This window comes from Caretta caretta, chromosome 13 (assembly GCF_965140235.1).
Source record: "Caretta caretta isolate rCarCar2 chromosome 13, rCarCar1.hap1, whole genome shotgun sequence".
Lineage (NCBI taxonomy): Eukaryota > Metazoa > Chordata > Testudines > Cheloniidae > Caretta > Caretta caretta.
The window spans coordinates 12436502-12508590 of record NC_134218.1 but is presented as its reverse complement, the minus strand read 5'-3'; the positions used below and the strand labels follow the sequence as shown (position 1 = coordinate 12508590).

At 40.9% G+C, this 72089-nt stretch overlaps 2 protein-coding genes across 6 annotated transcripts; one reads left to right on the top strand and one right to left on the bottom strand.

The window, feature by feature from the left end:
* Nucleotides 1-4224: 4224 nt before the first annotated feature.
* Nucleotides 4225-26369, bottom strand: CTCFL (CCCTC-binding factor like). Of its 5 annotated transcripts, none has more exons than XM_048820516.2 (12): nt 26301-26369; nt 24954-25523; nt 24637-24663; nt 23407-23641; nt 21056-21226; nt 20412-20545; nt 18317-18437; nt 17157-17306; nt 14880-15040; nt 12293-12475; nt 9253-9376; nt 4225-7065 (listed from the first exon to the last, which is right to left on the bottom strand). In XM_048820516.2, the coding sequence occupies exons 2-12, from the start codon at nt 25512-25514 to the stop codon at nt 6908-6910; spliced, it is 2025 nt and encodes a 674-aa protein (XP_048676473.1). In that variant the 5' UTR covers nt 25515-25523; nt 26301-26369; the 3' UTR covers nt 4225-6907. The 5 variants fall into 5 exon arrangements, with proteins under 5 accessions (XP_048676473.1, XP_048676472.1, XP_048676471.1 ...); XM_048820515.2 differs by lacking the exon at nt 26301-26369 and adding an exon at nt 26039-26119; XM_048820514.2 differs by lacking the exon at nt 26301-26369 and adding an exon at nt 26018-26108.
* Nucleotides 26370-48699: 22330 nt separating this feature from the next.
* Nucleotides 48700-57049, top strand: PCK1 (phosphoenolpyruvate carboxykinase 1). The gene is made up of 10 exons (XM_048820428.2): nt 48700-49090; nt 49294-49543; nt 50404-50585; nt 51241-51444; nt 51770-51957; nt 53182-53344; nt 53994-54218; nt 54306-54437; nt 55444-55539; nt 56149-57049. Exons 2-10 carry the CDS (start codon nt 49320-49322, stop codon nt 56601-56603), a joined length of 1869 nt encoding a protein of 622 aa, XP_048676385.1. The 5' UTR covers nt 48700-49090; nt 49294-49319; the 3' UTR covers nt 56604-57049.
* The last annotated feature ends 15040 nt before the right edge of the window (nt 57050-72089 follow it).

Below are 72089 nucleotides of genomic sequence, written 5' to 3'. Positions count from 1 at the left end.
AAAATTAGAACATCTAGATTCTATTCCCAGCCACTAGAAAGTCATTTCATCTCACTCTGTGCCTCAGTTTCCTCATCTATAAAACTGTGATAACAATACTTACACATCCTTTGTAAAGCACTTTGAAATCTATGAAGAAAACACACAAGCGCTAGGTATTATTAGTATTAAAGCAAACAAAATGAATGAGGGAAAAACAATTAAGATGAAAAAAATCAAGCCAGTCTTCATTTTAGTAATCTCCCTTCCTTCTCTTTCCATACAGACATTTTTGAAAGGGAAAAAACCTTGTGTGAGAATCTCAGAGAATCTTACCTATCCATGTGGGGGAAAAGGGAAAGGAGGCTATTTTAGGGTAAGATTTTGGGAGTTCTCCCTCCACTTGTGCAACCAATGTGGGAACACTAAAGTACAGAAGTTGCTAGCATTTTTATATTCATGACAGATAGACCTGCTGTCGCAATCCTGGGGATATCAGTGCAACTATGGCCTCTGCTTCTTTTCCATGCTTGTTCTACAAAAAGAGACAAGCGTACACAAAGGGGACTGGGCACTGAAGAGCAAAAAGATAAAATGCAGCTTTCGTTTGTCATGTTTGCACTTTAGTTGTCAGAAAGCTACGGGCACAACACACAGCATCACTTTTAGCTAGCCAGAGGAATCACAGCAAAGTTTTGCACTGAACCTATTTGGTTAAGCAAAACTCTCACTAAGTAGATAGCAAAAAATGAGAAACAGGAAAGATGTAAGAGATATAAAATAGGGAAGGAAACTGACACACAAGAGGAGGGGAGCAGCAGGAACCTTAGATTCACATATCAGGAGTTGCTCAGGGCACAGTCATGGAGATGAATATCACCTGATTCCCTCTCCTCATCTAGTCTGGTCAGGACATCTTTTAGGATCAGGAAAAAGAAGGGCTTATGGTAAAACCCTGCATCCCCACGTGGCAACACTGCTCCATTCTCACGCTATGTGCAGAGTAGTTTGCCAAGTATTCCACAGAAAATAAATACCTAAAAGAGGTGGCAACTTTGTCCCATCCAAAACTCTCAAATCAAAGCAAGCAGCCAATGGTTGATATGTGTACACTTCACCTCACCATAAGGTCTGTTGCTATAACAAAACTGGTTCTTCGCTCGTAGCTTTGAACCCCTAATTAACAGTCCTCTTAGTTCTGATAAAATTAGTTTACTTCATGTCTTTGTTCTGTACTCTCTTTCAACCACAGTTTTATGTAACATGTTAAAACGATCCACCTGCCACATTTCACCTGCTATGGACAATTTAAGACTTTGTCACTGGCCAAAGGTTCGATTCAGCACTACCTACATCTCAGGGGTGTTGTGAGGATTAGTTAATGCTCGTTCAGGGCTTTGAAGAGGTAGAACAATGTATAAATGCTAAATATTATCTGCCTTCTTTGTTAGAAGAAATGCTTATAAAAACAGGTAAAATAGGTTCATAGATGTAATAAAATACAAAGTTACAGTTTTAGTAATTTCAATACTTAAATATGTCATGTCCCTATCTAGTCCTGGGTTCCTTTTTTACAGAAAGGAAATCATGCTTAATTGTGTGATAGTTTTTTAATGCTGAAAAATATCTACTAGGGAATACGACGAAGCTACTTCTTCTTTATTTAATAAATCACTAAATGCAAGATTTGAATTAATATAAACCTTATATTAAAACCTTAGAGCAATATAATTCTATGCATGAAAATCCCATGGAGGCTAACAGAAGGCGTGTGTAAAACAGTTTATGGCTGATTCTAAAGAAAAAATATATATAGGAGCTAACTTCAAATATACAGCTCTGGGACAATGAACATGAACAAACATTTTCATTCTAGGCAAAAAACAAATTTTAAAGGGGTGCTTTAACCCTTGAATGTCTGCATTACTCTAATTTTACATCAGTGTAACTGCACTGAAGTCAACTGGGATTCTACAGTTGGGAATTAGGCTCTCAGTATTTTTACACTGTTGAGAGTTATTAAGCCTTAGTAAATATAGGACTATAAGAATTGAGGCACTGAATTAAATGGGTTCCATCTAATTGGGTATCTCGTCATCAGCTGCCATACACTTCAAAGGCATGTGCAAGGAACCACATAATGGACAATTATGGAATAACCTACTCATTTACAGAGTTTTTTTCTACCCCCAGGCAGTTAGTGGGTTAGCTTGTGGCCTGAAGCATGGGGGTTATATCCCTTATACATTATTTTTATTACCTCATTACCCATATCTTTTTTAAAATTCTAGTAAACTCTTTGTGTCAGTGATAATGGAGCAATGAGCTCCACAGGTTAACTATCTCTCGACGCACTGCTTACTCTTGACAAATAGCTTTACATAAATTCTTAGTGCTGTGGCATGTGGACACATAAGGGCAAGAGAAGTTTTTCCCCCTTGCATATCCCGACATGCAGATATCCAGCACAGTGGCAGTGCTCTCCTTTGGTGAAGGGCAGCTCCAGTTTTCATGCTACTGCAAGCTCTTCAGTGGGAGCGTACGTGAGCTGTGCACTCCACATCCTTTCCCAGAGTGGTGCAGTGACCACACTTCCTAGACACACCTGGAATTACTGTGCCCACTCAAGGCAAAATGCCACAAAGAACTCCTGCTGCAGCTTTCATAGACACTTAAACCAACATAAAGATGAAAAATCTGAAGAACCCCTAACATTTACCTGATTAAGACTTTCACCTAGTGCATGACCAAATAAATGAACTTAGACTGCCATCTTAAGGAAACTGTTGTTATTACTTCCATCACAATGCCAATTCACAGCACAGCGCTTAATTCATCACTGTTGTGCAAGAAGTTCACATTTTCGAACAGATACATCCCCAGACTGTCATTTTTCTGACAGTAGGATTTGGTAGTTTTCTATACATCATCATTTGAAATGGGTTATATATCTGTTTGGGGAAGATTTCAAGTCTGATGGCCAGTTCTATATTTTATTATTTTTGCTGCCTCATATGTCATATGTTAAAGCTCTGGAAGCACCTATGCTTCCAGGTATCAGATACATTTTATGCTTGGTGCTCAATTTAAAACACACGCACAACTTTCTTTTAACCGCCTGCTCCCCTAAGTCCATTGGATGTGTGTTCTACATGCCTGCATAGAGGCCATCAAATATTTAAAGGGAAGACTATTCCTTATTTTTGTGGGGGAAAACTCAGAAGTTAAGCGTTCTACTCTCTCTTACATAGAAATGCTCTACTTCTGTTTATTACAACTGCTTGAAGTTAAATGGTGGCCTCACACTTAGCCCCACTAAAAATTATTTTTCTGATGCTCTGTCATGTTGCATTGCTAATGTAGGGATTAGCATTTGTAATATTGGTGCAGGAGTCATTCCCAACAGGATAAAAATATCATAAACCCCCTAACAAATAAAACTCTCTCTCTTGTAAAAGTAACTCCCAACTTCTATCCAATTTTTGTTGAGACAATTGTACAAAAAGTCTTTACGCTTTTTAGACTGAATTTGTAAGTAGCCTTAAAATAGTCTAATTTTGTGGGAATAGAATTTTTTTGCTGGTTAAACTACCTGATTTGCAGATACACACATCTGTAATTGAAAATCAAATAACTACCATTTAAATTCTAGCATTTGCACTCAGAAGGGATTGCAAATACAGAACTGCAAATGTAAAATTAAATGTGACTTTTGACAATTAGGCCCTTTACCTAAAAAAACTGTTAACAGACACCACAAGTTTTCTCAATAGCTCCTTGGGAATACACTAAAATACAAAATAAAGAAATATAAGACAACATTTAAACCATTAAAGCATTACAATCAAACTTTTAAAATAATTTTTCCTTTGGCCTCTTAAATACCATTGATCAATTTAACTTCTTAGGATTACTGCTGTGATCATATCCATATATTGTCTTAAAATCCACATTTATGTACAGCTTTTTGATCAGATACCCTCAAAACTAGCATTTTGTAAACTGTTCTTCATAACCTGACTCAAGTCATAGGTACAAAAGTACCTAAAAGCCTGCATTCTGTAGTTCTTATTCAGACAGAACCACCACTGGTTTCAGTGAAAAGTGGAATTATATTGAATGGCAAAAGACTCCAATTAGGAACAGACGCCTCATGGGGTCAAAGTACTATCTTTCTATCTTCAAAAGCATACATTACTTTCAATTTCTAAATGGCTTAAATGATAACTACTTTGCGTTCACAAATAAGAGAAAATATCTTTTATTTCAAGCAGTCTGATTTTCTGGCTTAGGATAAGAAGAAAGCCAAATTACTCTGATTCAAAATAAACAGTTTATACACAGAAAATGGTCAAATGTTTACACAACATTGTTATGAATTTTAAAGAACGAAACCAATATTCTGATTTTCAGATGAAGAAGGTTACCGTTAGTGCATGCTAGGCCAACAATACCATTCACACTTTCATTATAGGAACAAAACCATTCTTAAAACCTAGTTCTTGTTAGGTAATTTAAGTAATCAGCATTAACTATTAGCTTATTAGAAATAGATAAACATTATCATTAAACAAACTGCCATAAAATATGAACACAGACTATGAATCTGAACAGCCACATAACATTGTTATTATGGAACGTGGGTTAAACAAACTAGCAAGGTTAACTGTTTCAAGTACACCGCCTTCCCAATGATTCTAAATTACTTACACTACAAAACTGGATGGGGTATCGCACTGCATTATCAAAGCCGTAAATACTGTAATAAGTAGTTATATCAGTAGTTGTTTAAAGATTTGATCCTGTCCTGTGATAGCATGCATCACTCTATATCTCGTTAATTTGGGTACTCCAGTCTGCAAGATGATGAGTGCCTTTGGTGAGTTGCTCACCACCATTAACTCCTAGATGTGTGTTGGTGCACAAGAGGGTGAGATTGCTTTCCCACTTGTAATGGTAATGAGTCTCAGCACATGACAGGATCGGCCTTATTTTGAAGTAGGGTAGCTTCTACAAGCTATCTAGTTATACCTGCCATGTAAAGGACGGGATAAAGTTCGTAACAGTGTATTAATTGAAAATAAACATGCATGTATTAACCTCTTAAAAGTAACAAAAACATGTAAGTGTTCTTTCAGATATGAATACTTAAACTCAGTTAACCTGGAATGCACAGAACACAGAAGAATCTTATTGTCATGGCTACAAAAGCACTGTTAAAAGGATAATTAAAAACCTATAGTACATAATTAGGTCTACATGCAGAATATAAGTGGGGTATCAGTTTGAATTTACAATATGTCTAGCTTTGTGTTAAAATATTTTTAAACATTAGAATTAGGCTGTCAGCCAAATAAAGTGAACCAAATTCTGCATTTCTCCTCAGGCAAAACCCATACTGAAGTTATAATGATGATGTTTTGATTGAGTAAAGACAGCAGGATTTGTAACGCTCATAAAAACAATCCAGATATATATCAAATATATGTTGGGTTTTTTTTAAATGAAAATAAAATTTATTCATTATGACTTGTCATTAAAATTAGTTTTAAAAAGCATGTTTTCACTGAAAATGCTAGTATATATTTAAAGTATATATTTGATATTTTGGTAATGCTTTCAAATATTATTTGTAAATGAAAGTAAAAATGAGTGAATAATGCAAAAATTGGTTTTGCTCACTGTAACCAACAACAATGAATGGTACTATTTGTGATTGTCATGAAGACTAAGCAGAAAGACTGGTATAAAAGTGGGGATTCCAACAAATTGGTAAAAAGCTAGAACGACTAGAATTTCATTGCTTTTACATACAGTATGTCCCATGAACATTGTTAAAATACTTTTCATGTTTTTTAAACACAAGCATACATTATTAGAGGCCTGAACCAAAGTGATTTAAGTCAATGGGAATCTTTCAAATGACCTTTATATGCTCTGGATCAAGTCCCAAGTATAAACCCATTCTTACAGTCATATGCATGTAGCTACATACAAGATAGCTATTCAAAAAGCAAACTACAAGAAAACAGTTAGGAAAATGAAAATTGCTAGATAACAGTCAATCACAGGCCACCTGATGGTCTTACTACTCTACTAAAGCTTTTCACACTATAGCGCAAAGTGGTTATAAAAGTCCTAATAATCAACGAAAAAATAAGGGGTCTGATTCTCCTCCCACCCTGGTGGGAAGCATGAATGCCCCAACTGAAATCAATGGAGTTACACCTGTGTACAACTGGTGTTAAATGGGAGGAGAATCTGCCCAAGGGCTTACCCAATTCTGAGGCTTGGTTGTTATGTTTTAGAAGAAGTGTCCTTTTTAAAATTAAGAGATTAAAAGTATATATATATTGTAAAGTTAATAACATTACAATAAACTTAATGACAGGGTATCTGGCTGCATATCATGGTTTTCAGATTTATATAAAGATAAATACTATACTAGGGTAAAACAGTACAGATTTGTTGAGATCTTTAGTGTTCAGAGAGAAGACCTAGCTATGTTCTTTGCATCAGAATAATATTGCCTTTCACAATGTGCTCACCATGAGGTAAATGCAAACAAGCGGAAGGTCACACAGATCTGGATCTGACAGGAGCACAGAGCTACTGAGGAATAAATCTGCTTGAAAATTGTATGTAATTCTGTAACTAAAGCTGGAAGAAAAATGACAAGTAAATTGAATAAATTCAACCTACTTTTTTTCCATGGCCTAGTTTTAAGATCTGTTTTTCTTTGACGCTGATATGAACATGTTAGAACATATGTTGCTTCCATGTAACTTTAGCTAACAACTTTTTAGCAACTTTTACAGAAACCAATACCTTCTACAGCTTATTTCCCTTAACATGCTTACAAACTTTGCACTAGTATACAAACTGAGATTCTGTACGTTAACGATGGAAATCAGAACTTGTGTTTGTATTATTTGTCCATCATGTTGAGGATCATTTCACAAGTCATTTCTGTTTTCTGCTCCCTCGGAGTACTTGTTTCTATTCCATATACGACAGGGACAATCTCACTGGCACAGCATTCCGTGTTCACAAAGGAAACATCTTGGAATGATCCCAGGTCAACAGCTTTGCAGAAAAATTAAACATCATAATTGTCAACGAGAGAAAGAATTAAATACTAAATGAATTTACCATTCTGCAGTTTCACTGTAGGGGAAAAAAACATTTTCAGTGTCTATAATGCACCACTACATCTTCTATTTTAAAGTCTCCAATTTTGGAGGATAAATACATTCTGTTATAAATGTCACCTTGCTACTGCTGTGATTGTGTTCTCAACTTTGGTGGATCAATTTAGTTGTAATGTGCAATAATCAATGCTACTGAGTAGCACCAATGATTTACTAATCAGCAGAGACCTTGACATTAATTAACTGGAGACTTACATACTTCTCACATCCATGGCAGAATGATGAAGAGGGAATTCCTCTAAAAAAATTTAAATTAATTTTCAACAGCAGCAGCAGAGCATGTTATTCATCAGCCAGAAAGACACCATAAATCAATTTTTAAACCTGAGCAAAAAAGAGTCAAAACTTCTTGTGATACTATGATCTTTCAAGAAGCCAATCACACAAACATATATACCTATATCTTATAGTCAATATTCCAAGTGTGTGTGGAAAACTATTCCTCTGCCCCTGTTCAGCCCCAAATACTAACTGTTGAAAAAAAGTAATTTGGACCCAGTGCTTTAGCGTGTAAGATCTGAGAGAGTCAAATAATGGGAAGTAGTTGCATTCTGTCTCTCTAGTGCTTGTAGAGAACATTATTTAAATTTTGGCAAACTGAATTTCTCACCCCAAGAGCTGAAGATGCACAAAAAAATTCATAGTCTGCATGTAGCAGACAACAGCAGCAAAAGTCTACACAACGCAAGTACTGCAAATACAAAAACCGCAAGCAAAGCCTAGGTCTGGGTCTATACTGGCATTTCTTTTAAAATCTTCAGTCACAATCACTGCAGGCTTACCACTGAAAGGAGTGGAGGGAACACTATTGTAAAACCACCTGCTGATGACCCACCTTGAGATGTATTCATCAGACTTTGAAAAATTACAACATCACAATTATCATGATGTGAAATGTTATCCCAGTGGCATTGTCCATACAGAGAAAAAAAAATCAGTGTAAACTGCCTGCCAATATATTAAATACTGTATTGCCTACTCATGCTTAGAAAGAGTCAAATTGGCCAAGCTTGCAACAGATCAATGAGCCAGTACCTTTTCATATTGGCTACCATCTTGTACTCCAGAATCTAGGCTTAAATTTTTTAAAAATTACTATATAGCCCTGATGACTGTAAAGATCTGATAACCTTCAAAATGTGAACAAATTGTAAACCAACACAGCGTGATACACCACCTCAGGAGAGGTGCCTGAGCTGCTGGCAGGTGTTCTCTGTGAGAAGTTCTCAGTTTGGGAACTCACTTCCCCACCCTTGATCTGCCATAGCCCAGGTATCTCTCCAGACTTTTGTTAAGGCTGCTGAGGAGAGTGAGAGAAACAGGTATCTAGGGGTAATCCTTCTGTTCATCTTGTGATTTTTAATTTATGGGCTAGGAACCCAAAGTACTAGATGGGAGCCTATAGCTGTATTTTAAAAATAAAAAATAATAAAACAAATGTGTCCGCCCAAGCCTGCAGACAGCCTGAAACAATAGCTCTGAGGTGTGAACTGTCTTACTCATCTCAGTGGCACGTTAACTGTGAAGCCCAATTCTGTTTAAAATAGTCATTTGTACTATTTCTCTGATGACCAAACACAAGGTAAAGAAGAGGAATGATCATATTATGAAGACATGCTCAGTATACTCTAAGCAGCATTCTAGTTTGGCATCACAAATGGGAGGAGCTTGGTTTGTGGTACTCAGGAGTTTTCAATTTGGTCCCTATTGCCTGCTGACTCGCTGATCTGCACAGGAGAACTCACTGTGGCCTTCATCTTCCTTGATTAAAGAACAGTGCTGTATTTTTGACTATTGCTGGGCAGGGAGACTGGGAGGAAACTTGCATGAGCAGGAGAACGGTGACTCCAGAACAAATAATTGAGGAATGACTCTCACTCAGTTGACTGGGCTTTCTGACACACATAAAACGGTGTCTGAAACAAACATATATCTTATGTTAACACTTAAATTAACCTCACTGTGAAATATTAATTAAACCACAGGATGAGATTCACAGCTTTAGCCATATCTGGTTGATTCCAATTTACTTGATTAAATTCTAAACTTATGAGCTGATTACCTTCTTGCTTAACATCATGTTTTAGTCTGTCGCATCTTTTCTTTTTGCCCTTGTTTCCTTTGCGGCGTGTAACAGATTTTGCCCTCACCAATCCACAGCTTTCAGCATGCTTATGCATATTATTCTGATAGGACAATGAAGCACAGACATATGAATACAGTATTAATGCAATTATGCATTTTAACACAAAGAGACAAACATTTCAAGTTTCTAATATACAAATTTTAGAAAACTAGAAAAAAGGTCAATTAATCTCAATGACTTGCTGCTTATCAAACTTATCATAGAATATCAGGGTTGGAAGGGACCTCAGGAGGTCATCTAGTCCAACCCCCTGCTCAAAGCAGGACCAATCCCCAACTAAATCATCCCAGCCAGGGCTTTGTCAAGCTGGGCCTTAAAAACCTCTAAGGAAGGAAATTCCACCACCTCCCTAGATAACGCATTCCAGTGTTTCACCACCCTCGTAGTGAAAAAGTTTTTTCTAATATCCAACCTAAACCTCCCCCACTGCAACTTGAGACCATTACTCCTTGTTCTGTCATCAGCTACCACTGAGAACAGTCTAGATCATTCCTCTTTGGAACCCCCTTTCAGGTAGTTGAAAACAGCTATCAAATCCCCCCTCATTCTTCTCTTCCGCAGACAACAATCCCAGTTCCCTCAGCCTATCCTCAGAAGTCATGTGTTCCAGGCCCCTAATCATTTTTGTTGCCCTCCGCTGGACTCTCTCCAATTTTTCCACATCCTTCGTGTAGTGTGGGGCCCAAAACTGGACACACTACTCCAGATGAGGCCTCACCAATGTCGAATAGAGGGGAACGATCACGTCCCTCGATCTGCTGGCAATGCCCCTACTTATACATCCCAAAATGCCATTGGCCTTCTTGGCAACAAGGGCACACCGTTGACTCATATCCAGCTTCTTGTCCACTGTAACCCCTAGGTCCTTTTCTGCAGAACTGCTGCCGAGCCATTCGGTCCCTAGTCTGTAGCAGAGCATGGGATTCTTCCATCCTAAGTGCAGGACTCTGCACTTGTCCTTGTTGAACCTCATCAGATTTCTTTTGGCCCAATCCTCTAATTTGTCTAGGGCCCTCTGTATCCTAGCCCTACCCTCCAATGTATCTACCTCTCCTCCCAGTTTAGTGTCATCTGCAAACTTGCTGAGGGTGCAATCCACACCATCCTCCAGATCATTTATGAAGATATCGAACAAAACCGGCCCCAGGACCGACCCTTGGGGCACTCTGCTTGATACCGGCTGCCAACTAGACATGGAGCTATTGATCACTACCCGACAACCTAGCCAATTTTCTATCCACCTTATCGTCCGTTCATCCAGCCCATACTTCTTTAACTTGCTGGCAAGAATACTGTGGGAGACCATGTCAAAAGCTTTGCTAAAGTCAAGGAACAACACGTCCACTGCTTTCCCCTCATCCACAGGGCCAGTTATCTCGTCATAGAAGGCAATTAGATTAGTCAGGCATGACTTGCCCTTGGTGAATCCATGCTGACTGTTCCTGATCACTTTCCTTTCCTCTACGTGCTTTAGAATTTATTCCTTGAGGACCTGCTCCATGATTTTTCCAGGGACTGAGGTGAGGCTGACTGGCCTGTAGTTCCCAGGATCCTCCTCCTTCCCTTTCTTAAAGATGGGCACTACATTAGCCTTTTTCCAGTCGTCTGAGACTTCCCCCAATTGCCATGATTTTTCAAAGATAATGGCCAATGGCTCTGCAATCACATCCGCCAACTCCTTTAGCACTCTCGGATGCAGCGCATCCGGCCCCATGGACTTGTGCTCGTCCAGCTTTTCTAAATAGTCCCCTGAACCACTTCTTTCTCTGCAGAGGGCTGGTCACCTCCTCCCCATGCTGTGCTGCCCAGTGCAGCAGTCTGGGAGCTGACCTTGTTCGTGAAGACAGAGGCAAAAAAAGCATTGAGTACATTAGCTTTTTCCACATCCTCTGTCACTAGGTTGCCTCCCTCATTCAGTAAGGGGCCCATACTTTCCTTGACTTCTTGTTGCTAACATACCTGAAGAAACCCTTCTCGTTACTCTTAACATCTCTTGCTAGGTGCAACTTTAGGTGTGATTTGGCCTTCCTGATTTCACTCCTGCATGCCCGAGCAATATTTGTATACTCTTCCCCGGTCATTTGTTCAATCTTCCACTTCTTGTAAGCTTCTTTTTTGTGTTTAAGATCAGCAAGGATTTCACTGTTAAGCCAAGCTGGTCGCCTGCCATATTTACTATTCTTTCTACACATCGGGATGGTTTGTCCCTTTAACCTCAATAAGGATTCTTTAAAATACAGCCAACTTCTGAAGATTGTTCCAGCAAAAAAATTTAAATTCCACTTTAAAAGGACCATTATAAAGACTGGTAGGCTTAAAATCAGATCTACCATCTTTGTTTGATTCATAAGTGAATAAAATAGTTTATCAAATATCAAATTTAAAAAGAAGGTAGGACCTGCTTGTGAAGCTACTATAATCACGAGTCCCAGTGACAGTAACACTTCTTGTTGCGAACACAGTATCCTGTGTGCTCAGGGAGCTGGCTGAGATACAAATTCTGCTGGTAGCATACGGTTTTGAAGAACAGGATTATTATTCTCTCATTCACTTTGCTAAAATATTCCTTGTATTTTCTACTTTACATATTTTCGCAGTTTCCTCTATTTGTCTTTTGGTACCTATCTAGGATACTTTCCAGATATTTACTTTTGTTTCCTATTTGCCTTTTATTTTCTATCAGACTATTTTCACTTTCAATCTTATTAATTCCCAACTTGCATTGTACCAATATAATTCTTGAAACAAACACCTGGCCTTTTATATAAAGTGGCAAATTATCAGATGTATTAACCCTTTGATGTGAGATCTGGAAAAAGCCTATTGCTGGCTCTGCATCAAGGAGCTAGCTGAAGATTCAGTTCAGCCAGTAGACTGCTTCTTTATAAAAATGTGATATGTAGTACTTAACTAAAGATATCTCCCCATTGAGATTCCTTAAAAGGGGATACCTTACCCAGCGTGAATAGCCCTTGCCACATTTAGGGCATTCATAAACTGTTGGTTTAAAATTGGAATCATGGTGTTTCCTGAAGTGAACAGTTAGAAGCTGCTTCTGCCGGAAGCATTTGCTGCAACATACACAAGTGAAGGGTTTCTCACCAGTATGCGTACGCATATGCACAATCAAGTGTCGTTCCTGAAATGAAGAAAACAATGTTTAAAACATAACTAACTTTGTGACAAGCAAAAAAACTAGAGTCCAAGGTTGTTGCAGTTTCCTTAATTTGTTTCACAGAGCACAGGTATTGAAGAACATGTAGGGTAAAATTCTGCTCCCACTGAAGTCAATGGCAAAACTGCCACTGACTTGAATAGGACCAGGATTTTACCCCACATGTACCATCACTTGGAGAACAGTGATCCCTGAAATAAGATGTTACGGGCCGAGTACTGAGATTTAGTTTATATTTTCCTAAATCTTTCACTTTACCAGAATATTCAAGAGTGTCAATTATTTTACTGTGCAACGTTTTAAAGAATGGTTGGAACAAAACAAACCTTTCCAGAAAAATGAGAGAATAAGTTAACCGTTTTGATTTTTTTTAAATGTTATTTTCTAGAGTTGGTGGGTTCTTAAGACCTTGTCTCCTACTGTCCATTGGAAACTCCACCCCTGCTGTGTTTGCATTGCCGCGATGATGCAGTGAGATCCACTGATATGGATCATTACATGCAACTGGAGACGTGCTGAAGGAAATGGAACTCTGTAAGGGAACAGTCTATGCTAGCACATCAGTGCCTATGTAATGAACAGTGGGAAGGAATGACTAATAACAGTAACAAACAGGGTAGAAAAGATTGCTGCTTGTGGAGAAAGCACACCTGCATACTGCAGCTTCAAAAACCTCTTCAAGGTCTGGCTTGCCTCCTGCCCTCTTTTCCCTAGACAAGTGGACAGCTGACTAGATAAGAGACTGCCTGTGCCCTCCTTTCCTCTGACAAGTGGTAACTGGTGAGTTCAGAGGGCACAGTTGTTTTAATTCAACAGAAATTGATTACAATTAATAAGCTGTTGAAGTTATAAAGAACACATGCGAAAACCCATATTACTGAGCTGTCAGTATTTTACATTTTGTTACCCTCTTCAGGGGAACAATGGCAAGATAAAGCTATAGATGGTTTTAATGGGCTTAAAAGCCCAGCCTTAAAAGTTAAATATCCCTTTCTACTACAGAGTATGCTTGTCTGATTAAGAATCCATGATTTTGATCCATATTTAGTTATCTTCTCTCTATATTTAATGTTTCTTCCTGAGTGTGATGAAATCAACAGGCAGAACAAGTCACTAAATTTTCACACTTTTCCAACGAGAGTCCAAAAAGCACTTAGAGCAGCAGTGTCAATGAAAGAATCCTGTGTTTATGAGTTCTTTTTAGAAAAACTTATACTACCATAGCATGTTTATTCCTTTGGCTGGTGAAGATTTTAATTGTGCTAATGCATAGTACATACATTAACTCCATTATTACCCTTACATTAGCAAACTGTTATGAACAAATAAATATTCCATAGAGCATGGCCACATATTTCAGTTTTTAAACATGACAGATTTCTAAATACAACTTAAGAGGATGAAAATTCATCACGTCTGGACTGCACATAATTCTCTAATCAGAGCATCCAATAATAAAAGTTTCTTTGGACTGAAATATAGTGTAAAATGATTAGTCTAGAGTGTACGTAACTCTTTAATCACACCATCCAGGAATGAAACAAAGACTATAAAGGTTATATATTGGGATAAATATGTTTCCTCATGTTACTGATATAGCAAAAAACTTATGAAACCTATAGCATGATTTAATTCTTCCATTTTTAGATGTATGAAAATTTCTTCTAGAATAGGTATGAGATAAAAATATGTAGAAATACATTCGGATAACAAAAGGTCCACTAAGAAGTTTGTTTCAGCCAGGCCAGATAAACAGAGCCAAGCTGATTGAGGGTATGAACAAAGCTGTGTAATGAAGTTTCTAAAGAGTTGTCAACATCTGTAAGATATGGGGTACATCTAATCTATTAAAAATGTAAATTCTATAAATAAATTAGGCAAGGAATACAGTATCCTATGTCAAATTTCTTCTTATGAAAAATAACCTACGCTAAGAATCCAGTCTTCCCTGACATTTTATATTGCATGGCTTCCAAGCTACTTTTATAGTATATTGTTATTTTGTTTTATATAAATACCAGTTTGGATTGAAAAAACTTTATTCTGTAACATGTTAAATACTACAAATAAGATGCAAATACCATGTTTTGTTATCACAATGGCAGTGAAAATAACTGCTCTTATTTCCTACTTTCGAACAAATCATGTCTGAATGATTTTTCATAAGCAAATAGTTTAAGATTTTTTAGCATTACTAATTTATCATTCATTCATAAACCAGTTATCTTGTAAATAAATATAAACACAGCATTTTAGCTAGACTGTGGTAACAAATAACTATGATCAAAGCAAATACATCCCCAAAGCCAAGCCTACCCCACAGAAATATTAGGTGAATACGCTATCACACTCCAATTAATGTAAATACCTGCTTGCATGCATAACTGCATCGATCACATTTGAATCGCTTTTCATTTCTATGAGTTTTCTTGTGCTGAATAAGAGCATAGCGCTCATGGAAAAGAGCTTCACAATAACGGCACTTCATCGCTACAGCCAGGTAGGAATGCAGGTTCCGTAAGTGAACGCCTAAAACAGTTTTACAGATCATTACATTGAAAAGTTGTGGTAGCTGAAGATGGATTTCTGGATGTCCACAGATTCAGACAAAAGGCTAATCTGTGCATAGCCTGGAACAGGCGTACGGGCGGGGGGGGGGGGGGGGGGTTGTGTGAAAGAAAGCTGACAAGGTACCTTCCAGGCCTCCTACTACCTCTGTACAGGAGCCAAAAAACAGTCTACTAGCATCACCTTTGGGGCAGCAGCACAAAGGACCAGATTTTCAAAAGCTGTTTACGTGCTTAGTGGGATTTTCAAAAGCACCTAAGCAGTTTGGGCACCTACTTCCCATTGAAATAATTCTACATCTTTAGGCACCTAAGTATATTTGATAATCTGGCCCAAAATTGTATTTATTGTAATGTGGTACCTGCAGTATACATGGGCTTTTTGACAATCAATAGGTGCTTGTTACGGGATAATCTTTGAACAGAGACAAATTCCATAAGTAAACGCCCTACCGTAGTTCTACATTTATGAATAGATATTTAATTGATTTCAATTTGAATTAGGCCTTTAGTGGGTTTTCCAAATGTGCCTAGGTGCCTATCTTTATGTACCCAAATACCTTTAAAAATCTGGCCCTTTATGCCTCAACCCATCTCATTCAAGCACCAGGAGCCCACTATGGTAAGATATTTAATTAAATCACACATTATATATATATACATATACACACACACTTACTTACACACACTTGTGATGAATGCATGAGCCTTTGTACAAGAAGCTGAACAAATGTGCAATGTTGACCCCAATCGGAACTTTCGGATATTCAGCACATTTGAAAATCAGGTTGGCACTTAAGTACCCATTTAAGACCCTAACTTAGCTCCTAGTTTGAAAATCTTGGCCTTTGTGTATAAATTTGTTTGGAACCTGTCAGTTATATCGACTGAATTATAACAAATAGGTTGTATTTCTAATACGGTGGCTTGTTAATGAAAATCTGGTTTCTATGAGGTCTTCAAATTACTAAAACATCAATTTACAAGTGAACTACATGGATACTTATAATTTTATTGGTATGCAAATGAAGTCTTGTTTCAGATACAGAGTCAGTATAATCATAATTCTCTTGGAAACTCATGTGGGTTTGTATTTGCAATATACTGGTTTGTATAACTGAAAATTTAATCTGCATATAGCCATCTTCCATTTATGATATTTTAAGCAGAAATTTGCAATATACACTAGCATGTAGTGATATTACTTGCAGGTGAGAAAAAAAATCCATGGATTGTATAAAGAATGTAGGTATCTACATCAGAATATAGTGCTTTCTGCTTGATGGGAAAAGACCGAAAGAGTTAAAGGTCATCTCTATGTATTGTACAACATAATCTGTCATGTCACATAAATCTTACAGAACCTGAAAACAGATCTGCTACAACTGCTTAATAGGAATTTAGAATTTCTATAGTACAAATATTGCCTGCTAAACATATATGAACGCAAGATTAAAAGTTCATAAAGTGTATATTAGTTATGAATGAGATTCCTTGTACTCTTTGAAGTCTCATTTGTAAATTGCTCCATAATTCACAAGTAAAGTTAAAAAAACATTCAGTACAAATGTACAAGCTGATCTTATATATTCAAGGATATCAGTGTATTAAAAACATTCAATATATTTCCAGCTCCTCAGATTTCTGGTCTGACACCCACTTTTATTTCACGCTTAGGCTGGGGCTGGAACAGAATCTGGAAACTGACAGTCCCATCAAGATCTGCTCCTTCTGCCACACTGAGTTTCCACTCTGTGCAGTAGAGAATCTATGGCCTAGATTTTTGTTACGGCTGTCACTTTGGAAAATGGATTTTCTTAATGCCACAGGTATTTAATAAAATCTTGGAAATGTTAACTCTTGATGTGGAGCGTTATAACTGTACCAATCTATAGCAACCACAAGATGGCAACACATCCCCTCAGCAGGAGAAATTCATGAATAATTTCTCCCTAGGAATACTTTAGTTAATGATAAAAATAAGTCAAAGAACATTTTTATAGCATTATGAACAGTAAGAAAAGATACCAAATTCCCTATGCAATTGCATTCCATTTTTTTCTTAAATCCAAACTCACCCAAATCACTTTTTCTTGCAATAAATGTGTTACAATGTGGACACTGGTATCTGGGCACATTTTCACTATGCTTCTGTAATATATGGATTTTCATGGTACCACTTTGTGTGAATCTGGCCTGACAAACATAACATTCATAGGGTTTTTCTCCTATGAAAAAAGCATGAGAAGTTAGATAATATATGCTTAGCAGCTCTACATATATATTTGATACAAACGCACCTCTCCCATGGACGTCTATGGCCCTGATACTGCATTGCGATCCACCAGCACGAATCTCTGTGCCCGTACAGAAAATCATTAACTTCAGTAGCAATACATACTGCATGATGTGTGCAGAGATCCACACTAGCTGAGAGCTGATCCTAGTGCAGGATTTTAGCCTACAGAAGTTGTGAGCAGAACTAATGACAGTACAACGCCATTTATGTAACTTAAAATATTAATTAGTTCGTTCTTCTTTTCTGCTGTGTTTAATGTAGGAAAATGCACAATTGCTAACACTGAACTGGGCTAAATTCTGCTCTCAAGCAGACTTTGTAATCTGTTTGTCTTCACTGGGATTCCATAAGGAAACAGGAGAGCACAGCAGGAACAAATTACTTTTGTTATTTTGCCATAAATATTAAAATAGTGCAAGTTATAATTACAGGATTTGCAGTTATTCATTTGCCAAAATAATTTACATGAAGAGACTGTATTTTTAGGAAACAGATGTGCCACAGTCATGCCCACATTTTGGGACAGCTACTTTTTTGTAAACCCTCCTGACTGTCAGACACATGCCATGTAAAATTAACCAGGCCTGATACAAAACTGAAAACTGTATCACAAAAAACAAGAGCACACAAGAGAAGACATTGAACTTTTTATTTCATATCAGTAAAGGTCAGTTTAAACAAAATGAACACAATTAAAAATTGTTATAATCTGATGGGCCAAATTTTCAAAAGTAGTTTTAAAAACAGACCTAACAATTTTACATGAACATTTTTCCATGTATGTTCTTGTGACACACAAAACATAAGTGAAAAACTGTCTGCGTAAAACTGCAGCAGCAATTTCAGAGGCTGGATTGAGGTCAGCTTAAAAAATATAGTCCTACAGATTTACCAAAACTGTAAAATATATATATTAACCATTACATGAGTAAGTCTTACCTGAATGAGTTACCATATGTCTTTTCAGCTTATAGGTATCTTTGCTAGCATAACTACAGAGATAACAGTTATAAGGACGCTCTCCTGTATGTGAACGAAGGTGACGCTTCAATTTGCTTGCCTAGTGTAAAAGTCAAAAATTAATTTTAACACCACCCATATTAAAGGGACACTGTCAATTTAAAATCTAATCCATTTTACAGAACAAATGTAGTAATTTCAAGTTCTACACCCTCATTAAAACACCCTTTCAATTTTAGTGGATTTGCAATCACAATTTTTAGGGGTATTTTTAATATTCCTTCCCCGCATAGAGCGTTGAAGACCCACACAAACAAAAGGGGAAAACGACTATATAGGGGGAAATAGTGAAACTTGCCCTGCGTACACCTCTATCAAATGCACAAAGGCTAGGATTTTCAAAGCATCCTAATGAGAGCACCTATCTCCCTTAGGCAGCTGTGAAAATGCCAGCCAAAGAAAAATTGAAAATATAGAGAAAAAAATGGAAAGGCCAATACTAAGTAACATATTTGCTCATCTCATTGGCTTCAATCTGGCAAAGATTTACATACATGCTTAATTTAATCCACGAATAGCCTCACTCAACGTCACTACTCAAGTAAAAATCATGGATGTGCTTAAGTCTGTGCTGCATCAAATCCTAACTGCATAGTAATAACTATCTAAGAGCTTCTTCAGCACTCACTCAAGCAAAACTCTCAGAAACTTCAATGTGAGGTTGTAATATTGTAATAGCAAAAAGTGATTAATAAAACCCTTACTTAAAAAAAGAGAAAAGTACAGAGTACATTTAATATTTTTAAAAATCATTTCAATTTAGATTTAAATACTACTAGCACAATACATGTGGAGCATTAAGGGACCATATTTTGAAAAGAGGAACAGGCAAGGTCTGTACGCAGTCGCAATTTGGGCACAGCATGTCAGGCACTTAATAGTCATTTAACAACATAACCGCAGAAACAGTGCACACAAAAAGTAGGTGCATGATTGAATGCTTACTCTTTTCCATGTGAACCTCTGGCATTTTCTAGTTTTTATTTGACCCGGAACTACACTATAGATGCCAATCCTACAAACACTAAGCAAGTGCTTAATTTTATACATTAGCAGTAACAACTGACTATAACAAGCCTACTCATGTGCATAAAGTTAATCAAGTGCCTGTTTGCTGCATGATGTATTTACAGTGACCCTGATCCTACAGCCATTTTTACTGTTAGAAAATAACTAGAAAAAATATTAAAACAAAATGTATTTGTTGGTATGTTTTCAAAAAAGGGTTTGATGAACACAGAAAATGTTAACTTAAAAACGTACAAGAGCTCACTCAGAAGAATGAGTGAGCAGACAAAATAAAAATGTGAGGATTCTGAATAAATGTCTATTTTTTGAAAGGCTTCTTCATAAATAATGAAATTCATCCTCTATTTCTGAAAGTTTTATTAATTGGGCTTTGTGAAGGCACCTGGAGGTGGAGGGATGGAATTCACTCCCTCAATGTTTGGCCGGATCCTGGGGCTGAAAACTCAGCCCTTTGTGGCCAGAACAAGTTTCTGGGCCATTGAATCTGGATATCCAATATCTCCCTCCGCTTACACATGCCCCTGTGGCAATCTTCATGCCAATCTATGGGATCAGTGCAGAGCCCTCCTTTGTTGTGTGCAGGGACTGTAGCCGCTATCTGTGTGGCCACTGCTCTTCTGTAGAGGGAAGTAATGGGGTTAAAACGGTGGAAACAGCAATGCACAAACCCTCTGCACTAAGGAGAATCTCCCCAACACAACCCAGTTGTTCAGTGTCAATACTGTAACTTACATATGTAGCCACATAAGTTCATTTACTGACCTGTGTATCTGCTATCTGAGTTTTGTAAAACTAAGGTAAATAAAGATAATATGAAGGTGCACCATTAGTTTCCAATCCTTCGAGCACTTCTGCTCATGAGTAATTTTATGCATCTGTGTAAAAACCTACTGAACTCACAGGATATCAGGCCTTTGTATTTGAAAACATACACCCCTCCACCCCCCAAAAAAGAAAAAAAGAGATTCAGTAGTACTGCACTTACTTCTACACTAGAATATTTACACATTGAGCACTTAAAGGGTTTTTCTAGAGTGTGCTTATATCGCCTGTGTCGTGCAAGCTCACCACTGGTCACAAATGCCATCTCACAGTCACTGCACTTATACGGTCTGGTCCCTGTAAGAACATATTATTTAGATTTTTTTAAAAAGGCATATCTGTGTAATTTCTCAGAAGTAAATCAGCATTTACACATTAATGAAAATAGTTTTAATATAAAAAATTGGTATGAATTTTTTTTAGATGCAAATATTTAAAAACTATAAATGTATTACGAATGCAAGGTTTATGTATTACATACCTATTTTAAAATATTAGAAAGAAAAAGGCCCACAGATATTAAAGGAGACAGACCAGGTCATGAGCACAAGAATTCGATATTTTAATTCATTTCACCTTGAGGATGGTTCTGTTGACTATTTTTTATATATTTATATATATATATTTTATATATAAACACTAAAGCCATGTTGTGTCACCGCTCTACATACGGAACTCCCAATAAAATCAATGGGGGGTTTAGAATGCAGATTGGTGGCCGAAGACAAGATCATTTCAATGCCACTTAAATCACTTAAATTCAATGCCACCAAGTAAAAGGAGCACGTTCTTACACACTAAGTATACCTGTATGTGTATTCACATGGTTACGCAGGAGAGTGACTGTACGGAAAGCCTTAAGGCAGAGGTGACACACATGGGGTTTTTCATCAGAATGGGTTTTCATGTGACGATTAAGACTTGATATTCTAAGAGAGGTGAATGCGCACAGATCACAATGGAAGATCACCTTTTCCCCTATGAGAATATAGACATATTTAGGTCACATGAGCCACAAAACAATTATCTGACTTAAAGAATAGTGCCAATTTCCTAACTAAACCTCCTAGATTAAGTAATAATACTTTGCACTTCTGCAGTGTCTTTCATAAGAGTACCTCAAAGTGCTTTCCAAAAATTAAGCCTGTCAGAAAGGTATTATTATACCTATTATAAAAAGAGTTTAGAGTGATTCATCCAAAACCATACACTGAGTTAGTGGTACAGTTGGGAACAAAATCCTAGACGCACGACTCCTAGTCTAACTCACACCAATGGATAATCCTCCCTCCCTTGAGGGTATCTAACATTTAGCTCATCTAGACGCTTATATCCTGTGGAATACACCTGTGATGTCAGCTTCATTAACTAGTGAGACAACCTCCTATACTTACTATAAAAGCCTAGAAATGGCAGATTAATTATGATTCTCCACATATTCAAAAGCTTGAAAATGCTAAGTATAGACAAAAAAACTATTATAGTTTAAAGCCTCTTAATCTATTGCTTGAACTTCAAGAATGCAAATGCAGCAGAATGTTGGTTCCTTAAGTGATCAAAGAGAACTGTACTCTGTGCTGATTATATAACACCTGCAAACTCACATAATAGAAGTAAGGAATTTCTTTAGAAAATAAATTGAGGAAATGTGAAACATTTTCAGCTTTCAAGCAGATTCAGAGTTGCCAAATGGCACATAGTGTAATATACAGACAGCTTTCCTGGAAGCATTATCTCAGGTCTGGGTCAAGCCGATTCTTTACGATGACCATTCAAGTTGAAGCCAACAAATATTTCTAGAGAATTAATGTGCCTGTATCAGGACATGCAGATAGTAGTATACTTCAACTAACAAACAAAAGTACTTTATCATTATTTTATTCATCAGTTCATACCCACACAAAAAACTTCTTCTTGGAACCACCCATAGGCTCCTCCAAACCTGCAAATCTTGTAAATTTGGCAACAGGGAGGCACTGTCTGGCATAACTAGTAAGAGCCATCAAATCAGGGATCCATCTTATTAAGTACAGCAGACAGAAAACCTGCCTCACCAGCAAAGTAAGAACTTTGCTTCTTAGTCAACTTTATCTGTTTGCCCACCCCAATCTCCTGCATCCTATATTGCCTCTGTTGCTGCTAAGTGTTTTTGCCTGCAAACCACCTCTGCCTTCTGTTAAGGACTGAGACGTAGTGGCATGGGGCACATGAAGTTTGTCACTGTTACAGAGACTGCTTCTACACCTGGAAAACTCTTATGGCTCACCAGACAGAAACTCTGCTCTGGCAAACCTTACTAGGTCTGTTGAACTGGAACTCCCATTATCACAACCAAAGAAAGCTGAAAGCGAAGACACAGATGAGAGCAAACTGAAAGCACAGAGGCAGCCAGGATGAGGGACTGGTATGGTAGCAGGGGAACTAAATGGGACAAGCAGGATGCACATGGACAGGGAAGCCAGGATCGACAGGGGAATCAAGAAGGGAGCTTCAGAGAATGGGAGTTATCTATGAAGATCCAGAGCTCCATCAGTTTCCATAGCAAAAAAAAAAAAGAAAAAAGAAACCACAACAAACCCACCGCAGATGAGTTATAACAAACAGCTTTCTGTATTTTCCTCCACCATGAATTACCCTATTCTGGGCTTATACTTGGTAAAGCACTCAGTGCAATTATGAGTTTTTCTCACCTTCGAGTTTGTCGTATTGTAGGAGACTGAAAAAGTTATAATCTAAGGATTTCAGAAGACAATGATTTTAAATATTAAGATTACCAAGAAGGCTCTAAAGAGTACAAATCTCAGAATGATTTTACAAATCTTCATGTTTAATTATTAAGCATTTACATTCAATATTAAGTGGAAAACTCAATGGAACCTTAGCTATGGAGCCAGGTTTCAAATACTCCAAATTACTCCAAGTGCAGATGATTGAGGCAGTAATCTGAATAATTTCTCTGTTGAAACTTTACAGTGACATCACATTGATTAAAAAATTCTAAGCAGGTAAGGTCAGAAAAGGTTATTCATTCATTTTTTCACATTTCAGTAGTAGTTTGAACCTTAACTTAATCTAACCATAAAGAGTGGAAGTTACTTATAGGTCTTCAATCTGTTTTCTAAATATGAGCTACAAATACTGCATAGTCAACTTTTTACCTTTTTTCCTATGCTGTGTGTTTGTTTGAGCTTCTAGAATGTCAGTTTTTTTTATAACTGCTTCTTCTTCTTGCTCTTTGTGTTCATAGTGTGACACTGACATATCATCTTTGGCTTTACAGCTCAAGATCTTTGCTTTCTCAACACTGAAAATGTCCTTTTCTCTTCCCTCTTCATTTGGAGGCAGTTGCTGGACCTTACCTTCAACTGCATGTAGATCTTTACTTCTGTCAATCTAGTTTAAAAAACAAGAAGTTTTTCATTTCATCAAGAAAACAAATGGTCTCAGTCCAACCATGCTTGTGGCAAAGCAGCAGAGGCTATCTGTACCAGCAAGCAGAATACAATAAACTACCCACCAATTAATTCTCATTTACAGCTAGCTATTTGGTACATAATCTGCAGGGATTTTGATTTGGGCCTACTGAATCAATGAGTTTTGACATATACTTCAAAAGGAACAGGAACAGACTTTGGGGGACACAGTTTTCAAGCACTTAGCATCCATAGTTGGGGCCCAATTTTCAAAAAAGGTCATTTAGGCATCTAAATTGAGCGGGCAGATTTTCAACTCAGTGGAAACTGCAGGAAGTTGAGCACTTCTGAAAAATTAAGATTCATGTAAAGTTCCTAAACGGGAGCTACTGAGTGCTGAGCAATTTTTAAAACCTGGCCCTGAATCTTTACAGGTTTAAGAACATTTTAGACCTTCTTCTTGAGACTATAGCAATGAGACTATAAAAGTTTATATTTTCAACTTCTTTTGACAGCATTTTTTCATATAATTACTAGGACTCTACATTTCAAGAAAAAACAAGGAAAATAAATGTAATTTTTATAAATTATATTTTTGTAAATTTAATATAGGATTTATGCAGTATATTTGTATTAATTTCACATCATGTGGCAGTTACTAAGGTATTGTAACTGAATTTTTTTTTAACTAAATAGGTTTTAATACTCAGTGTGATCATTACAACTCCCAAGACTATAAAATATAATGCATCATCTCTTGAAAGGGACAATGTCTAGTATTTTAGGCCCAACATTTAAGTTTTGTAGCAAAATTTACAAAGCCAAGTATTTATAGCAATACTAGTGTTTTCATGAACTTTCCAAATAGTTTGTTCTAAGTGAAAACTAGTTGTGTTTGGCTTTAAACATTTCAACTTTCACACCCAAACACTACAGTATTATACTAATGTGTGAGAACCAGGAAAAGAAACCTACCAGCATACTTATGAACATCTGAGTTAACTGAAATGCAAATAATGCAGAAATGAGAAAAATATATTTAAAACATTCTTTTAGCTTTAATAAACTGTCAGTAATGTACATAGGAAAGATTGCCTTTTAATAATATAGGCTGAGATTTAAAAAACTCATTTAAGGGATTTATATGTCTAAATCCCTTCATTTAAAAAGTCACAGCCATGATTTTTATTTTTCATTTATATTTTTTTTAAACCAGATTTTAGTTTTAAATCTACCAATATAACACTACAGACCAAAGGTTACCATCGCATCTTCATTGACAGTATCTCTACCTTAATCAGTAGCATTCCTGGTGGTTTATCCATGGACTGGTTTTCTTCATCTTTTGCCTGTACTTTTTCTTGCAAAACATTAATCTGCATCACCTCCACGTCATGAAATGTATAAACACCATCCTGTATACTTATTGCTACACCTGTGGGTAGATTCTGCTGAGCACCTACTCCCTGTTGCACTACTACCAAGGGCTGCAAGACACTTGCTCCTCGTTGTACTACCATGTGCACCCCACTCTGCTGCTGAATATTCAACTGACTGACCCCCTGGACGTCTTCTTCCCCTTCCTTCAAATGCACAGTCTGCAGCATTATCAAATGCTTTTCACCCTGTACTGGAGATGGGGACAACTCCAGGTTTCCTCCTTCTTCTTCCAGCAGCTTGGCTGGAAGGGCTCCATTTAGGCCTTCAGCATCTGGGTCACAGATGCTGTTTCTTTCCTTCACCCAGGATATCTTGCCCCCTCCATCATCTTCTCTTGCCTTGTCCCAGGTTCTTTCAGCACCTTTTATTTTGGTGAACAGCTCAGGCAGGGCTGAGTCCTGAGAGGCCATCATTAAACAAACCTGTCCCAAGAGACAGCAATGAAAGCTACTAAGGCACCTCATCGCCTTTAAATTCAGCCCACACCAACTCCACACGCTGCCCTAACCCGCACCACTTCCACTCCTTAATACCCCCCCACCCAGAAACCCTCGGCTAAAATCCTGGTCCCCCAAAACCTACCTCCACTGTCCACACACTGGGAAAATATTCCCCACGACCCTTCCAGAGCGGCCCTTTTCCCCTTAAGCCCCACAGCACCTCCCCCTCCAATAACCCCCCCACCCTCTATTAATCACCCCCACGGCACCCCTCAAGCACCTATCCCCACAGACTCCCCCCCCCCATATACCCTGATATGGGCTACCCTCCAGGAAACCTCCCTCCCGCCCTACTCCTCAACCCCCTACCTTCCCCAAAAGCTCCCCAACCCCAGTGACCCAGCTGCCCTTCCCCACAATCCCCCTGGAGCTGCACTAGCCCCCCCGAAACCCGCTGCCGCGCGGGGAGCCCTCACGCGTCGGCTTCCAGCCCCGACCTCCAGGGGCGGCCGCCGCCCTGGCCCCGGCCCCGCTCTCCCCCCAGCGGCCGGCCCGGCGGGCTCTGCGGAGAGCAGGAGCAGCGCAGAGCGGGCGCGCGGCCGGCGCACGTGACTGCGCGGCCGGCCGCGAAGCGGGCTCCGAGGCCCGCAGGAGGGGCGACGAGAAGAGCCCCTCCCCCACTACAAAGGGCCGGGGACCCCCCCCTCCCCACACACACTCCTCACCCCTGCAAGGGAGCAAGGGGCCGCCCTTAAGTACCTCACTCCTTCCCCCACTGCAGGGACATGTGGGACCTCCACTGGCCTGAGATCCCCGGCTCCCTCCTCCAGCAGCGGGGACTGAGGCCTGAGCTCTCTTGCCTGAGGAGGGAACCAACCCCCTCCACTTCATTTCCATCACGAGGGGCAAGATGGAAAAAGCCTGGTGCCAGAGCCCCCCTCGCAGTGTACTGGCAGGGTAGGGTGGAGAGCCTGTCTCCATGTCATTTGCAATCTGACCCGTAGGAGAAAGTCCCTCTGTCACCATAGCATTCAGGAGCTAAGGAAATGAATGAGACTGGCCCAAGAAACAGACACGGAAAACCATGCACAGCAAAGATAGTTTAATTTATTTCAATTTCCAGAGATGGTACAAGTCAGGACCTTTGAGATTCTGACTGAACAGTTAGAGCCCTGCAAATCCATGGATATCGGCTTTGTATCTGCAGATATTTGCAGATCAGATGCGGATACACCTTTTGTATTGGCACAGGGCTCTGTGAATAGGAACCACCTCTTCACCCCGTTAATGAAAGCCAACAGCCTGCAACTGTATCCTAATGCATGAGCCTGTGTGACCGCATGAATCTTGTTGCATGGTCAGAGCCAAAGTTTCCATTTTCCACTTTTATGCACCACAGCAAGTTCCTGTGACTAGACAGTAAAATCTCCCATAAAACCCCAAAATATTTAGAAACATTTCCCCTAACTGAGTCATAAAGGAAGATTTCTGAGAGTTTCTTTAATGTTCTTAAAATGTGCTCCCACTTCGTGAGAGTCAATGGAACAGCACTCAGTTGGCCTTCCTCTTCCACACTATTTAAAGTATTTACATACTTCTCTTATGGAAACACTCAGCCTAGCTATTATGCCAGTTGAGTGCTATTCAAGAGAGAGTTGACTGCTAGTAGTGTATCATCTCTTACCATCAAAGCTTAAGTATTTTACAAAATTGATTAAAGAGCTATAAGCATCATTATACTATTCTGTAGTTCAGTATTGATTATTCACCAGGGAACAACAAGTTTTTATGTTCAAGAGTTCTCTAAAGGCCCTTACAAAAATGTTTGAGATAAACTTGTAAAATTTCACAAAATAGTTCATCTTTGATATCCTTCAAAAACAACATTTTACAATCCTCAGGATAAACCATTAAAGTCCCTTTTTTTTTTTTTTTTTAAGGCCCACTTGCTACTAATACTCCCCTAACATTAGATATCAGTGCAGAGGAAGGATTTAAAGATTCGCCTCTAACTTTTAGGATGACACATTGTAAAATGGCTATAGGTTAGCATCTCTCATGTCCCAGTCATGACCTAGGCAGTCTATATAATATTCCACTAAACTGTTTTCACATTGATTGTCAAAACTGACAGGCTCAACCCATTTAAAAATAAAAGGAGTACTTGTGGCTGTAGCTCACGAAAGCTTATGCTCAAATAAATTGGTTAGTCTCTAAGGTGCCACAAGTACTCCTTTTCTTTTTGCGAATACAGACTAACACGGCTGTTACTCTGAAACCTGCCATTTAAAAATATTGATTGTGACTGAAATTATTTCAGCACAAAAGCAGCCCACGGTGCATACCCTGGTCTACATAGCTGATATAATGGAATTTTGTGGACAGCCTACATTGTGCTGTACCTAATATATACTACTGAATACATTTAAACTACTACACAAATACTTTTCAGTGTAAATCTACGTATTATGCATTTCATTTTCTGCAAGAATATAACAAAGGCATAATTATTTGCTTCAACTAGTGCCCACAATGATAGATGCGGTATACAAACACAAAAGGAAGGCACTAAAGACTTCATAGTCTAGGCAGTGATCTTGTGACTTGTTGCAAGGGATCAGTCAGTGCCTGAAGTCCCATTGTTATCAGATTTCAGAGTAGCAGCCATGTTAGTCTGTATTCGCAAAAAGAAAAGGAGGACTTGTGGCACCTTAGAGATTAACAAATTTATTTGAGCATAAGCACGAAAGCTTATGCTCAAATAAATTTGTTAGTCTCTAAGGTGCCACAAGTCCTCCTTTTCTTATTGTTATCAGAGGAGCTCCACATGGGTGCAGACATCCAGGTTGCAGGATGCTGACCTAGAAAATGCACACACACAGAAAAGTGATTCGTAAATTAACCTTACAAGGCCTTGTTCTCAGAGATGCTAAGTTTCCATAGCTCCCATGCGCTCCAGCGGGTACTACCAGAAACAAAATACCTATAGCCATAAACTTGCAGAAACTGAACAGCTGTAGGGTTTTACCTCACAGTAGTTTTACAGTTAAATTTATTCAGGAATACACAGTGGCAGATAATGTAGATAGTGGCTTTGTGATAATACTAAGTAGACCTGGGCAAAAAAGTAGCACCAAAATGGTTTATCTACTTTATTCTAAAATGGCATACCATGCCACCCCCAACAGATTGACAGTACCTGTCTGTCCGTAAAACTTCGGTGTTCTGTGAAATTTCCACTGCAATTTTTAAAATTAAAAACTTATCAAAATACCTTTGTAAACAGTTCTGGAAACGTATCACCTTCTTTAAAAGTTATTGAGGATAACTTCCCTGAGTGAAGGCAGAGGGTTTTATCCAGATCTTGGTTCTTTGTTAGATTTTGCTTCTACAAAGAGAAGTGAGGAACATGAAAAGGGTATCTATCTGTTAAGCCTACAAATTCCCATCTCATCTAAAGAAAACTTCCAGGTGTAGACACCAGAAAAATTGACGACAGGCTACTTAATGTGCAAATAATTGCACAACTATTAAGTTATTTGTTAATAGGGCAACCCAAACCAAAGCAGTTATTTAAGTATGATTATTTACTCCAATAATTTACTCCAATTTTAGTTGGGTATCAAATTGTTTACATTCAGTTGGAGTCTCTCAATACCACTAAAGATAATACACAGAACACCACAATGGTGCCACTGGCTGCATTCATAGATCATACTTCTTTCAGATTTTCTGTATCTCTTCTGGTTGCTACTGTGTATTATGTAGTAATAATAGGTAGTTGAAGGGCACTGGGGAAAACGAAGCTGTTAAAATTATATATCTTCCTTTAGGTCATTTTAATGAGTTTCTCTGCACTTGAACAGTCATCAGCACCTAAGTGCTCTCTTGCTTTGTACTTCTGTATTATTAATACCAGTACCATCCATGCAGTTTTAGTTAAGGGTCTGTCATTATTTCCATTACAATCTGATATTTTCAGGATTTATAACTCCAATTTAAAATATCAATTCAGTACATTTTCATTGAATTCAAAAGAGCCATTTGATCAGTGATCCAAAAACTAAAAATTCCCTAATGAAGTTTTGACACAATAGACTGTAACAGCACCATTATGATTGTTATGGTCTATTGTGTGTACAATCTCCATAGCTAGGAATACTGTCTGTTGTGTCATCTGTCTATAAACTACAACCTGGCTTTTACCCAATACTCCAAAGGTTCCATTTCAGTCCATGAAGTGAAGAATCTGCATTTATCTCGTGAACAGTATACTTTTTTAAAAAAACATTCTAATTATTTTGGGGAGAATAAACAAAGTATGAATCATTATTAATTAGGGAGTTCTTACCATATGAAATTTAAATATTTTTCAGACCTTTTTGTCAAAACAGTGTTGCATAAAGAAACAAAAAGTTCAGCTGTACAAATTAAGATAAATTGCTGTAAAGGAGTTAAGAGTTCATGAAAGTGAGTATATATACCCCCATCCCCCCCAAGATCTAAAGTAATTGGGTCAAATACTGCTCTTCGGTGCACCAGAGTAAAGGAACAATGTTTGATCCAATATGAGTTTTTCCTGTGTACAAACTGCACAGTTGGCATTCACTTTTTTTTTTTTTTTTTTTTTTGGTATTTTGGCATGAGTTAAAATCAGAACATTAGTCCAGATTGTCAGATGTAATTCTCAATTGACTGTCATTTACAGATTTAATTGAGACTCTTAATACTAGTTAAAATGTATTTAATGTTAATAGCTTTAACACCTTCATCATCACATACCATATCTTCGCTCTTCAGAGTAATTAAAAGCCTTCCTTTTGGTCCCATTCTTCCACTTTAGGAAACAGCCACTAGTGATTGAAGAGCCTGTGGTAATCAAGAACCATTCTGTACATTTTGTACTGCTACTGCATGTCCCTAACGTGGGCCCTAATCCAAGTCCCACTGAAGTGATTTGGAGGCTTTCCACTGACTTCAGCAGGTTTTGGATAGGGCCTGTGGTGTATAAATCTCTGAAGCAAACAAAATGTCTGAAGCAAACATTTTTGTTTGGTGACTCTGAGAGGCATCAGCACCACAAAAACTAACCAGTTAACTGTTAATGACAGTCTGTGCAGAGAGGCCAGGGATTCCAATGGGCCATGGAGACAAAATTATTCTCTTCTCCCTACAGGTGGTCCTTCCAGGTCACAGTGAAAGCATATTGGGAGACTATTAGCTCTGTTGCATCTATTCTGTTGATAAATACAGCACATCAATGTCCAGATCTGCAAATCTAGCACCACTCATAAACAAATGGATGCAATTTATTTTAAGGGGGAAAAAACTTTTATTACATCTGTTTTTTTTTTTTAAAATGATGTGCAAATGAGTCTTAACTGATTTCTGTAACACAAATCAAGGAAAACAAAGTAACCCACTAATCACTAACCTTGGACCCTTTTACATATTAATTGGTAGTGTGGTTGTACCTAGAAGACTAGGCCCCATTGTATTGGGCATAAACATATAAGAAACAATCTTTGCCCGAAAGATCTTACAATCTAAGATGAAAGGCAACAGGTGGATATGAATGACAGACTGAGGAAGCATAAAATAACAGGAGATAGCTATTAACAATATAATAAGCAGGGGTCACAGCATACCAGTTGCCTAGCCATTATCTGGAGGTATCATGGCACATGTTCACCCCATATTAGCTTGGATACGATTAATGAGGTTGAGAAGGGGCCAATTAACAAGATAGGCAGGCCACACCTGAGGGAAATTAGGTGGTCTAAGTAATTCCAGACTGATGATTGAGCTCATCTGGGAAGGAACAGTCAGGGCTACTATAAAGCCAAGAAGCTGGCTGTAGATAGAAGTTATAGGGAGGAAAGCTACAGCTATTCTCTAGGTACTAAAATGGGAAAGGAGGAAACCTAGAGAGAGACTAGAAACTCTAGGAATCTAGGCCCTGAAGGAAGGCTTTGCCCAGACAGGCAGTGGAGCAGAAGCTTGAGGGGGGCAGAATAGGAAAAACTCAGGGGAAATGACAGCAAGGTGGGATGTTGCAGACCTTAACTGCTGATCAGAGGGTCCCTGAGCTGGAACCCAGAGTAGAGAGTGGGCACAGGTTCCTTTACCAGTGGCACAGTCAGGGCAGTAGAGTGGAAGGCTTCCTGGGATGGTTTCTCCTGCGGGACTTTGAAACCCCAAAAAGGGGAAAATTCATGGTGATCTAGCCAGAGGCCCAAGCCAGAAAGAGGGAGTGTGCTGAGTCTCAGAGAGTGAGAGGGGTTATGGCAAGAGCAAATGATGGATTGGGGCATCAGACTTGGACAGAGCTAATCCCCTGAGCAGCCAGGAGGAGGTACCCTAGGAGTGAGCAAACCCTGTTACAATGGGTTTTAAGAGGAAAACTTAAAGGAGGACTTGGTGTTTTTGCAGATTTTTACAAGGACCTTCTTTGATGCAGAGATGCAGTCTGGGAGGTATTTTTATACAACAGCTATTTTACCTCTTGATAAAAGAGCACACTATTAGAGTTGTTTGTGGTCTTTACAAATTATGGTATGTTACAGTTGGAAGGAAAATGATCTGAAGAAACCAGGTGTAGATTAGGAGTGAGTCCACTGAAGTTATACCAAGGTGAGTTCAGAATTAGATCCTATGAAGTTTTGCACCTCCTTCTGGACTCCTCTAAACTCTAACATCAAGAAGCATTGCTTGTGGGGTTTTTTGTACCTATCCTGTGTCTCCTCAATGGTTCCAATGTCCATGCAGGTTTGTGATCCCAGTAGGAATAACTTGCATGTGTGGGACCACTGCTAGTCAGAACACATTAATGCTGATTTTTGCAGTGTGTGTTGGGGGCATTTCCAAATGGAGACAGAATTTTAACCCCCTTTGGGCCTGTCTCACTGATATGTTTAAAACAATGATTTAATAGTCTCCTCCTCTGAGCTTATTAACTCCTAAGAGTTGGCACACACCCTCAGTTCTCAGAACTCTTTTTTCCTGATTAATGATTAACACTGATAAAAGCAAGGAAACATAGACATCCTTGAAATTTGTTTCATTCATCAATTAAGTTAAACCTTTACTATCTCTTCCCATTTGTGTATCTTCATTCTGGGTTTGGCAATCGGGTTCTGCACTCTCCAACTTTTTCTCTAGGTTAGCCATAATAATGGCAAACTTTCTGCTTTCTCAACTTGGTAGTTCTTTGACTCTTGCACAAATAGCAGCATATGCTGAAAACACTAAACAAGGGGGAGTTGTCTTTAGAAAAACTCTTATTGATTAGATTAAAGAGTGTTGTGTAAATACAATGATCAGCAGGTTACTTGCCTCCAGCACCTGGACACCTAGCTCCCAATGGGATCCAAACCCCAAATAAATCCATTATACTCTGTATAAAGCTTATGCAAGGTAAACTCAAATTGTCTGTGCTCTATAACACTGATAGAGAGACATGCACAGCTGTTTGCTCCCCCAGGTATTAATCACTTTAGGTTCATTAATAAACAAAAGTGATTTTATTAAGTATAAAAAATAGGATTTAACTGGTTTCAAGTAATAACTGACAGAACAAAGTAAGTCACCGAGCAAAATAAAGCAAAAACACGCAAATACATTAAGAAAGGGATTACAGGTAAAATCTCACCCTCAGATGTTCGAATCAGCTTCTTTCACAGACCAGACTCCTTCCTAGTCTGGGCCCAGTCCTTTCCCCTGGTACAATCCTTGTTAATTCCAGCAGACATCTTAGGTGGAAACTTGGGGTTTTCTCATGACTGGAAGTCCCCTTTGTCTTGTTCCACCCCCTTTTATAGCTTTGGCCCAAGGCGGGACTCTTTTGTGTCTCTTGGTCCCCACCCCTCCTTCTAAATGGAAAAGTACCAGCTTTAACATGGATTCCAGTATCATGTGACATGGTCACATGTCCTGTGAGACCCCAGCCTCCATTCTTCCTGGGCTGGCCCACACTTACACAGGAAGGTTTGTAAGTAAACAGAGCCATTTACAACCAATTGTCTTGGTCAATGGGAGCCATCAAGATTCTAAACCACCATCAATGGCCCACACTTTGCATAATTACAATAGGACCTCAGACTTATACTTCATATTTCTAGCTTCAGATACAAGAATAACACAAATAGGAAGGTTTCAGAGTAACAGCCGTGTTAGTCTGTATTTGCAAAAAGAAAAGGAGTACTTGTGGCACCTTAGAGACTAACCAATTTATTTGAGCATGAGCTTTCGTGAGCTACAGCTCACTTCATCGGCTGCATACTGTGGAAACTGCAGAAGACATTATATACACACAGAGACCATGAAACAATACCTCCTCCCGCCCCACTGTCCTGCTGGTAATAGCTTATCTAAAGTGATCATCAAGTTGGGCCATTTCCAGCACAAATCCAGGTATTCTCACCCTCCGCCCCCCCACACACAAACTCACTCCCCTGCTGGTAATAGCCCATCCAAAGTGACCACTCTCTTCACAATGTGTATGATAATCAAGTGGGCCATTTCCTGCACAAATCCAGGTTCTCTCACTCCCTCACCCCCCTCCAAAAACCACACACACAAACTCACTCTCCTGCTGGTAATAGCTCATCCAAAGTGACCACTCTCCCTACAACGTGCATGGTAATCAAGGTGGGCCATTTCCAGCACAAATCCAGGCTTTCTCACCCCCCCCCCCCCGGGGGAACACACACACACACACAAACTCACTCTCCTGCTGGTAATAGCTCATCCAAACTGACCACTCTCCAAGTTTAAATCCAAGTTTAACCAGAACGTCTGGGGGGGAGGGGGTAGGAAAAAACAAGGGGAAATAGGCTACCTTGCATAATGACTTAGCCACTCCCAGTCTCTATTTAAGCCTAAATTAAGAGTATCCAATTTTCAAATAAATGGACACAAATCAGATGTCAAGAATTATAACATTCATAAACCAGTCGGAGAACACTTCAATCTCTCTGGTCACGCAATCACAGACATGAAGGTCGCTATCTTACAACAAAAAAACTTCAAATCCAGACTCCAGCGAGAAACTGCTGAATTGGAATTCATTTGCAAATTGGATACTATTAATTTAGGCTTAAATAGAGACTGGGAGTGGCTAAGTCATTATGCAAGGTAGCCTATTTCCCCTTGTTTTTTCCTACCCCCCCCCCCCCCGACGTTCTGGTTAAACTTGGATTTAAACTTGGAGAGTGGTCAGTTTGGATGAGCTATTACCAGCAGGAGAGTGAGTTTGTGTGTGTGTGTGTTCCCCCGGGGGTGGGGGGTGAGAAAGTCTGGATTTGTGCTGGAAATGGCCCACCTTGATTACCATGCACATTGTAGGGAGAGTGGTCACTTTGGATAAGCTATTACCAGCAGGAGAGTGAGTTTGTGTGTGTGGTTTTTGGAGGGGGGTGAGGGGGTGAGAGAACCTGGATTTGTGCAGGAAATGGCCCACCTTGATTATCATACACATTGTGAAGAGAGTGGTCACTTTGGATGGGCTATTACCAGCAGGAGAGTGAGTTTGTGGGGGGGGGGTGAGAAAACCCGGATTTGTGCTGGAAATGGCCCACCTTGATTATCATGCACATTGTAGGGAGAGTGGTAACTTTGGATAAGCTATTACCAGCAGGAGAGTGAGTTTGTGTGTGTGGTTTTTGGAGGGGGGTGAGGGAGTGAGAGAACCTGGATTTGTGCAGGAAATGGCCCACCTTGATTATCATACACATTGTGAAGAGAGTGGTCACTTTGGATGGGCTATTACCAGCAGGAGAGTGAGTTTGTGGGGGGGGGGGGGCGGAGAGTGAGAAAACCTGGATTTGTGCTCGAAATGGCCCAACTTGATGATCACTTTAGATAAGCTATTACCAGCAGGACAGTGGGGTGTGGGGGGGTATTGTTTCATGGTCTCTGTGTGTATATAATGCCTTCTGCAGTTTCCACGGTATGCATCCGATGAAGTGAGCTGTAGCTCACGAAAGCTCATGCTCAAATAAATTGGTTAGTCTCTAAGGTGCCACAAGTACTCCTTTTCTTTTTACAAATAGGAAGAATATATTCAGTAGGTTATAACCTTTGTTATGATACCTTACAAGCAACCTTTTCCATAAAGCATATTCCAATAACATCATATTCACACTCATAAGCATATTTCCATGAAACATGTAGAGTGCAACATCACAGAGGTAGGGAAAGTTACCCAATTGCTTTCAATTAACTGCAAAAATGGGTATAGTAATACTTAGCAGGGGTCGTATAAGGCTTAAGTGATGGTTGTAGGATGCTTTGAGAGGTTTGGATGAAAAATGCTGTGTCAATACAAAGTCCTCATTATTATTTATTATTTTATAGAATTTTTTTATGTTAAAGCTAATTGACTGAAAATTTTCAGTTTACTGGAAGTAGGCTCAGCTTGCTTTATCCATGATCAAACCTGATTGGAGATGCAATTCAAATCATGAAGGTGTCATGCACACAGCACAATGGGTATTCTTACAGATTATGTATGGCCTACTCAGTGATTGGTAAGACAACATGATTCTTAAGACAGCCAAAGAAAACAGACATTTTTTCTCCAAACAATCATCTCTCTACACAACTGGCAAAAAATTACCTGCCAGTAAGATGGCTGGTTCACACTATCCAAGCTGAAAATCACTGCTCACCTTCTGTGATGGATTTGGGACTGCTCTGTAATTGATGAATACTGTATGTTGACCTAGTTACTGAGATGTTTTCTGTATGAATATATTGGCTGTGTTTAATAAGGAAAAACAAGCAAGAAGGAGAAAATGGCTAAAGCTAAGCCCCCTCCCTCAGCAAACACTTAAGTGTTGTTAAGAGACAGTGCCAGATATGTTCGCTTGGGTTATTTTACCTTCATCTCATGCCAACCTACCAAACAGGTTCAGATGAGATGGAGCGAAGTCTGGGAACACAGAAGGACAAAGGCCTCCAGCAGTTTAAAAAGGGCCCCTCTCTATCAAAGCGGCGGGAGTAGTTTTTCGAGGAATACCTTAGAGGGATACCTCAGTCTCAATTACTCCCTAGCTTCCTCTTTGCCGCTCCTCCCTTCTCCCCCCTCCCCTGCAAGGAGCAATAATTTATTGCTGGTATATACCTGCAGTAAAGTACTAATCCTCCCCAGGCTGGCACAGATTGTCTGGCCAGTGCACAGAGGTGTGGAACCAAGATTCTGTCCATTCCTTGCCCCTCCGTTCCCACTTGCTTTGAAGAGGGTGTAAGGAAGCAAGTAGCCCCATTTATTCCTAAATGCTTGGATCCAAGGTGTGGTTATATCTTGTAGAGGTGAAGGGAAGGGCTTCCTTACCACTGCCTTGTGCATCGTGCATGTAGTCCAAGTCACAACTGAATCCTAAACTACATCTGCTGAAGTAAATATGTACTGGAACCACAACCTGACTACAGCTGCATATAACATTTTTGTATATGTTCAGTAGCTTCCTTCTGTATTTGTGTAACTCTGATCTCAGAGCCAGGGAAGCAAGATTTCTGCAACAAAAGGTTAAAATACTTTAATAAACAAGTTTTCTTTCCCAAGTGATCAATATCTTTCCTGAAATTCAGAATGTATCCCCCTCCTTGACAATCTGCCAGGCCAGCACTTCAGAGCACTAAGGTAATTCTAAATCCACAACTCCCCGTTTCCTGTACTGGCCTGAGAAAGAAAATAGCTATTTTCTAATCTCTCTTTAGTGGACATGTTTTCATATTTTAATTAAGTTCTCTAGTTGCTCTCTGAAGAAATGACTCATCAGCATGAAAGACAAGAGAAGTAAAAGAATTACAAGTTGACAACACACATTGCATTCAGCCAGTTTCAGCAGCAGAGTAGAAGCAGCTTCAAAACTGAACAACTTAGAAAACAAAGGTTAGAAAATTACAGTGCAATAATCACTGCCTCTGAAGTGTAGAGGATTACTTACCTGTGTGACTAATAAGAGGGGGGAATATCTCTTACCTTCTTCAGTATCGTAATCTTTGCCATTGAGACCAGGGTTAGAAGCATAACAATTGTTGCTGTGGAGAGCAGTGTTAAAGCACTCGGACATCACAATGAGGGGCACGCTACAAATATGATTAAGCATAAAGCAATTAAGATTAAGCAATATAGTAAAGTGATACCTTCCAGGTAGGGGACTATGAAAAACCTTCAAGATGCCCCACTAGTGAGGGCTGCTAAGAAAGATGGAATGTGAGTCTTTGTACTAGATTAAAGGGGAGTCATGTTTAGGATTAGAATGGACCTTGGAGTGCCAGAAAGGAGTTCATAAACTGAACCCATTTGAGATGCTGAAAAGGTTTGGACTGGTTCTGCATAGAGGCCAGGTTGCGGCTGGTTGGTTTGTTTGTTTTTTTCCCTTTTGCCGACTTGATTCATTGCGATAATAAACCTGATCCAGCCTGAACTCTATGTACAGGTTGAATATTTTTCAATTTTATCAGGCCTAACGCACATTTGAATAATTCTTGTTACTTTCCTTCTAATAGAAATGTATTGGGCTGTTTTTGTACTGTACATAAAATTCTGCTGCAGAGGAAAAGGGAAATGCATAATCTTCCCCTGACTGTTTTCCAGTCTGAGTGCAGCTTGTCCCCTGCCTCCTAATGGTGGCTATGCCATCCATCCAGCCAAAAAGAATTTATTAACCAAGCAAAGAGCCTACTCAATAGTACATCGCTAGAAAAAAAACAACAACCAAAGCCTCCTCCAATAGAAATGTATCCGGCTGTTATTGTACAACACATACAATTCTTTCATCTGGCCAAATATCCCTTAAATCAGTGTTTATCAGTAAACACTTGAAGCATTATCACTCAATTGCTTTTTCTCATGTTGATTTTTATGAAGCAGTCAGGTTCAGGCACCCAGGAGATATGTACTGCCTGATACTGGTACAATGTTTGCCTTCTGACTTTTATAGAGCTTGGCTTTTATTTTTGCACTGTCAGCTTCTTTATCCTGTCCTTGTTTCCACTATTACAAGGGGTGTGAAATATTCAGCAAAGCTACCTTTCTGAGCAAAATATGGAGCAAAGCTTATTTGAAACAGAAAATATGCTTAAATCCTGTTTAAATGCATCTGTGCTGGTAGGGAAGTAGAAAATAGGCTTTAGGTGAAAGGAAAAGCATTTATCAAAAGGATAGGAGCAGGTGAGAGAGAATGTTGGTATTACTATTTGCATTACAATAGTCTAAACCAAGATCAAGGTCCCACTGTGCTAGGCATTGTACATACACACAGAGTAATAGAACGGTCCTGTCCAGAAGAGTTTAAAATCTAAATAGACAAGACTGTGAAGAAATGACTAATCTACATAGACAAGAGCAGGAAGGAGGAGGAGTATTACCTCCCCATTTGGCACATTGGGAACTAAGGCACAGAGAGATAAACATGCCCAGGGTCACAGAGGAAGCCTGAGGCAGAGGTATGGATTGAACCCTGAATCCCTGTCCCATATTTGTTAACTCCTTTTCCTCTACTGCAAGGGGGATGGTGTTAGGAGGTTTGTCACCTGCCTCCTCCTCATGCAGGAAGTGGGAATCCATGACAATGTCACCGGCTGAGTACACAACAGTTATGTGGTAAGCCTGGATTTCTGTCACTGACTGACTCCAGCAACTGCGCCCTTACTTTGTAAACTCAGTGCCATCTGGAATTTGTACAAATTGACCAGAGCAGCTGCTGCATAGGGAAACAGAAATGCACAACCTTCCACTGACTGTTTTCCAGTCTGAGTGCAGCTTGTTCCTTGTCTCCTAGTGGTGGCTATGCCATGCATCCAGCCAAAAAGAATATATTAACTAAGCAAACAGCCCATTCAATAATGCATCGATAGAAAAAAAAAATCCACCAAAGCCTCCTTGGGGCTGCTTTGCAAGCCTGTGTTCTCAAAAATGCCCCCACTTGCCACCCAGCATCACCTTTGTCTTGTGGGGAGTATGTTTAAGATTGTGGCTATTCATCCAGATCCCCGCTGTAACATTAGGAGAATGCCAAGCACCTTGATAAGGAGGATATGTAAAGCTGGATGCTGTCCAGATACTTAGAGCCCTGCAAATGCGCAGGTATCCGCTTTATCTCCGTGGACCATTTCTGTGGATAGCAGTGCCAACGTGGATACAAATTTTGTATCAATGCAGGACTCTGATGGTAACCGCCCAGCAGGCAGCTGTGAGGAACCGCAGCATGGATCCTCTGCCTGCCCTGGGCAGGGGACCTGGGAGGCAGAGACATTGGGTGGGGGGTTGGGGGCCGGGGCTGCTCAGCCTCCTGCCCAGGGCAGGTAGAGGGACCCAGGCTCCCCACAGCTGCCAGTGCAGCTCTCCCTGACCCAGCTCCGGCCGGGGAGGGGGGCAGCTCGGAGCCGCAGCCTGGCCACAGCATGAGCAGGGCAGGCAGCTGTGGGGAGCCGTGGCGGACGTTCCACCTGCCTTGGGTGGGGGGCCCGAGTAGCCCCCCGGCAGCTCCAAAGGTCTCTCCACTCCCGCCGGCCAGGCCAGCGTGAAGCCCAGCCAAGGAACCATGGCGGACCCTCCACCTGCAGGGGGTGGGGGGGAATGGTGCTGACAGCAGCCCCTGGCCGTGTCCTTGCCCCCTAGGCTCCTCACCCTGCCGAGGGCAGATGGAGGGGCCGCGACTTTGCATGGGCTCCCCACAGCTGCCCACGCTGCTCTCCCTGACCAGGCTCCAGGAGGGGGGAAGCCTCAGAGCCTCAGCCCGGTACCCAGTGTAGAGCGCTGCAAATCTGCAGATATTCGCAGATAATTTTTGTGGATTGCAGATCGGATGTGGATACACATTTGTGTATCTGCACAGGGCTGTACAGATGCTGCTGGCTACAGAGCCCATTGTCCAGATACCGATGTTAGTGCCCTCACACTGATGTTGAATACAGTAGAAAACAGGATTGATCCCTGCAGGACTCCACAGTTGAGGGTCCCCTGGGGAGCAGTAATCATCCATCCCTTCTCTCCAGGACCCATATGGCTGGAACAAGCATCTCTAGGTCTCATGGGCAGAGGAGAATCAGTGCATGGCTCATGCTGCTGAAAGCCATAAACAACCCAGCAGAACTAACATGGATGTTTGGACCTTCGATCCATCCCTGTAAGGAGCTCACCCATCAGTGTGGACAGTGCTGGTGTCACGCTGGCTGAAGTAGCTCACCACTGTGAGTGCCTGCTTCAGGGCAGACCATCAGAAAACAGGGTAGACACCCCAAGCTGGTGGTGGGGTCTATAATTAGATTTCAGCAAACCAATAACAAATGTGAACTCCTGGATCACTATACCAGTGTTGCCATAGAATCACAGACAGTCCCCTTAGACTCTCCAGTCTATCTTACCACCCAGATAGACTGAACTTTGTGATATAAAGTTATTTAAACCAAAAATAGCACCACATCAGGTTGCTCCCAGTCCCAAGAAGCCAGTCACTTACCCCAGATCAATTGGTACTCCAGATCTTACACCAAAGATAATGCTGGTAGTCAATTCCATGGTAAACTAACTAAAGGTTTATTAGTTAAGAAAAGGAAATGAGAGTTATGGAGAGGTTAAAGCAGGTAAAATATATTAACAGGTGAGTCAGAGTTTGTAATTCCAAATGGTGGCAGTGATGTCATGTACTGCCAGTTTCCCAAAAGTCTTTTCAGGGTACCCAAATTGTCTCTGGCGATCTCTGCTTTTACAGGAAAGTGTACCAGATGCAGAGTCCAGAGATGAAGGATCTATCCTCAAATCTATACTTATATCTTCTTCAGACAGAAAACAAGCTGCTCATGTCTCTACCCTCGTGGCTTTTTCTTAGATGACGGTGAGTGAGGAATGCACTTAGAGTCTCTGACCTCCAATCATCACACACTTGCCATTTGCTTTGAAATTAGCATTTTTCTTCTTTTGCATTTCCAAAGCTCATTCGGGTTTGATTGGTTACTTAGTTACAGGGATATCTACATGCACTGTTGAAGAAGTCTCCAGCTTTTGCTATTTGGGTTCTATACTCACCAGTTCCTCCAACTCTCACACAGAGGTTCTCCACCAGATTGGCATTGCTGCCTCTGCCATGTGTTGTTTACAATGAATATGGAATCAACATCATCTCAGCACGACAGCCAAGTTCAGGATCTATTCTCTGTATCTTCTCCGTGTTGCTGTACAGTAGTGAAATACACACACTATGCCTTCAGACTGGGGAAAGTTGGAGGCTTTCTACACAAAATACCAATGCCGTATATTGGGCATAAAGTGGAATGACTTCATTTGTAATGCAGGCGTTTATGGTCGTGCTGGTCTACAGACTAGAGGGGCAGCAGCATGACATACTGCCCCTAAAACAAGGCTGATGACCAAGCCCTCAAGAAGGTATTAACAATCTTAACTGGTAGGAAGCTCAGATAGTCTCCTCAGCTCCAACAGCCAAGAGGGACATGGATCCATTTGTGTCACTGCTAATGAATTTTCCCCTTTATCATGGATTTGCTTATATTACATTTTCACGAAGCTTCAGCATGGGCAGTGCAGAGATGAGAAAGCCAGAGTGGCAAATGCAAATGAAAAAACAAATCCACCATATTTCCTGGCACAGCTATACAACTAGACCAAATGTTTCGATATCTTCTGTCATTCTCTTGGCTATCTCAGTAACTCAGCAGACCTTACTTCTCAGGCAATGTTGTGCCAGGTTGAAAACTATGCAGCTTTAGGGATTTTCCACCATATTAAAGTAATTTTACAAGCTGCATAAAGCAAACAGTGCAATAACATTTATGATGAGAGGAAACAGGTGAGATGGGGAAGCACTGTAATGAAGTCGGCAACCTTTTCTCTCTCTCCACAAGGGGCCCTGTTCTGCAGTCCAATGCAAGGGTTAGCAGCCCAGATGTATTTCGTGTGCAGACCACATCTGGGTTTGCAAGACCTTTTCTGTGGGGATAGGAATGCAGAGGGCCGAGGAACAGAGCCTCCATTGACTTCCATGGAGCTGGGCCCCTTTGCACAGCTGAGGATCTGGCCTTGAGAAATTAGAGGAAGGATGCTTTTGTGGTTTCTTCATGTAGCGAATTATTCCAGGTATTGTCATGTTAAAAAAATGTGTGTGACACCTGTTTTGTTTTAAGATGTGGACTGGGTCTTAATGGAGCTGGGCTCGATTCCTGGCTCCTCCCTGTGCAGTCCAGCTAATTGATTTTTAAAAATCTATTGTCTTAAAACAAACCAAACTTTTTCTTAACGTGACAATACCTGAAATAGTTAGTGATGTGAGGAACTCAGAATTTCCAAGTCTATTACAAATAATTATGTGCCATTAGTGACTTCCAGATCTCATGAGAGTGCTTTGTTGCACCTATGTCCATTTGTAGTGATGAAGCTAAAACTTTGTGTGTGTGTGTGTGACATTCTTTTCCTGAGTACCTAGGAACATTTAATTTTATTTTATTGAGCTCTGGTAAGTCACTCCTAAACTGAAGCACTCAAAACCTCTAATTTGAACAGCCTGACTTGTGTCCATCAAAGTAGACAACTTGAAAACACTCTTTTCAAGGCACTTATTGAACACTATCATCTGGAAATGTCAGATTCGCACTCATTTAAATAATTTGACAGCTTCCAAAAAAGACACCTGATGAGCATCAGATTCATGTGTCAAAAAAAGTGCAGAGAAGAAGTAGCAAGAAAAAATTCAATCCAGAGAATTTGTATTCCGCTATTAGATGTGATGTATTATAATACTCTTACTACTAAAAAAAAGTGTTTTTCATTTAAAATAGAAAACAAAATGTACACTTGAGACATTTTTAAAAAGGCCCTTACACTTTCCCCAATGCTGGTGAAATTTGCCAGCTTGACAGTCTTGGAAACTGGAGTATTCTGCTTAGCTAAGATGACGGGCAGCTGCAGTGCAAGCTAATTGTAGTTGCCCAACATGACCAGTAGGGTTGGATTGTTGGGGGGCTGAATACCCCATGGACTATGCTGGGAGTTGTGGTGCTCAGCACCTCTGAAAATCAGACCTCTTTAGTGTCTCAAATGGAGCACCCCAAAATTGAGGCCCCAAAAATGAGAAGAGCCATTCGAAAACCATAGCCTTAGTTTTCCTATGCTCCAATTATTCTACTGGAGTATGGGTATAATACTAGCATACCTCACAGGGGGGTTGGGAGGCTTAACGGAGTATTTGTAATTGGCTTTAGATCTTCTGGTGAGAAGTGCTACCCAAATACGAAGCTTTCGCTGGTTATGGATTGACACTGCTCAGCGTATGGCCATTCATGTGCAAATTCTGCTGACATCACAAGTGAAAAAGTTTGGAAACTTTAATGTAACATGAAATGGACATAGATTCACTCAGCAGTGCCATCAGTTTGGCTTTGCACTAAAATGAGTCTGGCCCATTGCCCTTTTCTACAGGTATAAACGTTGTTATTTTACTCTCTCTTGCTTGTTCATATATACACAATACAGTGATTTTTTATGTGCCCATCCCCACAGCCTCTGGGTACAAATACATCATTAAAATAATATACACAGTACTACTGACAATAGGCAGCAACAATCACCAGTTAACCTGCTGTCTGTGCCTAGTGATGAATTGGAAACAGCTCACGCTAGCTCAAGCACAAGATAATCCCTGGGTAAATGCAGTGTGCCCTGGACTATGCTCTGCAGGTTAGCAAACTTGGCCCCCTCACAAGTTTAAGAAAAATCCTCAAGAATTTTGCTTATTCCATTAGGCAAACATTGAGCTGAAATTTACAGAGCACCTTTTGATTTGCCTATTATCTCCTGTTTGTCAATATCCTCAACCATGTCATCAGCAAAGACAGCTTAGTTCCGGGAAGAGGTTTTCTTGGCTAATGTGTTTGCTCTATTAGCTGTCTGGCTGGGTCTGAAGAATCTCTCTCTCCCTCCCTCCCTGTCTCTAGATGAAAACTGTCACCTGCAACCTAAGGTCTGGGTGAAACTCTCCAACCTCAGGGCTAAAGCCACTATACTGCAGTTGTGTGATGATACTGAAGCCACATAAATACTCATCCCATCATCCCAATCATGGCCTGAGCCCAAACCATCTCCCCCATATTCTCCTTCCCCACTGCCCTGCATGGGAACTGTAATGATATTTAATACAATACACAATTCCAGCCATATACCTGTAGCAAGGGCACAATGCTGCATATTCTTGAGCACCACCTACTGACAACTTATCTATTAACAGATGGGCATGGATGGGGTGGGAAGCCATATGAGGACAGGACAGGAAAAAGATCTATTAGTTAAACACATATAAACCTTAGAGCGAGTTGGAGAAATTCCAACAAAACATTGCCAAATCAGCAAATTCTGATGAAGCAAAGTCAGAATATTTTGCAGTGTCTGATTTTGCCAAAGTACTGATGGAATCCAAGCAGGGTTCCACCTGTAAGTGGGCCCATAGCATGGGCAACCTTCCTCTCAGCATTAAATTGCTTTTAATTTTATCTATCTTAATGCATTGTTATCTCTTGGAGCAATCTTCAGTATCTCTTATCCAGTACATGCTTTGCCAGCCTTAGGTTTTATCAGGAATGCTGGCCTTGCTATGCATCAAGGACATCTCTTGGTACTTCACTATTTTCTTTCCTTTACTTTTACGAAACACAATAAAAGACCTTCCCAGGCATGTACTCTTTTCTTTCCTGTATTGCTGTTTCTGCCAGTCACTCACCAACTAACCCAAGAGACCTTTCAAACCGATGGCATTTTAAAGGTGGAGGTTGTGGCGCAGGTTGGCATTTTTATCTACAATACAGATAGGCTTGGCATTGCACGGTATTTCAGTTCAGGGTCTGCATTCCAATACCAAGAGATGAATTAGCTGTAACAATGAAGTCTAACTAATGGAAGTCTCCTTGGAAAAAGATTACTGAATGGCATCAGCTTAAACTTTTAACAGCTTCTAAATTCCCCTATAAACTTGTAGCTCATTAGCTAGGCCACTGACACCAATTTTATTACTTTAGAATACTCAATAGCCTGACTAAAGTCAGATCCCAGATTTGCTGTCCTAGAAACTTTATATGATAGATAGATTGATAGATAGATAGATGTGAGATGGAAAGACCATTTCATCCAGTGTTCAGCATCTCTGCTGGGATTGGGGGTGAAAAGGTAGAAAAGGAGGTGAAAAGTAAGGTGGCAAAATTTGCAAATGATACCCTATTCCTGAAGATAGTTAAGTCCAAAGCTGACTGTGAAGCATTACAAAGGGATCTCACTAGACTGGGCAACAAACTGGCAGATGAAATTCAATGCTGATAAGTGCAAAGTGATGCACATTGGAAACTATAATCCCAGTTATACACAGAAAACGATGGGCATCTAAATTAGCTGTTACCACTCAAAAAAAGAGATCTTGGAGTTATTGTGGATAGATCTCTGAAAACGTCTGCTCAGTGTACAGCAGCACTCAAAAAAGCTATCATAATCAGTATTATAATGCCACTATATAAATTCATAGTACACACACACAGGTTGAATACTGCATGCAGTTCTGGTCACCCCATCTCAAAAAAGGTATTAGAATTGGAAAAGGTACAGTGAAGGACAAAAAAAATTATTAGGGGTATGGAACAACTTCCGTATGGGGAGAGATTAAAAAGACTGGTACTGTTCAATTTAGAAAAGAGACAACTAAGGAGGGATGTGACAAAGGTCTATAAAAGCATGAATGGTGTGAAGGAAGTGAATGGGGAAGTGTTATTTGCTCCCTCACATAACACACGAATCAGAAATCACCCAAAGAAATTAATAGACAGCAGGTTTAAAACAAATGTAAGGAACTACTTCTTCACAGAATGCACAGTCAACCTGTGGAACTCATTGCCAGGGGATGTTGTGAAGGCCAAAAGTATAACTAGGTTAAAAAAAGAATTAGATAAGTTCATGGAGGATAGGTCCATCAATGGCTATTAGCCAAGATGGTCAAGGATGCAACCCCATACTCCGGGTGCCCCTAAACCTCTGATTGGCAGAAGATGGGACTGAACAGAGGATGGATCACTCAATAACTGCCCTGTTCTGTTTATTCCATCCGAAGCATCTGGCACTGGCCACTGTCAGAAGCTGGGATACTGGGTTAGATGGACCTTTGCTCTGATCCAATATGGCCATTCTTATGATCTTATGATTGCCTATATCTGATCTGGTTGACATGGTGGCTTTATTTTGTGACTTTTCTTTGCACATGCAACTGCACAATTTGCCTGAAGCATTGCAGTATTTGTGCATACCAGAGTGGGAGGGCACATGCATACAAATCTCAAGCTTCTCTTTATGAAAAGCATGTTCTAAGAAAGTGTTTCTTAAATACGGCCACCAGGGGCTTTTCTTGCAGCCACAGCCTTCTGGGCATTGATTGGAGGGGTGGGGGAAAACAGCGGCCCCTCCCCTGGGACTGTCAGGATGGCTTTGGCCTTGCCCCCTCTAGAGACACAACGCTGGAGGAGCAGACAACTGGTGTGAGTTCCCCACCTTCTCCGGGGGCAGTGGGGCTCTGGCTTCTGGCTTCAGCCCTGGGGTGGCGGGCAGCAGGCTCCGTACAGGTTCCAGCCACGCAGCGGTGGGCTCCGGCCACAGGCTCTAGCCCCCCCCGGCTGCAGGACCTAGCAGGCTCCATCCCCTGACCCATCCACCCCATCACCCCGGCTCCCACTGCCTCCCTACCTACCTCCTCATCTAAGGCTTAATTTATCCCCCAGCTTGCCAGGGCTGTGTAAGTCTGCTGTGAAAAGTGATATTTGTTAATATCGCTTTTCACGGCCTCCCAGCTAGTTAAGAAGTCTGCTGTGAAAAATGATATTAACAAACACACAAATATAATTTTTCACAGAAGCAAACTTACTAGCTAGCAAGTCTAAAACAAAAATTCAACCAAAAAAGCAAAAGAAACAACAACCAGACAAGGACATGCCATTAACCTTATCTATGTTTCTATTCTGTTTCGGTCTAGTAAAGAATAGAGACAACTGTACATTATTTTTATTATTCAGTCTGCAAAAAAACCCTCACATAAATAAATTACTATGATTTGGATGTGTATATGTTCATATTTATATGTTTTTCCTCAAGTTAATTAAGTATTTTAGGAAAAATTGTCACAGCGGCCACCAGCAAGAGTTGGTGGCTGTACTCTGAGGCCACCAAAAATTTTGTTGTGAGAACCCCTGTAAGAGGTGGACATCAAAAGACCTAAACATAGCAAAATGCATAGGGAGCTATGGGCCAGATATCCAAAGAGTTTAGGCCATACAGATGTCCTCAGTTGTCTGATTTGTGCGCAGGACTGCATCAGTTATAAAGACGTGCAACTGAAGATGCCTGAACTCTGCAGATCTGGTCCTATCTCTAGGAACCGTGCAGGAATGAAATACTTTCACAGTGTTACCATGGGGTCAATCATTTCATCAATCAAATTATATCAATTAATGACAAAACAGCTGCTGTGGCCTCACAGGAAGTTACGTATGGAAAGCAGAATTTTATTTTATTCTTTTATTAACTTAGAGAACTGCTATTAACTCTTCCTTGCTAAACACAAGGAAGTTTTGTGATTTTTCTTGGGTAGCAATTTAGATACAGCTTTACATTTTCCATAGTAACTCTATTAAATCAACAATAACAGAAGTTTTTTTAGTTGCTCTGACAGTTGCTGATCTGTCACTGCTCACTATACTGGGAATTTACAGAATTTTGCGACTATCTGTTCTGTACACATGAAAAGCCCCAGCTTAGAGAGACAGAGCTTTTGCTTATATCTAATACTATAGGAAATTCATTGGCAAGAATGATTTTGGCATAGCTTTTCAGAACTTCATGCACAAACTTAAAACCTCCAGGTACATTGATATGTGAATAGAATGTGAAATACGCTCTTTTATTCCCCTGCTTTTGCTGCTCAAAGCTGCACTTTATCCCCACATCAGGCAGTGTTTCCAAGGTGAGTAAACACACTTTGTATGAGCCTCCAGTTCACAGCCAACTAGCAGGCACACACATACGAGATGTGCCAGGCTGTCTATTATGCTTTACTACACTTGGTGTTCTAGTTCCAGCGGCTCATTGCGCACAACCTTTCCCACATATTGAGGAGTTACAACACTTTTTGCATCAGAGCAGAACTAGTTCAAAGATTGGCCAAAGCAACAAGTTTTGTAATTGCTTAAAACAGCAAATCCAAGGGCTGAGAATCTCAGTTTCGAGCATTCATTAATCAAGCCTGTTAAATAATTACCTCTTCGCGGCTTCTTGTCAATTGTTCATGATGATAACTGTCCATGGCACTGTTCCAGGAGCCATCCTGTGATGACATAGGGGACAAGCCTGCTTCACCTCTGCTGGTGGGAAGGACTCCAGCATGTGAGGAGTATTTAAGAGACGAGGTTTCCTCCTTGGAAGTAAATGATCAAAAGAATAGTCCAAAGTAGGCAAAATCTGAACAGGTAGAAGAAGCAGTGAAATCCTCTCCAATCTCTTTTACAGGAAAGTAAGTGGAGTTTCTATATATTAATTGTATGCATTCTTCTAGAGCTTTACATTCCATATCTATGCACAGGTTTGATTTAGACACAATTAAATCTAATATGCAATCTTTTTATTACTGAATGTATTTTTAGGAAAGCATATTCCTTCCATTAGGAATTGTTGGGTAATGTGCTAACAGGCCAAATGTTTGATCTTTGATTACAGACCATATCCACTGCAGCCTACAAATAATGACTCCCCAGCTGAAGACTCGACTGAACATAAACCCACGACTCATCCAGGGGGATTTGAAGAGCCTGTCTCAGGAAGTGAGACACTTCATTGAAAGCAATGCCAAGCTGTGCCAACCTGCTAGAATTCATATCTGTGATGGCTCAGAGGAAGAGAACAAAAACATTCTGGATACCATGGTAGAACAAGGCATGATCAAAAAGCTGAAGAAGTATGAGAACTGGTAAGTAACAGACATATGTAAAAGAAAGTCAGGGTTAGACCTGAGAGAATTGTGGTATATAATTTTCCATTAACGTTTATATTTAAAAGGGGATTTCGTTTCAACCATGTCCAAAACCCTTTAGTGTTTACTTTCCATGAACATTTGAGTACTCAGGAAAAGTGCACTTTAACCTTGAATATTCACCCAATGCTGATTTAAACGGTATTATTCAACTGGAATATTCACGGTTTACAATTCACAGTTTACAATTCATGTTCTATTACGAAAATCTTCCAATTCAGGAACAGAAACCATATCATGTGACTTGCACAGAACCTTAAGTCTTCAAAATGCTCTGCCAACACAATGGATTAGATTCTGATCTCACTTAGGCCCTGATCCTGCAAACACTTACACCTGTATTCAAAGTGTTTACAGGGCCTCTGCCTTAGCCAGGAGTCGCTCTATTGATTACTGTGTAAAACTGGCAAAACTCTCGATTTATACTGGTGTAAATAAGAATAGAGTCAAGCCTTATAACTCCCTGTGAGTTATTAACCCCATTTGACAGTTGGTGAAGCTGAGGTCAAGAGAGATTAACATGTAACGATACTACAGCTAAATTTCTAAAGCCATGACACCATCAGTTCATTCTGCAATATTCTTAGCTATTTTGTATGAGAGAATACATTCCACCGATCCTTTATCTGAATAAGCTGTGGTTGTCTGGAAAGATATCTGGACGTGATGGGCTGTACCCTTACCCACTATAAAGCATTTTACCCGATTGTGCCTTCCCCCTAGGGAAGGATTAAATGTACTCTACTTACCACTTTTTAATGACCAAAGCACAATTTCCTGATTTTTTTTTTAAATAGTTGGTTGGCTCTGACTGATCCAAGGGATGTGGCAAGAATTGAAAGCAAAACAGTCATTATCTCTCAGGAGCAGAGAGATACCATTCCAATCCCTAAAACTGGAACTAGCCAGCTGGGTCACTGGATGTCAGAAGAAGATTTTGAGAAAGCCTTCAGCGTCAGATTCCCCGGGTGCATGAAAGGTAAAAAGAAAATTCACATGACACTTTCATAATAATAAAAACACCAGTAATAATAAATAATAATCTAAAAATTCAAATACATTTGGCTAAGATTTACAAACTTTGGCACATAAAGGTTAGGCAGCTAACCCATTTTATCAGGCCTTTCGGTCTCAGAGCTCTGCATACATATACATGGTCATTCTACTACCCATTTTAAAGAAGGGCAACTAAAGCTTGGAAAGCTTGGGTGACTTTCCTGAAATCAACAGCGAGTCAGTAGATGGGAAATTGAGGAAAGAACCCAGGAATCCTGACTCCCGATGTCAAATTCTCTTCAATGGAGTTCCACCAGTTTACACTAGCAGAGAATTTGGCCTCTTGCTCCTTCTGAGGCTGCTAGACAATTCTACCTACCCAGCACAGTAGCTTTTATAACTTAAAAACACAGAAAACTACTAGTAGTTAAAAACAAAACCTTTTCTTACATAACCTGACAAAAAGGAGTGTTTCAAATCTATAAATATCCTCTGGAACCACCTTGCAAAAGATGGAGGGCTTTTAAGGAAGTGAGAAAATGTAAAGGGACAAGGTACTTTTTAATGATTATTCCAACAATATACTGTTTTTATTCTTGGTCACATCTCACTCACGTGGCTCTGCTCCTGCTTTACAGGACGTACAATGTATGTCATCCCCTTTAGTATGGGGCCCATTGGGTCTCCTTTATGCAAGATTGGGATTGAGCTGACAGATTCGCTGTATGTGGTGGCCAGCATGAGGATCATGACCCGGATGGGAACAGCCATCTTGGAAACCCTAGGGAATGGAGAGTTTGTAAAATGCCTTCATTCAGTTGGGTGCCCTTTACCACTAAAAAGTAAGTAATCGTATTAACCATTAACTCTGACTAATGCTCAGACATATGTGTTCCACCTATCTTGTATCCTTGGCACAATGAAAACTACCAATGAAGTCAACGGGAGGTTTTAGAGTGTGCAACAAAAGGAGGGTCAAGTCCCTGGTGAAGGAATTAGGATTTAAGGCCTTCCTAGGGGGCAGATTATTTCACAGCTGCCTACTGCAGGGTTTCTGAAGCATCTGGTACTGGCCAGTGTCAGACACAGGACGCCGACTAGATGAACCTTGTGTCTGATCCAATCTGGAAATTCCTATATTCATGAGTAGCGCATTGTGTTTTGCAGAACCACTAGTAAACAATTGGCCCTGCAACCCAGATTTGACTCTGATTGCTCAGATTCCTGATCGCAGAGAAATCATCTCTTTTGGCAGTGGTTATGGAGGAAACTCCTTGCTGGGGAAAAAGTGCTTTGCCCTCAGGATTGCCAGCAGAATTGCCAAGGAAGAGGGCTGGCTTGCTGAGCACATGCTGGTAAGAGCTGTTAAAATCATAAGTGAATTTTTTAAAGCAATTAAACCTCAAAACAGCTCAGCGTGAATATGCCATGACTTGATATGAGTGGAATTACCATCTGGCATGAATATTACTGTGATGTGAGATGTACATATCATACAACCATCTTATGTAGAAATAGGGAAGTACTTGTATTGTTGATAAATAAGCATTTTATAGAAGAACATATAAAAATAGGGAACTAAGCAAGATTTCCATCTGCCTGTCTAGGCCCTGATCCTGAATTATGTTCCATAGAGGCAGACCTCGGTGCCTGTGCAGACCCCATTCACTTCAGTAAGGATACACATGGGAATATGGGTCTACATGCATACAACAGCTTGCAGGATAGGGTCCATAGTTTGTAAAATTGTCTTTAATATTAAAAGCAGACCTGAAAAAGAAACCTGAAAATATTCAATTCCTTTTTCAAATGAATTGCATTTGACTGTGTTCGTGCCCTTCCTGTCTTCACTTTCCACTCTCATTTGAGCAATCAAGTTTCACTAAAATGGTCCTGCAAAGTGAATTTCCTAGTTACGCATTTGAGTATTCACAGCAAAGACATTTTACATTCATTCATACAAGTATTTATGCCAGGCTGACCCACTCAGGGAACTGAAAAATACCATGTGGCTTACCTGATCATCCATCAGAGCTCAGCAACACAAAAATATTCAAAGTCTGAATATTTTTAATCTATGAAGTAAAAAAAAAATTAAGTAAATTGATCTCCCTCACACCCACTCTCCCTCCCTCCCTTTCTCCTCTCCTTAACCTTTCACTCTCCTCTAGCTCTTTCACTTCACAATAAAAGTATGTGCAAGTCATTCCTATCATAAAAAAAAAAAATCCCACCGTTGACCCCACTTGCCACTCCAACTACTGCCCCTCCCCCTTTTCCCTTTCATCTCTAAGCTCATTGGGCGCACTGTGTAACACATAATAATAAAGTTTGAATAAATGTGTAAATACATTTGAAAAACCTGTGATCTGCTCACAAGTATTCCATGGGGGGACACTTTGTCAAATAAAATACTATCTGCAAATTATTTGCTCAAATCTAATATTAAGTCCTTTTTCTTAAAAAACTGCACATAATTTAATGCAAATCCAACATGTTTTATTATTACCATTTACTGGTAATAATACAAGTGCCCGAAAAAATAAGCATATTAAACAGAGACATTTATTTTTCAATAGATCCTGGGTATCACAAACCCAGAGGGTGAGAAGAAGTACTTTACCGCAGCATTCCCCAGTGCGTGTGGAAAAACTAACTTGGCTATGATGAACCCAACTCTGCCAGGATGGAAAATAGAGTGTGTTGGGGATGATATTGCCTGGATGAAATTTGATGAGCAAGGTAACTTTTCTTACTGTAAGGCTGAATTGCTCTAGGGATTGGCAACCTTTGGCACGCGGCCCACCAGGGTAAGCCCCCTGGCAGGCTGGGCTGGTTTATTTACCTGCCACGTCCACAGGTTCGTCCAATCGCAGCTACCACTGGCCGCGGTTCGCTGTTCCAGGCCAATGGGGGCTACAGGAAGCGGCGCAGGCTAAGGGATGTGCTGGCCAGTGAGAGCTGCGATTGGCTGAACCTGCGGATGCGGCAGGTAAACAAACCGGCCCAGCCCACCAGGGGGCTTACGCTGGCGGGCCGCATGCCAAAAGTTGCCAGTCCCTGCTCTAGGGACAAGTCCTGCTCTCATTAAAGTCCATGGCCACCTCCCTCTGACTTTGATGGCAGCAGGATCTGGATCCTAGTCTGCCAAGAGTTCAAATGGTGAGTTGGGTTTTCTATCATAGAATCATAGAATATCAGGGCTGGAAGGGACCTCAGGAGGTCATCTAGTCCAACCCCCTGCTCAAAGCAGGACCAATCCCCAATTAAATCATCCCAGCCAGGGCTTTGTCAAGCCTGACCTTAAAAACTTCTAAGGAAGGAGATTCTACCACCTCCCTAGGTAACGCATTCCAGTGTTTCACATTGTTTGGTCTCTCTTAAATTCCAGGTAATTTAAGGGCAATCAATCCAGAAAATGGATTTTTTGGAGTTGCTCCTGGGACATCAGTAAAAACAAACCCCAATGCCATAAAGACCATACACAAGAATACCATCTTCACCAATGTAGCAGAAACCAGCGATGGAGGTATATACTGGGAAGGCATGGATGAACCACTTGCACCAGGAGTGACACTGACTTCATGGAAGAACAAGAAGTGGACCCCAGGGAATGGTAACTCTGCATGTTCGGGGGACTTTTTAAATTTCTCTTCACATTTCACGTTAACTCTGCAATCATGAAATATTTTGGTCTGTACAGGGGAGACTTGCGCCCATCCCAATTCTCGATTCTGCACCCCTGCCAGCCAGTGCCCGATCATTGACCCTGCCTGGGAATCTCCAGAAGGAGTGCCGATTGAGGGTATAATATTTGGAGGCCGTAGACCTGCTGGTAAGAGCTGCAATAATGTGTATCAAGACCAAAGTCCTAGCCACTGTATGCCTAAAACTGTGCTGGCAACAGTTGGGTTTAAATATGATATTTGCTACCGTGGTGTCCTCTAAGCAGCGAGAGCAGCAAAATAACTAGATTAGTAAACCACATTTTAAGAAGTGGCCTATGATTTTTGAGTGCCCAACACTTTACAATTATCTGTATTATGTTAACACCTAGGGGCACCAACAAAGATCAGGGCCCCATTGTGCTAGGCATGGGACAGACAGATAATAAGACACAGTCCAGGCCTCAAAGGGCTTACAATTTAGATAGCCCAGACTGAGAAAGGGTGGGAGAAATGAAATATTATCCCCATTTTATAGATGAGGAACTGAGGCTACCTACTGAACCAAGTTCCATTGAAAATCTGGCCACAAGAGCAAGAGATGCCCACATTATGACTTTTAGCCCCGTGGCTAGAGCACACACCTGGGATGAAGGACACCCAGGTTTGATTCCCTCCTCCGCGTGATTGGGAGAAATGATTTGCGTTGGGATCTCTAAGCACTGAGCTTTGGGATAATCTAAGGTGGAGCTTCCGCAATCTCTCCTACTGAAGTTGTTCAGTTTGGCTAGCTAATTAAAAAGTGATTGGAGTAGGGGGACTGGACCCTAGCTCTCCCCACTCTTAGGTGGGTGCTGTAACCACCAGACTACAATGTCAGTCTCCCTTTCTTTCTCTCTCTCTCTCTCTCTCTCTCGCCCATGGACTCAAAGTATTTATACACAGTGGAACAGCTTCAAATACTTAAAGATTCATTGGGCTGGAGAGAAAGAGAGAATTCTGGCCTAAATTATTTTCCAATAAGAGAGAGGGGAAAAAATGAACTGAATTATATAACAGGAAAAAGAGGGACTGAATTCTGTGGTAACATGCATACTGCAGTACCTCAGGTAGCTAAAGCTGTTATAGCAAAGACTTTTGGACCTTTAATTAGTGAAGCTATTTTGTTCTCTACAGGTGTGCCTCTAGTATATGAGGCCCTTAGCTGGGAGCATGCCGTATTTATAGGAGCAGCTATGAGATCTGAAGCAACCGCAGCTGCTGAGCACAAAGGTAAATCAAAATCTAATTTGCCTTTCCATATTAAAAGTAGTCCTTTCTGGATACCCAACAGTGATCACCTGTAAATTACTATACACTACAGTCTGCTTCTTGGGAGTTAATTTTGTGAATTGTGCAGTTTTCAAAATACAAAATATTCTGCTTGGAGCTAAAAAAATTCTAACCTAAAATTCAACATACAGCAAAACAACTCCATGTGGGTAATGTGGAGCAGGGACACAGTGTGGCCAACAGGATGCCGGAGTCTGAGTTGAAAGACTTGATACGGAGCCATTGTGTGATCTTGGACAAGTCACTGAAGTCTTCTGTTTTGTTACAGAGCACATGTTGAATGGGCTAGTTTTGGGATGCCCAACTTGAGACATTTAGGGCTGAATTTTCAGAGTTCTGACCACCCACACCGTCCATTTACTTAAACTGGAGTTGACCATGCTTACCACCTCTTAAATTCAGGCTCTTAATCAATTTTTGCCTCAGTTTCTCCATATGTAGATTGGGGATAATGCTTAACCATATTCTTAAAGCTCTTTTTGCTGACAGGGTAAAATGTTGTATGAGGGCTAAGTATTATCTTACTTTTTATGTACATTCTTTTAACAGGAAAAATCATTATGCACGACCCCTTTGCCATGCGGCCTTTCTTTGGCTACAACTTTGGCAAATACCTTGCCCACTGGCTTAGCATGGCACATCGCCCAGCTTCAAAACTGCCCAAGATCTTCCATGTGAACTGGTTCCGAAAAGACAAGCAAGGGAAATTCCTGTGGCCTGGTTTTGGGGAGAACTCCCGTGTGCTGGAATGGATGTTCAACAGAATCCGTGGAGAGGCCAGTGCCAAGCTAACTGCTATAGGCTACATCCCTGCTGACTCAGCCTTGAACCTGAAGGGCCTAGAAGGCATTGACATGACAGAACTGTTTGATATCTCCAAAGAGTTCTGGGAAAAAGAGGTGACAGAAATCAAGAAATATTTTGAAGAGCAAGTTAATGCTGACCTCCCTTATGAAATAGAAAGAGAGGTTCTTGCATTGGAGCAAAGGATAAAACAGCTGTAACTGATCAAAACCGTTCTGAATCCACACATAACGAAGATGACAAGCACACTTTACCGGAAGCACACTAATATATGGATAGGTATGGGCTATGCTGAAAAATATAACAATTTTCATATAACAATTCTAAAAACACAGACTCCAATGTTTTAGAGAATGTCTGTTTCTGTTATAATGAGCATTAAAGACCCAGGTGAATGTGTTTTTATCTTAGTGGTGTCAGTTACAATAAAAAAAAAAAAAACCTGTAAGCTGTATATATGTATTATCTAGCTATATTTTCTATCTTTAAAAATATTTGGAAAGATTACTTACCAGAATGAAAGATTATTTTGTATTACAAATGCATATTTAAAATATTTTTATTTTATGTCTCATATTCTGGTGATTTCCAGATGTTTTGCACAGCCTGTTCTTTAAATCAGTGAAATAAACCTTTTTACAGAATATTCTCTCATTTCCTGTATTCTCACTGTCCAGAAAACAGCACGCAAATGTCCTGGGCCTCCAATCATTCCCACCGTGAGGAGGGGTTGTGTTCATGGGAGAAAACTAATCACCGAATAAGTCAGTTTCCCACCCATTACTGAAACATACATAAAGTCAAAGAATTCCAAACAATGAGTGGCTTCTGGGAAAGTTTTTTCCTAATCCCCGTGAATTAGAGGTTGGTTCATGTGCTGAAGTATGAGAGGCGTGTGTCTCTTCCCCAGCTCCAGGGGGGAGGGGAAGCAGGGTGCTGGTGCGGAATTCAGGGTGCTTTGTGAAGAGTTTTCTGGACTCGTGGGGATGGCTTGTAGGGCTTCAGGAATGGGGAAGAGGGACGAAAGGGTGCTTCACCCACCTGCTGAAACCTGCTATCCTCCTCCTCAAAGTGCTCCCTCCATGCTTTCCAATCCACACGCATGGCAAGTCCCCTGCCTTTTTCCCTGTTGAATGCTTCGTCACCCTGAATACGCTGCAAATATTTGTTTAGCAAAAAGAAAACCACTTCTATGGTGTAATTAAACTCTTTATAGACTCTGCTTCCTTGCAAAACAAATAGAGCCAGGGGCTGGTCAACAGATGGCCTTCAGAGCTTGCTAGGTGAGGTCACACAGCCTGGAAAACCTTTAACTATCTCTTGGCTGTGTGTTTAGGAATGACCTGAAGCAGGCCACCCCATTACAGGGAGTCTTGCTAGAGGAAGGACATCAGGTTCGGGTCCATTGCTATGGAACGTAGCACTAGGAATTTCCCTCCTTCCTCTCCTACCTCCCTCAACTCTACCCCATGATTCTCCAGGGAATAGGCTTCTGATGACACTACCTAACATGATGCACTAAAAGAACAACATTCAAATCAATTGTAACAATGGTATTTTAATTATTTGTGGTTCTCCCCCTCTGCACCCTGCCCTCTTCCTGCATTTTTAAGAACGTTGCTATTAAATGCTTGGGTATGTAAACTATATAACATTAAAGCGATTACAGAAAATGGGAAAAATGTCATTAAGGGTATGAACCAGAAAATAATTTTGTACGTGAATCACTCAATACCTGATTTGTATGTGTATATACCCAAACCCATCAGTATCTATGGGTAATGCAATTTACATTTTGAATAATCAAAATGTTTAGCATCAGCAGATGAAAATGTTTTTTAAAAAGAAAAAGCGGTGGTTTGAAATTTAGAAACATAGTCAACGATGCCAGATTATGGTCTCAACTTCTCTCCACCCAACAAATACCATGCCCCATAAATGGAAAACGAATTAGAACAAAACACTTTTAAATTGAAATCTGGAAGCTTCCCCGATTTAAAAAAAGACAATAAATCTAGACAAACTAGCAGTTAACTATAAAACTTGGCCTATTAAATGGGCTTCAGAGAAGCGAAGCATTGGAAAGACTAGTGCACGAAACATATAGAACCATAAAGTTTGCACCAACTTATATGATGAAATGAACTTTGTATTCTGGACGCTTAGAAGCAGATCATTTTGTTAAATTCTCAGGGATACAGCAGTGGCCATCATGTGGGTGTGTGTGTGTGTGGGGGGGGGGGGCGGGAAATGTGAGGCCAAGTTGGTGTAAGTCAATGTAGCTCCATCCAAGTCAATGGAGTTACACTGATTTATACCAGCTGGCCTGTGATCTCTTGTTAGGAGCATGGTACCTGGAATCGGGACTCTGCCGCAGACTCAATGTGACCATTGGCAGGTCACTTACCCTCCTTGGGCCTCAGTTAACCCATTTGCAAAATGCCATGCAAAAATAATCACCCCTTTTTTGGATAAAGGTGGCTTTTCATTAAAACCATCCAAACAATGTACTTTTGGGCATGTTTTTACACAAAAGGAGTCCTTTTTATGTATTTTGGACAAAAGAAAAAGCAGAGTTGGGGAGGGAGAAATATGAAATGGCAGAGGGTGAATGCACCTGATATGGGAAACAAATATTTGCACAAAAATGACAACTTTTGTCCAGCTCTCCTTCTGATGTCTCATTAGTAACGAATTCCACACTCCATTCCAGTGAAGCTCCCATTGAATTCAACTACTGGAACAATTAACCAAGGGTCATGGCAGATTCTCCATCACTAGGAATTTTTAAATCAAGATTGGATGTTTTTTCTGAAAGATCTGCCGCAGTTCAAACAGGAAGCATTTCGGGGAACTTTTATGGCCTGTGTTATACAGCAGGTCAAATTAGATTATCAGAATGGTCTCTTATAGCCTTGAAATCTATGAATCTATGAACAAGAATAAGGAGTATGGGTGCAGTGTTTGTAAACTACTTTTGAGGATATGTCTACACTGCAAGTAAAAAGGGGAATGTAGCATGGCTAGGAATATCCTTGCTGACTTTATTCCAGCTAGTACAGGAAACACTAGTAGTGTAGATGTAGCAGCAACCAGAGTACATATGCAGGGTCCCCAGAAGGCTTGTACTCTGGTTGCTAGCCCTTGCTGAAGCCTACTTTAACTATTGTTACCTATGCTAGCTAGATTAAAGCCAGCATGGGTAGCCTACCCATGCTACAATCACACCTTCACTTGCAGCGTGGACGTATCCTGAGATACTTGGACAAAAGGTGCTTCCTTAGAGAAGTAATAGTATGAGTAGAGATGGACCTCAGCCACAAAGTTTAGACCCAGATTTTGGTCCCATTTTCCTTAAAGTTTGGGGGACTCTGAGTCTGGCATTTTGTTTCAGTCCCATTTCTAGGTCAAATTCTTCAATCCTGACCTTGCAAACCCTTTATCCAGTGACAATCCCATCATTAACTCGAATGCACACATCCGACTTCAAAGGAACTCATCAGTAAGCACTTCGTTAATGAATAAGGGTAAAGAGAATCAGGCAAAGCTTGCACTCCGCCTTGCAAAACTCTCATTCTTTTCCTTACTTCCAGGAAGGAACAAAATCCAGCTTCAAACCTCTCACGTCTCAGTCACAAAAGGCCCAATTTCTGAGGAAGAAAGAAAATTCAGGGAAATGAGACATCTTGTGTTCCAAACCCTTGGCTACCATAGTAACATTATTTATTCCACACTTGCTGCAGCAGAGCCAATTAACTCCCTAACTGAAAGATAATTACCATAACTGGAGATATACCTGGCTGGGAAACTGCCGCAACACTGCTTAGAAAAGGCAAACTGGAATACACTGAATTCCAAATGAGTAATCATCAGTGTAGATCATGAACTACTTTCCTGGCAGTGAACTAACCCCCAGAAACACTTAGGGCATATTTTGCAATTTAGTGTTGACCAACTTTGATCAACAATATTTTAAATGCATCCAGAAGCCTCTGACAATTAGAATGCAAAACAGTGCAGCATGGAACCCTGTTAGTGTTACATGGGATTGTTCAGCCATTATATACTTAATATTCAGCCATGAAACTTGGAAGGTACACTACTGCAGTAGAGTCACTCTATTAATGCTATTTAAAGAAATACATATGCATTAATGTGCGAAATTCAGACCCGATTTGAGCATCCCATGATAATTACTTTCCTAAACAAGAATTATGTATTTTTTATAGTGAAAAATCAGTGCAGAAGATCTCTGGCTTTGTTTCATGAAGGTTTAAGAAACAACAAATTGTATTCTATTCTACATAGGTTCTTTTACTGCCTTCATCACCCCAGTACCGGAGCACCTTCCGGGAGCTCATTAAGTGACATGGCTAACATCTGTCACATCATTTTCCTCTCCTGTTTGCTGTTGGTTCCAGAGTGACTCCACTGGAGGTACTCCTGATTTGCACCACATAAGTGAGACCTGATTAAAGTGCCAAGATCCTTTCTGCTTTGCATGGCCTTTTGCCAACAACTGCACTCACTACTTGTGAACCCTCTCGTGGCTGACTGTGGCGTAGCAGACTCTCCTCCTTTCATGCAGTGACGCTCTGGCACTGGGGTGTTCGGCCTCTTCTCGTGACGTGGCCCTCCAGCCCTTTTCGGGGTAAATAAACACACAATAAACTGAACTCAAACAAACACAGCTCTTTGCCCCCACCCAGGCTTACTCCTCAGCAGACTCTTTCCCTGGCCCAGGCTGTACAGGGTTGTCCTCCTGCTCTTGTGCAGAGTGACACCGCCCAGAACTTTCCCCACTTGTGTCTGGCTGTTTCCATACTACCTTTTCCAGAGGCCAGTAAGGGACCCCAGTCCCTCCCCCTCCTCTGGGTTCCGGTCCAGGGACCCTGTGGTACACAGGGTCTGCTCTCCCAGGCTCCTCACTGCCTCCCTGGCCTTCCTTTAGGCACATCCCATGGCCCCTCTCTGGGTTTACTGTACATCTGCCTCTCTCTAAGCTTTTCCTCCCCTCTCTGTCAACCGGACCTCTCTCCCTGCCATCTCCCTGCAGCCTCCTTCTCATCTGCGCTTCCTCCCTGTATGCTCACTACCAGCTTCTCCCCAGCTGGGCCTCATCTTTAATTGGGACTGGCCCACTCTCCTGGTGCAATCAGGCACACTAACTTAGGGTGACCAAATGTCCCGATTTTATCGGGACAGTCCCGATTTTTGGGTCTTTTTCTTATATAGGCTCCTTCCACCCCCGTCCCAATTTTTCACGTTTGCTGCCTCATCACCCTAACTGCTCTCTCAGTGAACTCTGTGGGCACACACCCAGCCACACCATTAATTGTTTAGGTGGATACTCTTCCGGTGGAAACTTTCTCTATGGGCAATTTATTCCCAGAAAGCTCCCTGTGGGTTTTTTGACACCTCCCTCTGGTGAGGGCACTGTCCCATATTGGCAATTGCTGTGTTCCATAGTAAACAACCTGAGGGCTTGCCTAGGTGTCCTGGTGAGGGTTTGTAAACATGTGAAACAAGAGATCTCTATTCAGGATAAGCTGTCCTGTTCTGCGACCCCTTCCAACATGTTACAACAAAACCAAAGGGTGGAAAATCTATCTGTTTTCATTCTCCCTAGAGAACTTATCACAGTTCCTGGGTTGTTTTGATTCCACCCTGATGGCCTTTCACCCAGTGAAGCAAACCTTGCGTAAAGCTGTTGTTTTTCTACTGAGCTATTGCTCACTTCAGAGTAACTGTTTTTTTCTTTGAAAGCATCACGACAACACTTCACAGGCTGAGAGACTGAACGAAGGGCACTGAGGGCGGCCCCACAGCTCCTCCCCACAGATAATATCTGAAACCTGCTGTTTCCTAGCAAACCAGGCTCTATTTCTATGGAGAATGGCTTCTAGGCCCACACAGATAAGAGAACTTACCCTTACTTTAATTACACAGTTAATTTTTGAAAATGGCTTTAAAATTAGTTAGAGTAACAGCCTGAGCCCCTTCCTTACCCCCATCTCCTCAGTAAAACCATAAGAAGCTCTTGTAATCATGATGTAGGCTCACTCAGACACGGAGAGCACGACAAACCCCATTTTAGCCACAGGAAATACCTTATTTCGCTGTGTGTTCCTGAGAACCTTCCCACCATGTTTTATATCTTTCAGATTCCCGGGGGGGTAGATCTGAACAGCAGTTAAACCCCAGCAGTATTTAAACAAGCCAGAGATGAAGCTAACCTTACATGTGACAAGAGGCTGCCAGTTCAGTTGGTCCAGAAGTCCATGTCACCACCTTTTGGCAATTGTAGGAGAGACAAGGAGGCAAACTCTAGCCCATCATGGAAACAGAACCACCACAGGTGCCCATGTATGCTGCGAAATTATTAGTCTGTGTATATATTCTCAAAACCACTGAGCATATTCCCATCCTCAAACAAATGATTCCTGGCTAAAATAGGAATAATTTGTATGTATTTTCATGCATAAGCCGGAGGACTGGGTGAGAGAGAATACCCGCAAAACCTTCTTTCCAGGAGGACTGGGTGAGAGAGAATACACGCAAAACCTTCTTTCCAGCCCATATTCCCTGGTGGGTATGTACTTTCTGGCAGGCATCTCTGTGAAGAGCCCTGCTACAATGTGACACCACCAGTGGGCCCAGAGTAACAAGACTCTAATCCATTTGAGGAGCTTTGCTAACATAAACATTTAAGCAATTTAAAAACCACTGGAGAGGCCAAAGGATGTTTTGACTCTGGAGCAATTCTTTTGGGATTTATAGTACATTTCACTGTGTCTTCTCATTCAGCTCTATATTTTAATCCTACTTTACTTGTGTTCCAGAAAAAATTAATGGTAAATGTTCAGAAAAATGCATGCCCCTCCCTACAGCTCCTCCAGGTCTGTTGAACTGAGCCAGACATGGCTGTACTCGCTTTCCGAGCTAAAATCACTGGAAAAATATCAAGACTATACAGAGAGTTCATTAAGGGTCAAATGCTGATCACGTTGAAGTTAATGCCAAAGCTCCCACTGAAATCAATGGGACCAAGATTTGGGCATAAGAGAGAAGAATCAAGGTTCTGTGATGAGATTTGTTTGGGGACTTTTTGTATGTTCAGTCTCTGTTTCTGGCTTTCAAATTGGAAATCTACCAGCATTTCCCTGTGCCTCCATAGGCAGCCCATGGAAACAAGAAGATATGGATTAAACTAGAACATCAGCTGAAACACATACACAAACATTTATAAAATGGCTGGGAGGCTCAAAATAGGAATGCACTAGCCTCTTGCTGCTGGAGGGTGGAAGCAGGACAGAGATTTGATGGTCTCATCTTGATCCCTAAAAACTGCCACAAAGTTTGGCCCAATTCACTCCATGATGGATCATTTGTGCTCAGGAAAGCCCCACACTGCCAGTAGCAGAGGCGTTGCTGGGTCAAGGACTAGCTGCATTGAGAAAGCTGTACAGGGAAGATACGGACAACTGCCTGCACCTTTGCCTAATTCTAGAAGTTCTACCACCCATTTTCATAAACACCATTGTTGCTTTTTTTAAAAAAAAAAAAATAGTCTGCTCATCTCCTTCAGCTCACTGCAGAAGAGGTTCAAGGAAGATTTCTTCAAAAAATACATTCCTGGCAAAATAATGATTGCCGTTAGGAAGAAGCAGCCACCATACAAATCTTGTTAGGGACTTCAAGCAGGAACTTACAAAATATGCACAGCAGAGATAAGCTAAAAAAGCAACAATATCTAGGAAGGAAAGACAGCCTATCCAGCTGGCTGCGACTCTTATTCCAATCCATGACAGCCCCCTGGGGCAGCTCCAAAGCCACTTAGCACAACCATGGAGCTCAGCCAGAAGGCAGCTGCTGGCACTGAGAGAACGTATCTGGCCATTCCAGATCTGAATTCTGTAATTTGCTGGAGAAACAGGCATGGCTAGAACTGCGACTTGCTGGAACTTTTGGGTGCTAGCAGCCTGCCACAGGACTGCATGCCTCCTGCTCTGTGATACTTTCAGAAAGAGATACCCTTTGGGTCTAATGTGACACCATGATACTGCAATAATATCCCTTGAGTGACCTCTGTGAGGGGGGGGAAGAATGTGTGTGTATGGGAAGGGGAAGGGGGGGGAAGGAGCAGTACTTCTGTAAATGACATGGGTGCCAACATGTTTCCAATGCAACTTAGCAAGGGTGCCTGTATCAAATGTCTCTGACTATTCCAGGGTTCAGTGGACCCACATTCCGAGATTTCTGTATCTTCAAGTAGCTGGCCTGAAAGTCAGCTCTGTGCAGACCATCAGCACAAGGCCCATGTACCATGTGGGTCCTGACTCAGAGTTATGTCTTAAGTGGTGGATAAACTTCATGCTGCTTCTTTTGCACAGGGGTGAATTTCCCATGATAGTTAGCAAGGCGCAACGCCCGGGCAGCAGACGTCAAAGTTGCCCACCACGTGTGCCTGTCAGATCGCCTTAACATTATTTGATAAAAAGGAGTGGTTCAAAAGAACAGGCAGAATGTGAACAAAAAGAAACAGCAAGATATACAAAGTGTTGGCAGAGCATGGACTGAAAAACACTTGGATGCAGGCCGCCCAATGGAAGATGTAGAAAACGAGCCCTTGTGAGCAGGTAGATGGATATAGTCTAAGGCCACAAGGAACCATTGATCTCATATAGTCTGACCTCCTGCAAGACACAGGCCATAGGACTTCCTGGAATTAATTTCTGTTTGAACAAGAGCATAACTTTTAGAAAAACGTCCAGCTGTATTGATCATCCTTGTGAGAGAGCGATCGCCCCAAAGAAAATCAAAAAGAATAATTTGCACTGCCATAGCACCTCTTGCCGGAGGTCCTTGAGGTGCTTTGCAAACAATGGGTCTAATCCAAAAACCCATGGAAATCAATGGGAGACTTTCCACTGACTTCAGTGGGCTTTGGATCAGGCTCATTAAACCTCACAACAATGCTGTGATGTAGGTAAGGATTACCCTTATTTATTCTGAGGCACAGACAGGTGAATAAATGCATCCAAGTGACTCAGCAAGAGAGCAGGGAAGCAAACTCAGAAATCCTGACTCTCTGCCCTCTGCTTGCCCCCAGTGCTGTGAGAAGAGGGAGCCTACAGATAGTAAGCATGGAAGATAACACTGAGAAAGAGGAAAATCTAGGTTATTCATATTTATGTTACTGTAGAACTCGGAGGTTCCTCACCGGGATCAGGGCATTGGAATGCTACTGTAATAACCATATTACAATCATAGTCACTGTAAAAACACATATGACAATGCAGTCCCTGATCTGCAGTGTTTACAGCCTATGACATAGAAGTTAGAAGATCCTTCTTCTTGTGCAAGCTCACCTATTGTTGGGGACAGCTTCTAACCCCCCTATTCCAGTGAAATGTGTCTGGCAAGCACTGTCCACGCTGATGGAGCAGCAGGAAGGTCAGAGAAGGATCTGTCCTTAGAGATGGTGACGACAGCATGTTATTTGATCTACAAATTATTGAATGAAAAGCAACCTGTGTCCTAAGATTAATGACCAGCAGAAAGGTATTTATGGGGGCATTCATACAACTGCCTGCAGAAATTAATCACTTACAATCAGATGAGGAATAATTTCTTTGAAGAAATACTACAGCTGAAACTTCACTGCAGTAAAGCAATTAATGAATGCATTGTAACAGACCCAAATGCAATCAGTCCTGTCTCAGGGCTGCTGGGACCTTCTCCGATTTCTCTTCTCTCCCCCTCGCTCCGCTTATTGTTTGCTTTATTATTAATCTTACCTAATTTGAAAATGGGAAATTGATTTCTTATGTATCCATTACAAAACCAAATCATTTCCTTATTACAAGAAGGCTTATATTTCATAAGCACGTCATGGAAAATTAAAGCCATTCCTGTTGCTTTGATGAAATAATGGAAAGAGGCTTGGCTGCTGTTGGCCCTCATGCAGCCTGCGTTGAAAGTTAACTCTTTGCAAGCATCCAGATTCAGGACAGCTGGCTGGCTGGCTTTTCAGTTTGCAAGTGCTTTCATCCTCTTTTCAATCCTCTGGTTCCGTTATAAACATTCAGAGGGCATCAGTCTGCTTACCTATGCGGGCTCTAATTCAAGAGGAATGTAGTTCCACTAATCAAGGTAAATTAATCATTTAAATTACTGCATGTAGTCACTATTGTTTTATCAATAAAAATTTGCAAGTGTGATTGCCTGCACAAATAGGTACACTGTTATTAAGTATATATATTGCAGTAGCATGTAGAGACCTCAGCCAGGACCTTGGGACCATTGTGCAAGGTATGGTATAAACACAACATCATGGGTTGTATGAATTCTAAGGATAGGAAATGCTGTAGTGAAATCAATGTCGCAGTATGGTAAAAGTTTATTTTTAAGGGGGAACCTCTCTCTCTCTCTGTTGCACAGCAAATATAGGATCTGCTAGCAGGTACATATGTTAACTCCGTTATTAATCAGGAACCTAATGTAACCTGGGGGTAGATCATGAATTAAAATGGAACCCAGTGTGTGTGTTGTGGGGCTACCTCCATAAACCGTTTGACAAACTTTACCCTTAGAAGCTGACAGGACATTGTTCCACTGAAAGATAATCCATAAAAACTACACTTGGCAGAGTGTTACAATGCCATAGGCTTGCAAAGTTCATTGAGTACTCCACTAGCATGCTGATCTCTAGGACTTCTACTCAGAGAAACAAAACATCTTCCATTTCCTTGTCTGAAAGGAAAAGACCAGTGAGCTAGTACCATGCAATGTATTAGGAATGGCATGTTTTTTTTTTTTAAATAATGTACTATCGGTGCAATCATGTAAATATGGTGCCTGAGTATGTTATTAAAATTGTCCAAACCTACTGTTACAAGTCATGGGTGTGCAAACTCCATGAGGATCAAAAACTGTACAAGGTGTTACAAATACAGTGTAGCTCCACCTCTGATCCCTTCTCCAGTCTCTCTGACTGTACTCCCTCAGGTATGAGGCCTCATACTTCTACCTTCCTGAAGATAAATCACATGTTTCTCCCACTCCTAGACTGGGTCCCTGGGTACAAACATGTGGATCAACCATATTTACCCCAGCAGGTCTGACTGGGTTCAGGCGATTTTTCCCCTTGGGAGTTTGTGACCAGCTGTATATACATTGACCCAAACCAGTCATCTCAAGGCTAAGTATTGTTTAATCTTAACAGCAGGAACAAAGCATAAGTGAAAAGACTGTTTAAAACAGTAAAGAGTCAATACTCAGTTGTATCTTACCCCTACCCATTGCAAAGGGAGTTTAGGATGTTATAGATTCTTTATACCCCTCTCATGGGTGTGTGTCTGTTTATTTTTAATGCTTTATGGTCCTTTTGAGCAGTTGGTTTTCACCACTGGCGAACAAGTTTTTAACTTGGCTGGAGCCAAGGAAGTGGGTTCTCTCTCTGTTTACTCATCGTCTCTTAAACCCCCTGAAGAGTTTACATGGAGATGTCTTATTGGGAGCCATTATCTTCCCTTCCCACTTGTTTTTCCAGCAGCCTGCTACTAAATTGAATATAGTCATACAGTAAAAACATCCCATTACAGGGCCTGCTTCTGTGGTGCCCTCTTCTGGCCCAAAGAGGCACTACTCACCTGATCATAGAGTCCAGTACGATGGCGCTTTAGCTCTCTGGCTAAGTCACCCTTGAGTTCCACCCCTTCTGGGTAATTAAAGTCCAAAAATAAAAGAATGCTAGGAACTTAAAACAAGGTCATCTGATGAGCCTTTGGCAGGCACCTACCCTTCTACACAGGGGCTGTCTTCATTTAGCCGGTTCATAGGTCAGTCTCCCTGGGCCTGGTTGTCCCATCCACCAGGAGGCTCATCCAGGCAGCAAGCTGTCTCCAACTTTTGGCTGAAGCCTGGCTTCCCTCACAAGAGTGAAGAAGAGATCTGCTCTCTTTCCTGTTCACCCCCAAACTGAGCCAGGCCTCCTTTTAACTCCCCTCTCCACACCTGACATCTGCTGCAGGTGTAGTAGGGCAGGGACAACTGGGTCCACTGACCCCCATTAACTCCCCCCTTACCTGTGTCGGGTCTGCATATCCCAGTAACCAGGTAACGTACAGTATTCAAAAATGATCACAGAGCAGCTCCAGTCCATCACACACAGTTTTCTGAATCCCTGTTAAAAACTGTTCTTTACAATATCATGAAATGCAATAGAAAGATCGCTCAACTTCCTGTAAATAAAATACTGCTATACTCACTTGTTACAGTGGAGTAACAAGGTCTGCTCTGTTCAATGATTAGAGCTAATCTACCCAGCTTTCTAGTCCATAGGAAGTTATGCTTTTTGCTTACCAGTTTATTTAGATAATTGATTCTTAAAGGCATGGTATTAATACGTAGAGACAGTCAACATTTTTCAGTGGAGGTTTTTCATTCCCCCAAAATTGCTCTTTTATTAAACAATTCTTGTTGCAAAATATTGTCAGACTGATCAATTTTTTTCATTTTTCACCAAAATACAGTGCTCTTTTCTGATATTTATAACTGGTATTTTTATTGATACTATCTTCCAAATTGTAACAGAAATGATTTTCAAAATTCTTTATGTACCAAATAAAAACAAAAACAACCCCAAAGTTTTTGGTCGACAAAAACTGTCAATAACCATTTTGATAAAAATGTCTCCTGAAAAACAGACTGAAACTAATGAAAATTTTCAAAAAAACAAACAAAAAAAAATTTCAAACACTTAAAAACTAAAACAAGTTCAACAAGTGGAATTTTTTTGTGAAACTATTTTTGGATTTTTCGACCAGCTGCACTAATAGATCCTGACTCAAGCAATACAGCGCCCACCAGACATTTCCCCTGAGTGGCCCTGGGACAGCGAGGGGCCGCTGAACTGGAGTGCTCAGCCAGCAAGTGCACCTACCAGAGCTGGAGCTGCGTGCCCCTGGGCTACAGAAGTCAGGGATGCTTTGTATTCTCACTTATGGGCTTGGATGGCCCAACGAAAGAGGGAGAATAGTGCCTGTAAGAATGTGCTTGTGGGGGGAAAGGTGCTAATAATTTGGGGTGGGGGTGTTCAGTAATTGGGAGGCATGTGGGCTTGATTGCCATGCAATGTACTTAGGAAGGACATAATGAATAATGAACTGGGTGGGGGGAGAAGAGGGGGGATGAATCGTTATATGGGTTCATATAAGGAAGTTACTGAAGTGTGAATTGCTGTACCTAACTGCACTGCGGAATAATATTTGCTTAGTGATGTATAATTGCTCCTGATCATGCTTTATTATCTGAAATCCCGAGTATATGATGGTATGCAGTGATAGTGATAAACTTTCTGGATGACAAAAGGCTTTATTTGTAAACATGAGTTAAAACAGTACAACAGTCACCATTGTAATGGCAGCTGGCCTGCCTAACACCCCCACAAAATAAGCAACAGAAGAACATTTCCAAAACAAAACAAATCATAGTGCAGGAAACAGGGCAAACACCCCCCCTCCAAAAACAAAAACAAACAAACAAAACCCTGCATGTCCCCTAGCCCTGCATTCTCCTTTCCCTGCTTTCCATATGCTTGGGGCTGGGGGTTGGAGGTAGCCACAGGAGTGGGGTTCAAGAAGAAGGCTGCATGGGGTTTAGTTGCCCTGCCCAGCCACTCATGGGGCCTGAATGCATGGGCCTCTCCGACATGTGGGAGCCGCAGCCTATCCTCCTACTCCTGGCATGCTGTTTCTCCAGTCTTAAGTCCCTCTGCTTCTGGTACTGGACCTGTTTGCTGGCCCTCTCATGGGACCCTAACTTTATCACAGAAATGCTTCCTTTTGGAATGATTCATGAAGGTACATTGGGCCGGGGTTGAGTTCTGGAAGTACAGCAGCCACTAGAGGTTGAGGGGCCTGAAACAGGACAAGAAGCAGGGGGTTATTGTCTAAAATAGCTCAGTGGAGGAGCACAGAATTAATTCTTGTGGAATTTCAAGGACAAAAAATGTTACATTTCAAAACAGACCCAGACTATATTGTGAAGGAGATGCATCAGTCCACAGAATCTCCCTGGACCCAGCCTGCTTAATCAGAGTTACAGAAGTGCAGAGACAATGATAAGTTTAAAAACAAGCTGTTTCTGTTTAATAAAAATTGCATAACTACTTGGGCTGGGTTTTTCTATCATTTCAGGCCTTTCATATTTTGGAGGACATAACTAGTCTTGCTGAGGAAGAGACGTTACTCCTCGCTGCTGGTGGGAAAGTATTCTAATGTATAGCACATCTATGAGTGGAGTGGGCTAGTCAGTTACCGAGGTGGCGCTGGAAAATATGCCCTTACCTGCAATGTGACTCCCTATCTGGCGTTCCTGCTTCAGGAAAAGTGTGCAGCTTTTAGCACCAGGGATTGGTTGAGAATCCAGGAGGGAATTAACAGGATGCTGCATTAGCTTACACATGGCTTACCCCGTTATGGCTGCATGCAAACATGCAGAACTCCACAGCCTTCTTCCTCCCCACACACAGCACATTTCTGGGCAAAAATTGACACTCAACTCATACCTGGGACAAATGACTTTGTCACCCACAGACTGCATAGACTACCTCTAACTGAAATGGACTAGTCTTGGAAATAGAATAGTGTCAGATTCACACTGACTTCACTGTTTCCAGGTGGCTCCATAGACCGCTGAGTGATTACAGAGTGGCAAACTTAAAGCCTTTATTACTTTAAGGAAAACAGGAATGATCCTAGCAAACATCTGTGCCTTTCCAGTAAAAATACTCTTTAATGTTGTTCTTTACTATTTGCATTTCCCAGTCACCATTTTTAACTCCACGTGGTGGAGGAGAGAGACAGAGGGGGGATGCCAGTGTGCTGGGATAGAGTCCGCCATTAGCAGAAACACACTGGTAGCTGGGGCTTCTCATAATTTTTGCAGTGGTTCTTAGAGCAGAAATTCCTCCCAGGACTGTAGTAATACACTTTAAATTGGAGTCAGAAACATACCAGGCTCAGGGGCAGCTTCTGTCTCCTCCGGGTTTGCTGCAGGCTCGGCAGCAGGGTATTTCTCAGGGGGCGCATCAAACAGCTCCTCTGAGCGTGGACCCAGAATTTGCCATTGATCCTGTTCCATCCTGGTCTGGAACAGGTTTCAGCAACAGAGTCACTTCATGGTCCCCTTGCAGAATGTGCTGCTGGCTCCCATTAGCTCCCATGCTGGGTTCTGGGGCCAGCAGGCTACCATACCTGCTGACCAGATCATCATGCACCATGATGGAGTTTGACCCGGTGGGTGCAGAGCCCAACACCAGGTCAAACTCCTTGTAAAATAGGCATGAAGTCAATGGGTTGCCTGTGGTGCAGTTCTGGTCTATGGTCTTCCAGCATTCGCTCTTCAGCCTCTTACTCCGCTCCCTACAATAGTCATCAGTCTGGAAAATGTGCTAAGTTGCCAGCTTTTTAGCTATCACTGGTATGTGTTGTCGTTCCTGGTGCTTTTGCTAAAGTCCCCAGTTTTACTGGCCTCGGACCAGAGGTTCGCCAACATTTGGCTGTGCTCCATGATCATGAAGCAGCATGCTTTGCAAAAGGCTTGTTCTGTTCTGTTCTCCATTGCAAACACAGAAGGCTCTCTGATGGAGTGTTTGCAGCTCAGTGGTCAGAACACAATGG

Bases quoted from the DNA above. Each gene is read 5' to 3' on its own strand.
- CTCFL (XM_048820512.2), bottom strand. From the start codon at position 25,565: ATGAGGTGCCTTAGTAGCTTTCATTGCTGTCTCTTGGGACAGGTTTGT. The intron at 24,664-24,953 runs GTAGAGATACTG...TTTGCATTTCAG, and splicing joins CAGGAATGCTACTGATTAAG to TTAACTCAGATGTTCATAAG. The intron at 21,227-23,406 runs GTAAAAAGTTGA...ATATTCTCATAG, and splicing joins CACACAGCATAGGAAAAAAG to GGGAAAAGGTGATCTTCCAT.
- PCK1 (XM_048820428.2), top strand. From the start codon at position 49,320: ATGACTCCCCAGCTGAAGACTCGACTGAACATAAACCCACGACTCATC. The intron at 51,958-53,181 runs GTAAGAGCTGTT...ATTTTTCAATAG, and splicing joins GGCTTGCTGAGCACATGCTG to ATCCTGGGTATCACAAACCC. The intron at 53,345-53,993 runs GTAACTTTTCTT...CTTAAATTCCAG, and splicing joins GATGAAATTTGATGAGCAAG to GTAATTTAAGGGCAATCAAT.